Source organism: Mobula birostris, chromosome 11 (genome assembly GCF_030028105.1).
Source record: "Mobula birostris isolate sMobBir1 chromosome 11, sMobBir1.hap1, whole genome shotgun sequence".
NCBI classification, from domain to species: domain Eukaryota; kingdom Metazoa; phylum Chordata; class Chondrichthyes; order Myliobatiformes; family Myliobatidae; genus Mobula; species Mobula birostris.
In genome coordinates this window covers 733855-784864 of record NC_092380.1, presented here as the reverse complement: position 1 = coordinate 784864, position 51010 = coordinate 733855, and the positions used below count along the sequence as shown (strand labels likewise).

Here is a 51010-nt window from a genome sequence, read left to right as displayed (position 1 = left end):
TTTTTCAACAGTGGCTTTCTCTTGGCCTCTCTCCTATAAAGCTGTGACTGGTGAAGCACCCGGGCAACAGTTACTGTATGTGCAGTCTCTCTCATCTCAGCCACTGAAGCTTGTAACTCCTCCAGAGTTGTCATAGGTCTCGAGATGGCCTCCCTCACTAGTCCCCATCTTGCACAGTCACTCAGTTTTTGAGGGTGGCCTGCTCCAGGCAGATTTACAGCTGTGTCATATTCTTCCCATTTGTTGATGATTGACTTTACTGTAATCCAAGGGCTATTCAGTGACTTGGAAATTTTCTTGTATCCATCTCTTGACTTGTGCTTTTCAATAACCTTTTTGTGGAGTTTCTTTTGTTTTTTTCCTTCATGGTGTAGTTTTTGCCAGGATACTGACTCGCCAACAGTTGGACCTTCCAGATACAGGTGTATTTTTACTACAGTCAATTGAAACACCTTGACTGCACATGGTGATCTCCATTTAACTAATTGTTGTTCGTTCATCGTCGATGAGGACCTCGACACCGTTATGATGATGATGGTGTCGAGACTAGCGCATGATTTGGATTTAAATGAGGGAGAGTTGTGCAGCGTCAGCCTCACTCACTCTTCCCAATTCCCATCTGAGTCCAGTGGCAAGACGAGAGTCGAGATGGCTGGAGATGGGACTAGGCTCAGTGGATGACAAGGACATCTTCTGTGTCTTGTCCTGCTCTACACGTTCCACGACGCTTGCAGAGACCGCCTTCTTGACCGTTGGACCTTCCATTGGTCTCGTCCGCTCAATCCGCCAGAGTCTGTCTTCACATGCTGGGATAGACATCTCCCTATCTCACCAAGGGTTTGAGACCCGTCGGCTACCCTCACCTGGTTTAGCCGGCTTGTCGAAGCCGTTGCCCGGGGTGTGGCCGCTGTCGCATGCAAACAGCTACAGGGAGCCACAGGTGAGAGCTGAGTGCCAGGTGAGGACCAAAGGTGGACTAACCACCTTGAAACGAACGTGACATGTTCCCCCACCAGAGGTGCTACCCCTCCCTGACACCCCATACATCCCAATTTAACTAATTATGTGACTACTAAAACCAATTGGCTGCACCAGTGATGCTTTGGTGTGTCATATTAAAGGGGTGAATACTTATGCAATCAATTATTTTGTGTTTTATACTTCTAATTGGTTTTCACTTTGACATGAAACAGTTTTTTTGTTGATCAGTATCAAAAAAATGTTAATTAAATACACTTGTGATTTAATATTGTAAAACGATAAAATATAAAAACTTCCCGCGGGGGGGTGGAGTGAATACTTTTTATAGACACTGTAAGTCACTGGTCAGACCATGCTTGAAGAATTGTGCATTGGAGAGGGTCCAGAGGATGTTCACGAGAATGATCCTGGGATTGAAAGGGTTAACATACGAGTTGCATTTGATGGCTCTGGACCTGTAGTCACTGAGTTTAGAATAATGATGGGGAGAGTTCTGATTGAAACCTATCAAACATTGAAAGGCCTGGACTGAATAGATAGAGAGATGATCCCTATACTGGGGGAGTCTACGACCAGAGAATAGAGGGGTGCCTCTTCAGAACAGAGATGAGGAGGTATTTCTTCAGCCGGGGGTGGTGAATCTGTGGAATTCGTTGCCACAGACAGCAATGGAGGTTAAGTCATTGGGTGTATTGAAAGTGGAGGTTCATAGGCTCTTGGTTAGTCAGGGTGTCAAATGTCACGGGGAGAAGGCAGGAGGGTGGAGTTGAGAAGGAGAATAAATCAGCCACGGTGGAGTGGCAGAGCAGACTTGATGGGCCAAATGGCCTAATTCTTGTTTTATAAGATCATCAGTGCAAAGATAGCACAGAGCCTGTTTCTCGGTGGGGGGGGGTGCTAAAAAACATAGGGCAGCAGTTTAAGATCGGAAGAGAATGACTTAAAAGGGCCATCAGTGGCAACTTCTTCATGCAGAGGGTGGTGTGTATTTGGAATGAGTTACCAGAAACAGTGGTTGAGGTGGCCACGCTGGCGATGCTTAAACGTTTCCGGGTAAGTATATGAATAGGTGCGGTTTAGAGGGCTGTAGGCAGGTGGGAAAGGGCCTGTTTGGTGCTGTTTAACTCAATCCATGACTCTTGTTCTTCGTTGCAATCCTTCCCTCTCTTCAAGGCATGCGTCCTCTGAAACGACATCAGCAGGCGGACCCTTTGGAAGAGGCTGCCAAGGTCTTCAAACCGGATGATTCGGAAAATGCTGGTGGATCTGGAGGACTACCCTTGAGGTGTGTGGAGGGGACATAATGGCTGCCATGTGAAGTGTACGGATAAAGCATGACATTGTCTGCTTCTGTGGTACCAGAAATGGGTTCCACCGTTCATTCTGAAAGAAATGTGCTGGACTTACAGATACAGTCACGCATCAGGGAAACTGGCCCTTCCAACCGGTCCCTGCTGACCCACTTCCCTATCCGAACTAGTCCCATGTTTACCCACATCCCTCAACCTTTCCCTTTGAGAACTGCAGAGCACAGGTTGAAAGTGAGGGGACCTGGGGGCAACTGTTTCACCCAGGGAGTGTTCTATTTATGGAACGTGCTGCAGGAAGTGGCTGTGACAGGTGCATTAACTGTGGATGGGAAAGGGTTCAAGAGCCAGAGGTCCAACTCAAGCAGTTGGGATTGGTTCAAACAGGGATCTGGGGCCGCACAATTCCAACGTAGAGACAGAGGGATGCCAGATTTGAAGCATGGTGTCTGTGTGCAAGAGAATCAGCAGCAGTCAGAGTTCCTGTCTCCCCCACCTGGCCTAAGGCAAGAGATGATTTGTTCATTTGTGGGTTGGGATGGTCTAAGGAACGGAAGAACACATTTACAGTGTATGATGGACGATCAAAAGAAATCAGGACTGTGGCCAACTGTGGCAGGTATGTTGTAGACATCACTAAGTCATGGCTGAACATTATAGCTGGGAGCTTAATGTGCAAGAGATTGCATTGTATCGATAGGATAGGCAGAAAGGCAGAGGAGGTGGTGTTGCTCTGTTGGTGAAAATACAAATCATTAGAAGGAGGTGACATGGGGTCAGAAGGTGTTGAATCAGTGCAGATAGAGCTAGGGAACTGAAAGACCCTGATGGGAGTTGTATACAGACCCCTGAACAGTAGGATGTAGCGTACAAATTACAATGGGAGATAAAATATGCATGCCAAAAGGGCAATGTTACAATAGTCATGGGGGTTTCAATATGTAGGTAGATTTGGAAAATTAGGTTGGTGCTCGATTATAGGAGGGGAAATTTCTAGAGTGCCTACAAGATGGCTTTTTAAAGCAGTTCGTGGTTGAGCCCACTAGGGGATCAGTTATTCTGGATTGGGTGTTGTGCAATGAACTGGAATTAATTAGCAAGCTGAAGGTAAAAGAACCCTTAGGGGCAAATGATTATAATATGATAGAATTCACCCTGAAATTTGAGAAAGAGAAGCTAAAGTCAGATGTATCAGTATTACAGTGGAGTAAGGGGAATTACAGAGACATGAGAAAGGAGCTGGCCAGGATTGATTGGAAAACAACACTGGCAGGGATGATGGCAGAGTAGCAATGGCTGGAATTTCTGGAAGCAATTTGGAAGGCACAGGATATATACATCCCAAAGAGGTAGAAGTATTCTAAAGGAAAGATGACACAACCATGGCTAACAAGAGAAGTCAAAGCCAACATAAAAGCCAAAGAGAGGGCATATAATAGAGAAAAGATTAGTGGGAAGTTGGAGGATTAGGAAGCTTTTAAAAACCAACAGAAGGCAACCAAAAAAGTCATTAAAGAGGTAAAGATGGAATACAAAAGTAAGCTGCCAATAATGTTAAAGAGGACACCAAAAGATTCTTCAGATACATAGTGTTATTGGTTAGGATGAATAGTGGACCACTGGAAAATGACGGTGGAGAAGTAGTGATTGGATATCATGAAATGGTGGATGAACTGAATTGACGAAGGGTCTTGGCCTGAAACGTCGACTGCACCTCTTCCTAGAGATGCTGCGTTCACCAGCAACTTTTGTGTGTTGCTTGAACTTCCAGCATCTGCAGAATTCCTGTTGCTTGCGATGAACTGAATAAGTAGTTTGCATCAGTCTTCACTCTGGAAGACACTGGCAGTAAGGTAGAAGTTCAGGGGGCATGACGTTTGTGAAGTTATCATTACTAGAGAGAAGGTTCTTGGGAAACTGAAAGGTCTGAAGGTGGATAAGTCACCTGAACCAGATGGTCTACACCCAGAGTTCTGAAAGAGGTGACTGAAGAGATTGTGGAGGCATTAGTAATGATCTTTCAAGAAGCACTAGAATCTGGAATGGTTCCAGAAGACTGGAAAATTGCAAATGTCACTCCACTCTTCAAGAAGAGAAAAGGCAGAAGAAATTATAAGCCAATTAGTCTGAAATCAATGGTTAGGAATATGTTGGAGTCTATTATTAAGGATGAGGCCTTGGGGTACTCGGAGACACATGATAAAATAGCCCATAGTCAGCATGGTTTCCTCGAGGGAAAATCTTCCCTGAGAAAACTGGTGGAATTCGTTGAAGAAATTACAAGCAGGATAGATAGGAGAGTCAGTAGATGTGGTGTACTAGGATTTTCAGAAGGCCTTTGACAAGGTGCCACACATGAGGCTGCTTAACAACTATGAACCAATGGTATTACAGAAAAGATTCTAGCATGAGTAAAGCGGTGGCTGATTGGCAGGATGAAAAGAGTGGGAATAAAGGGAGCCTTTTCTGGCTGGCTGCCAGTGATTAGCTGTGTCCCACAGGGGTCTGTGTTGTGACCGATTCTTTTTACCATATGTATGTCAATGATTTGGATGGTGCCATTGATGGCTTTGTTGAAAAATTTGCAGATGATATTAAGATAGGTGGAGGGACAGGTAGTTTTGAGGAAGTAGAGAGGCCACAGAAGGACTTGGGCAGATTAGGAGAATGGAAGGGATATGGTCATGCACTTTGATGGAAGAAATGAAAGGGTTAACTATTTTCTAAATGGAGAGAAAACAAAAAAAAAATACTTTGGAGCAAAGGGCCTTGGGAATCATTGTGCAGGATCCCTGAAGGTTCATTTGCAGGCTGAGTTTGTGGTGAGGAAGGCAAATGCAATGGTAGCATTCGTTTCAGGAGGACTAGAAATTAAAAGCAAGGATGTAATGTTGAAACTTTATAAAGCACTGGTGAAGCCTCACTTAGAGTATTGTAAGCAGATTTGAACTCCTCTTAGAAAGGATGTGCTGAAACTGGAGAGGATTCAAAGGTTCATGAAAAAGATTGCAGGATTGAATGGTTTGTCAACTGAAAAGTGTTTAATGGCTCAGGGCCTGTATTCACTGGAATTCAGAGAATGACTGGTGACCTCATTGAAACCTATGGAACGGTGAAAGACCTTGATTAGATGGATGTGAAGAGGATGTTTCCTATAATGGGAGAGTCTAAGACCACAGGACACAGCCTCAGAATTGAGGCATGTCCTTTCAGAACAGAGATGAGGAGGAATTTCTTTAGCCAGAGAATGGTGAATCTGTGGAATTCTTTGCCACAGGCAGCTGTGGAGGCCAAGTCTTTATGTATAGTTAAGGCAGTGGTTGATAGATCCTTGATTGGACAGGGCAGGGGGAAGGCAAGAGATTGAAGCTGAGAGGAAAATTGGATCAGCCACGATTAAACGGCAAAGCAGAGTCGATGGGCCAAATGGCCTAATTCTGCTCCTATATCTTGTGGTCTAAGTTGGCTATTCTCATTGCTTACGTCTGTATTTTGTCCTTGTCTTGTCACGCCCGCCCTCCAAACTGAAGTTAAAAGGAAATATCTGAGAATTGTGCCATTTCAGAGACATATGCCCTTGTTGTAATAATTTGGATCATATGTGTGTGCAGATACAGGACTTGCACATAAGATAAAAATACATGGAGATGGGGAAATGTTATTCGCATGGATAGAGGGTTGGTTCGCCAACAGAAGATTGGGAGTTGGGTGTCTCTCTGATTGGCAGTTGAGTGGTGAGCAGAGTACAGTTGGGGTCACTGCAAATATTTATCATCTACATTAAACATTCGGTAGTATAGACTGGGTGCAGCATATCCAAGTTTACTGATGACACTAAACTGAGTAGAAAAGCAAACTGAGTTGTACAGAGGATATGGAAAGTCTGCAGAGAGATATTGATAAGTTAAGTGAATGGGCAAGGGTTTGGCAGATGGAGTACAATGTTGATTAAATAGGTCATCCACTTGGGAAGAAAAAAATAGAAGATCAGCTTATTCAAATGTTGAGAGACTGCAGCGTGCTGCTGTGCAGAGAGCCTTGGGAATGTTTGTGCATGAATTGAAAAGATTGGTCTGCTGATACAACCGTTTATCAAGAAGGCAAATGGAAGGTTGTCTTTCAGAGATCAAGGGATAAATTTCAGAGTAGGGAGGGTGAGGCTGCACCACAAGTACTGGTCTTAACTTGAGAAAAGGTACACTGGCTACGGCCGTTGCAGAGGAGTTTCACCGGATTGATTCCAGAGGTGAGGGATTCTACTCTGTGAGGAGAGATTGAGTCACCTGGGACTGTACTGTCCCAGTATAGTACAGAATTCAAAAGAATGAGAGGGGATCTTCTAGAAACATATAACATTCTGAAAGAGATGGATAAGATAGAGGCAGGAAAGTTGACTAGAAGAAGGGGACATAGCCTCAAGATTTGGGGGGTGGGGAGTAGATTTCTGACAAAGATGAGGAGGAACTGCATTTTTTCGAGAGTGTCGCATGTTTCAATGTAGGTGTGACCATTAAAGCAAATCTTCAGTGAATCTGTGGAATTCTCTGCCCAGGAAAGCAGTAGAAGCTACCTCATTAAATATATCAAAGATACAGTCAGATTTTTGCATAGCATGAGAATTAGGGAAAAAAGGACTCTGGTATGTTTTGTAACTCCTGAAATTAATTGAAAGAAAACCACTGAGCCAGGGGATGAGTGTGTACTTTGCTTTTCACCATCACCCAGGTCATGTTCCCTCTCAGTGCTGCCATCAGGGTGAACGCAGAGGAGCCTCGGGTCCCAGTTCACCAGGTTCGGGAGCAGTTATCACCCCTTCACCCATCAGGCTCTCAAACCAGAGGGCATAACTTCACCCACTGCATCACTGAACTGTTCCCACAACGTATGGACTCACTTTAAGGACTCTTCATTTCATGTTCTTGATAGTTATTACTGCTATATTATTATTGTTGTGGTTTGCTATTTCTTTCAGCTTGTTGTCTTTTGCACACTGGTTGTTAGTGAGGTGCGTGCGTATGATACCACGGCACAATGACTTCTGTCATTGATGTACTTCAGAGCTCAAAGTACTGAATTTATCAAAGTACGTATTCTTTGCACAACCTTGAGATTCGTCTCCTTAGAGGCAGCCACAAAACAAACTCAATAAAGCCCAACAGAACAAATGAACACAGTTGAACAGCCAGTGAACAGAGGGGAAAAACTAAACTGTGCAAACAATCAAAGTAAGCAAGTAGCATTCAGAACTGAGTCTGCAACCAATCCAGAGGCCCACAGCTTCAGCTCAGTGCGGTTCAGTCCCTCTCAACCCCCCGAACACTGCTGTGGCATCATTCAGTAACTTTCTTAATTTGCCTTCCATTTACTTTATTGCAAGGAATGTAGCATACAAATGATTTGAAATCCATCCACCAGGTTGTAGTTGTCTCAGTCAATAACAACCCCACAATACTGGCCCTCCCTGTTTTTACCGCATACAAGCCCAACGTGGCTTGTCGGTTGTTGTATTTCACCATTACAAATGTCTGTTACTAGTTTTCACATTGTAAATCTCAAGGCTTGTGTCACTGTCATCATCAGATTTCTCATCAGCACACAGATTAGTGCTCTTTTTCAAACTGCAACTTGACTTTTAGCTTTTTCTCTTCCCTGTGTTGTCCATTTATCCACCTGACACGTGCTTTGTATGTGTCCAATTACACTCGCAAAACTAGCACTCATTTCTCAGTGACTATTTCCTTTGTTTCATTATCTTTTGTGCAATCAAACACGTCTAGCTTTCTGATGTAACCAGCCATTTCTGCTTTTTATTTATTATTATCACCTGGTGATGAACCCGTGAATCTTGTGTGGTTTCTGCTTTATTTTTAATCAAATGTCTTGCTGTGCTTATGAAGGGAGTGGGGTGGGGGGGGGGAATGTGCTGCACTTTTTAAATTCGAACATCTCTTTCTCCCCTTTGTGAAGAAAAGACATGCTGCACTTCAATGGGTAGGTAGTTGTCCCAGGCTCAGTTTAAGACTTGCCCATCACCACTGTTACGATTTGTAACTCCAAACCATAAAACTAATTGAAAGAAAAACACAGGAGCCCAGGGGTAAACTTATTTACGTAGTTTCTTTACTATAGTGAGGTGCAGACCATAGAAACCATAGAAACTACAGCACAGAAACAGGCCTTTTGGCCCTTCTTGGCTGTGCCGAACCATTTTCTGCCTAGTCCCACTGACCTGCACATGGACCATATCCCTCCATACACCTCCCATCCATGTAACTGTCCAATTTATTCTTAAATGTTAAAAAAGAACCCGCACTTACCACCTCGTCTGGCAGCTCATTCCATACTCCCACCACTCTCTGTGTGAAGAAGCCCCCCCTAATGTTCCCTTTAAACTTTTCCCCCCTCACCCTTAACCCGTGTCCTCTGGTTTTTTTTCTAACCTTGCCTCAGTGGAAAAAGCCTGTTTGCATTCATTCTATCTATACCCATCATAATTTTATATGCCTCTATCAAATCTTCCCTCATTCTTCTACGCTCCAGGGAATAAAGTCCTAACCTATTCAACCTTTCTCTGTAACTGAGTTTCTCAAGTCCCGGCAACATCCTTGTAAACCTTCTCTGCACTCTTTCAACCTTTTTTATATCCTTCCTGTAATTTGGTGACCAAAACTGAACACAATACTCCAGATTCGGCCTCACCAATGCCTTATACAACCTCATCATAACATTCCAGCTCTTACACTCAATACTTCGATTAATAAAGACCAATGTACCAAAAGCTCTCTTTACGACCCTATCTACCTGTGACGCCACTTTTAGGGAATTTTGTATCTGTATTCCCAGATCTCTCTGTTCTACTGCACTCCTCAGTGCCTTACCATTAACCCTATATGTTCTACCTTGGTTTGTCCTTCCAACGTGCAATACCTCACACTTGTCTGCATTAAACTCCATCTGCCATTTTTCAGCCCATTTTTCCAGCTGGTCCAAGTCCCTCTTCAGGCTCTGAAAATCTTCCTCACTGTCTACTACACCTCCAATCTTTGTATCATCAGCAAATTTGCTGATCCAATTTATCACATTATCATCCAGATCATTGATATAGATGACAAATAACAATGGACCCAACACTGATCCCTGTGGCACACCACTAGTCACAGGCCTCCACTCAGAGAAGCAATTCTCTACTACCACTCTCTGGCTTCTTCCATTGAGCCAATGTCTAATCCAATTTACCACCTCTCCATGTATACCTAGTGACTGAATTTTCCTAACTAACCTCCCATGCGGGACGTATGACATGGTGACATAATAACGTATGCCATTCACATACTTTTACATATAACCCATAATGTATTATGAAAACAAAGAATGCTTAATCAAATGATATTTACAATATTACTGGAATATCACTGAAAAAGTAAATACACAACAGGCTCCACTCCAATTTGCCTACTGTCACAACAGGTCAACAGCGGATGCCATTTCATTGGCTCTTCACCTGGACAGTGAAGATGTTTACATCAGGATTTCTTCAAAAACTAGAACAGAATCATCCCCTCAAATCTAATCAATAATCTCCAAGATTATCTCCTTGTGCAACTGGATCATTGATTTCCTCACTTATAGACCCTGGTTAGTTTGAAATGGCAACAACATCCCCTCCACAATCACCATCAGCACCTTGAGTCTATGTGCTCTACTCACTTTACACTTCTGCCTGTGAGGCTAAGCACAGCTCCAGTGCCATTACTGTCATTGGCCGAATCAAAGGTGGTGACAAATCAGTATATAAGAGGGAGATTGAAAATCTGGTTGAGTCGAGCCACAGCAACAGCCTCTCACTCAATGCCAAATACCCCCTTCATCTAGGCCATGCTCTCTTCTCATTACTACTATCAGGCAGGACTTACAGAAACCTTGGGTCCCACCCTGCTCCACTAGTATCAGGAACAAATATGCTACAACCATCAAGCTGCTGAACTAGTATGGAGAACTTCCCTGACTTCAACTTTGAACTGTCTCCATAACCTAAGAATAGTGAAGGCATCCGTTAGTCTTGCGAGACCATGGATCTGCGCCTGGAAAGTCTTCACTCTCCAGGGCACAGGCCTGGGCAAGGTTGTATGGAAGACTGGCAGTTGCCCATGCTGCAAGTCTCCCCTCTCCACGACACCAATGTTATCCAAGGGAAGGGCATTAGGACCCATACAGCTTGGCACCGGTGTCGTCGCAGAGCAATGTGTGGTTAAGTGCCTTGCTCAAGGACACAACACATTGCCTCGGCTGGGGCTCAAACTCACAACCTTCAGGTCGCTAGTCCAATGCCTTAAACACTTGGCCACGTCCATAACGTCCAGACTCACTTTCAAGTAGTCTACAACTGATGTTCCTGATATTTATTGCTAATTTATAATTGTTTTTTTCTCTTTTTTGCATTTGCACAATTTGTCTTTTGCACATCGGCAATTTGCCAGTCTTTGCTATATACAGCTTTTCATAATTTCTAATATGTTTCTTTATTTTTCCTGTAATTGCCTGCAAGGAAATGAATCTCAGGGTAGTATATATAACATACAGTTTCCGTACTTTGATAACAAATTTACTTTGAGTTTGAAGGTAGGTGGAGCTGAGTCCTCGACCAGGATGATAACTAGACCTGCTCTTTCCCCACCCGCTGATGTCTGGCAGCCCACTGCTGAAACCAGGCGAACTGAATAGTGAGGCGTACGGGCCAGATGTGATGGAGCGTCTGTCAAAGCTGGAGAACTTGCTGCGGACACAGGGTCGGAGTGGCCTGCCCCTGCTGGGCACACCCAAGGCCGAGAGGCAGGAACTCCTCAGGAAGCTGGAGGAGAGCCGGCGTCAGATCCAGGTACACAGGGGAAGGGACAGGGTGATGTCAGCCCGGGGTCAGATCCAGGTACACAGGGGAAGAGACGGGGTGATGTCAGGCCGGGGTCTGGGTGCACAGGGGAAGGGACGGGGTGATGTCAGGCTGGGGTCTGGGTGCACAGGGGAAGAGACGGGGTGATGTCAGGCCGGGGTCTGGGTGCACAGGGGAAGGGACGGGGTGATGTCAGGCCGGGGTCTGGGTGCACAGGGGAGGGGACGGGGTGATGTCAGGCCGGGGTCTGGGTGCACAGGGGAGGGGACGGGGTGATGTCAGGCCGGGGTCAGATCCAGGTACACGGGAGGGGACGGGATGATGTCAGGCCGGGGTCTGGGTGCACAGGGGAGGGGACGGGGTGATGTCAGGCCGGGGTCTGGGTGCACAGGGGAGGGGATGGGGTGATGTCAGGCCGGGGTCTGGGTGCACAGGGGAAGGGATCAGGTGATGTCAGGCCGGGGTCTGGGTGCACAAGGGAGGGGACGGGGTGATGTCAGGCCGGGGTCTTGGTACACAGGGGAGGGGACGGGGTGATGTCAGGCCGGGGTCTGGGTGCACAGGGGAGGGGACGGGGTGATGTCAGGCCGGGGTCAGATCCAGGTATACGGGAGGGGACGGGGTGATGTCAGGCCGGGGTCTGGGTGCACAGGGGAGGGGACGGGGTGATGTCAGGCCGGGGTCTGGGTGCACAGGGGAAGGGACGGGGTGATGTCAGGCCGGGGTCTGGGTGCACAGGGGAAGGGACGGGGTGATGTCAGGCCGGGGTCTGGGTACACAGGGGAAGGGACGGGATGATGTCAGGCCGGGGTCTGGGTGCACAGGGGAGGGGACGGGGTGATGTCAGGCCGGGGTCTGGGTGCACAGGGGAGGGGACGGGGTGATGTCAGGCCGGGGTCTGGGTGCACAGGGGAGGGGACGGGGTGATGTCAGGCCGGGGTCAGATCCAGGTATACGGGAGGGGACGGGGTGATGTCAGGCCGGGGTCTGGGTGCACAGGGGAAGGGATCAGGTGATGTCAGGCCGGGGTCTGGGTGCACAAGGGAGGGGACGGGGTGATGTCAGGCCGGGGTCTTGGTACACAGGGGAGGGGACGGGGTGATGTCAGGCCGGGGTCTGGGTGCACAGGGGAGGGGACGGGGTGATGTCAGGCCGGGGTCAGATCCAGGTATACGGGAGGGGACGGGGTGATGTCAGGCCGGGGTCTGGGTGCACAGGGGAGGGGACGGGGTGATGTCAGGCCGGGGTCTGGGTGCACAGGGGAAGGGACGGGGTGATGTCAGGCCGGGGTCTGGGTGCACAGGGGAAGGGACGGGGTGATGTCAGGCCGGGGTCTGGGTACACAGGGGAAGGGACGGGGTGATGTCAGGCCGGGGTCTGGGTGCACAGGGGAGGGGACGGGGTGATGTCAGGCCAGGATTCCTGCTCCCCATCACAGCACAGTGATCACTGGAGTGGAGTGGGGTGGAGAGGGAGGGAACTGGGGAGATGGACACAATACTATTTCGATGCTGCAAATATACAGCAACACAGCCTCAACAGGTCAGGCAGTATCTACAGAGGGACAAAAACATTCTATGTTTTGGGCAAAGACCTTTCATTGGGGTGTGGTTGGAGGGAGAGGGGAGAATTTGGCAATTTTCCTGTTCCTTATCTTGCCTAGTGGCCCTTGGGTTAGAGAGAGGGGCATCCCTGTACGCTGAGGGAACTGGATGTCAGAGACCCCATCTGACTGCACAATACTCCCCCACCCCCCCCACCATGTGTGTGTGTACACCCAGCTCCTGGAGCGGAGGCAGCAAGAACTCGAGAAGGTCATCAGTGCACAAGAAACCACGGGGACTGGAGACGGCCTCCTCCCCTCTGGCAAGGACCCCATCCTGCATAAGAGCTCAGTGGCTAAGAAAAGGAACCAAGCCATCGTCACCCCTTTACAGCGTATGTTGCGTGGGTGAGGGGTCCAGGAGGGAGGGAGACCGATGCGTGGGTCTGTCCTTGTACCTCCTCCCTCTTCCATCAGCCTATATCTACACCCTCTAAACCCTGCTCCCTTCTCTACCCCCATTCTGTCGTCAGCCCCCCTTCCCTCCTTCGTCCAACTCCCTTAACTCTCCCCCCACCCCCTCATTGTTCCTCCAACCCCCACCCTTCCCCTGCCTTGTTCACCCTGACGGTTGTGTGTGCCTCTGCTCTCTTGCAGGCATAGACAATACTGAGTGTCTCCAAACCGGGGACGTGCTGGTGCTGAAGCACAAGGTGAGACGGGGAGGGGTGGAGGGTAGGGGTTGGAGGGATGGGTGTGGGAGAGGAGGGGTTAGTACCACCCACCAAGGAGAGAGAGGCTGTCTTGTGTTCAACCAGGTCAGGTCACTCTACGTACCCAGGGCCACACTGTTGATGGATGAGATGGAGATGGAAGTGTTAACTCCGGGCGTCTCCTTCAAAGCTGCCCTCTCAGGGACACCCTCAATGAGAGTGTGGCTGAGGGGATGAGAGAGAGACTGTTATCCAACTGCAGTCTCCACGCCACCTCTCTCTCCCACCTCCTCCTCTGCTGCCTGCGGAGGGGCAGGTAACTGATAGGTGAGGAGTACGAACCTGACCAGTTCTTCCCTGCCTCTCTGCGCCGGACCCCAGGGAGGGCAGGCTGATGTGGGGAGTGTGTGTGAGTGAGGGGTGACCCGTGTCTGCCCTCACCTCACCTCCACTTGGGACCCTGTGGATGAGGGAAGTGTGTTGGAGTGGTGAGTGGGTGCTGACTCCAACCCCTGTCTCTCCACCACCTCCAGGACAATGCGAAGGAGGAGCAGGGGGGTGGTGCAGAGCTGGTGCTGGATGTACAACTTGCTGAACAGCAGAAGGAGCAGATCCTGGCCGTGCTGAACAAGGGCTCCCTCCGCCAGCTCAAGACCTTGCAGAGGGTGGGAGACAAGACCGCTCAGCTCATCCTTGGCTGGAGAGAGCGCCATGGGCCATACTCGCAGGTACAGGCTGAGGGCTGGGGGGTGGGATTTCATACAGCTCACACGGTGTGAGAAGCAGGTGGGACAGTCCGCATCACAGGTACATGGGGTAGACTGCTGTAGGTGGTTACATAGAAACATCAAAACTTAGAAAGCCAGCAGCGCAATACAGGCCCTTCGGCCCCCAATGCTGTTCCGAACATGTCCTTACCCTAGAAATTACCTGGGGTTACCCACAGCCCTCTATTTTTCTAAGCTACATGTACCTATCCAGGAGTCTCTTAAAAGACCCTAAAGACCACCATCGTCGGCAGCCCATTCCACGCACTCACCACTCTCTGCGTTTTTAAAAAAAAACAACTTACCCCAACATCTCCTCTGTACCTACTTCTGCACCTTAAAACTGTGCCCTCTCGTGTTAGCCATTTCAGCCCCGTGAAAAAGCCTCTGACTACCCACACAATCAATGCCTCTCATCATCTTATACACCTCTGTCAGGTCACCTCTTATCCTCTGTCGCTCCAAGGAGAAAAGGCCGAGTTCACTCAACCTATTCTTGTAAGGCATGCTCCCCAATCCAGGCAGCATCCTTGTAAATCTCCTCTGCACCCTTTCTATAGTTTCCTTATCCTTCCTGTAGTGAGGGGACCAGAACTGAGCACAGTACTCCAAGTGGGGTCTGACCAGGGTCTTGTATAGCTGCAACATTACCTCTCAGCTCTTGAACTCAATCCCACGGTTGATGAAGGCCAATGCACTGCATCTTTGAGTGTCCTATGGACTTGGACCCCAAGATCCCTCTGATCCTCCACATTGCCAGGAGTCTTATCATTAATACTATATTCTGCCATCATACTTGACCTACCAAAATGAACCACCTCACACTTATCTGGGTTGAACTCCTTCTGTCACTTCTCAGCCCAGTTTTGCATCCTATCAATGTTCCACTGTAACCTCTAACAGCCCTCCATACTATCCACAACACCCCCAACCTTTGTGTCATCAGCAGATTTACTAACCCATCCCTCCACTTCCTCATCCAGGTCATTTATAAAAATCACGAAGAGTAGGGGTCCAAGAACAGATCCCTGAGGCACACCACTGGTCACCGACCTCCATTCAGAATATGACCCGTCTACAACCACTCTTTGCTTTCCGTGGGCAAGCCAGTTCTGGATCCACAAAGCAATGTCCCCTGCCTCCTTACTTTCTCAATAAGCCTTGCATGGGGTACCTTATCAAATGCCTTGCTGAAATCCATATACACTACATCTACTGCTACCAAGTTCCTGCCTGATAGCTTCATATTTCCCCTTTCTCCAATTAAATGCTTTCCTAACTTGTCTGTCCCTATCCCTCTCCAATGCTATGGTAAAGGAAATAGAATTGTGATTGCTATCTCCAAAATGCTCTCCCACTGAGAGACCTGACACCTGACCAGGTTCATTTCCCAATACCAGATCAAGTACAGCCTCTACTCTTGTAGGCTTATCTACATATTGTGTCAGGAAACCTTCCTGAACACACCTAACAAACTCCACCCCATCTAAACTCCTTGCTCTAGGGAGATGCCAATCAATATTGGGGAAATTAAAATCTCCCATCATGACAACCCTGTTATTATTGCACCATTCTAGAATCTGTCACCCTATCTGCTCCGTGAAGTCCCTGTAACTATATAAAAAAAAAGCACCCAGTAGAGTTATTGACCCCTTCCTGTTTCTAACTTCCACCCACAGAGACTCAGTAGACAGTCCATCTATGACTTCCTCCTTTCTGCAGCCGTGATGCTCTCTGATCAGCAGTGTCATGCTCCCACCTCTTTTGCCTTCCTCCCTGTCCTTTCTGAAACATCTAAATCCTGGCACTTGAAGTAACCATTTCTGCCCCCGAGCCATCCAAGTCTCTGTAAAGGCCACAACATCATAGCTCCAATTACTGATCCATGCTCTAAGTTCATCCACTTTGTTCATGATACTCCTTGCATTAAAATAGACACATCTCAAACCATCGGACTGAGCACGTCCATTCTCTATCACCTGTCTATCCTCTCTCTCGCACTCTCTCCAAGCTTTCTCTATTTGTGAGCCTTCCTCCGTCTCTTCAGTTCAGTTCAGTTCCCACCCCCCGGAAATTCTAGCTGAAACTCTCCCCAATAGACTTAGCAAACCTCCCTGCCAGGATATTGGCCCCCTCGGATTCAAGTGCAACCTGTCCTTTTTGTAGTTACGCCTGCCCCAAAAGAAATCCCAATGATCGAGAAATCTGAATCCCTGCCGCCTGCTCCAACCCCTCAGCCACACATTTATCCTGCACCTCACTCTATTCCTATACTCACTGTCGCGTGGCACAAGCAGTAATCCCGAGATTACTACCTTTGAGGTCCTACACCTCAGCTTCTTCCTAACTCCCTGCAGCCTGTTTTCAGGACCTCCTCCCTTTTCCTACCTATGTCCTTGGTACCAATAACCACAAATGGCTTCTCATCTTCCCACTTCAGGATATCGTGGACACGATCAAAAACATCCTGGACCCTGGCACCTGGGAGGCAAACTACCATCCGTGTTTCTTTCCTGCATCCACAGAATCGCCTGTCTGACTCCCTAACTATAGTGTCTCCTATCACTGCTGCCATCCTCTTCCTTTCCCCACCCTACTGAGCCACAGGGACAGACCTTGTGCCAGAGGCGCAGCCACTGTTGCTTCCCCCAGGTAGGCTGCCCCCCCCCCCCCAACAGTAATCAAACAGGAGTACTTATTGTTAAGGGGGACAGCTACAGGGGTACTCTCTCGTATCTGACTCTTGCCCTTCCCTCTCCTGACTGTTACCCACTTATCTGTCTCCCGAGGACCCAGAGTGACTACTTGCCTATAGCTCCTCTCCATCACCTCCTCACTTTCCCTGACCACATGAAGGTCATCGAGCTACAGCTCAACTCACCTGGTGCAGATGTGGCCGTCCGGGAGGCTGGGAGTCTCCCAGACACCCCTCATCCAACACCCAGTACAAGACACTGGCCTCACATACTTCCTGTACCTATTCTTCACACGTAACTTACCTTGCCTCGACATGTTTTCGCCGAAGCCCCGTTGAGCCAAAGCCCTCCTGCTCTGACTCCCCCTATATCACCCGCTCTGTGAAGCTGTCTTCTTTTTAAATTCTTCCTGCTGGTTTAACTCGCTGACGTCCACATGCCTGCGCAGTTGTGCCACAATGTTGCGGGGGGTGGAACTGATGGGTGGCAGGGAATGGACAGATTATGGGGTGAATGTGTGTGCAGAGAGACCATGAGACATGCGAGTGGAATTTGGCCTAGCAAGTTCGCTCTGCTATTCCATCCTGGCTGATTTATTATCCCTCTCAATGCCTTTTCCTGCCTTCTCCCTGTAACCTTTGACGTAAGAATCTACCAGCCTCCGCTTTAAATATACTCAATGACTTGGCTTCCACAGCCATCTTACTAAAGAAGTGCCTCCGCATCTCTTTTCTGAATGGAAGTCCCTCTATTCTGAGGCTGTGCCCGCTGTTCCAGGATGCCCTCACCATAGGAAACATCATCTCCACTTCCACTCTGACTAGGTGTTCCAGTGAGATTTCCCCCCCAACCCCCATCATTATTCTAACCTCCAGTGAGTACAGGCCCAGAGACCTCTAACGCTCCTCATACTCTCCAATGCCAGCATGTCCTCTCTTGCACAAGGGGCCCAAACTACTTACAATACTCCAAGTGAGAGCTCACCAGTGCTTTATAAAGTCTCAACATTACATCTTGCTTTTATATTCTAGTCCTCTTGAAATTAATGCTAGCATTGCATTTGCTTTCCTCACCACACTCAAATCGGCAAATGAAACTTCTGAGAATCTTGCACAAGGACTCCTGGGACCCTTTGCATCTCTGAATTTTCTCCTCGTCAAAGAGTCCATGCCTTTATTTCTTCTACCAAAGTGCATGACCGTATATTTCCTGACGCTGTTTTCCATCTGCCACTTCTTTGCCCATTCTCCCAAATTGTTTCAGTCCTTCTGCAACCTCCCTTCCTTCCTCAAAACTACCCATCTTCGTATCATCTGCAAAGCCTTTCATTCTGTCATCCAAATCATTAACACAAAAAGAATCGGTCCCAACACCAACCTCTGCAGAACTCCGCTCATCACAGGCAACCAACCAGAAAAGGCTCCCTTCATTCCCACTCTGCCTCCTGCCAATCTTCTATCCATGCCAGTATCTACTCTGCCTGACCATGGGTTCTTACCTTAAGCAGTCTTACCTTGTCAAAGGAGAATCCATTCTCCTTTGTCTATCCTGCTTGTTATTTCCTCGAAGAATTCCAACAGATTTGTCAGGCAAGACGTTTTCTTAAGAAAACCATACTGACTTTGACCCATTATTTCATGTGCCTTCAAGTACCCTGAAACCTCATCCTTAACAATGGACACTAACATCTTCCTAACCACTGAGGTCAGGCTAAATGGACTATAATTTTCTTTCTTCTGCCTTCCTCCCTCTTAAAGTGACATGAGATTTGTAATTTTTCAGTCCTCTGGAACCATGCCAAAGTCTAGTGATTGTGAAAGATCATTACTAATGCCTCCATAAACTCTTCAGCCCCCTTTCAGAACCTTTCGGATGTAGTCCATCCGGTTCAGTTAATTGATCTCGAGGGGGTGGGAATGGACGGTCGATTGTGGAGGGGTGGGGTTAGGCTGAGTGGGAAATGGATGGACAGATTGTGCAGGGGTGGGATTAGGGTGAGTGGGAAACGGATGGACAGATTGTGGAGGATTGGGTTTAGGGTGAGTGGGAAACGGACGGACAGATTGTAGAGGGGTGGGGTTAGGGTGAGTGGGAAATGGGCAGATTGTGGAGGGGTGGGGTTAGGGTGAGTGGGGAATGGATGGACATTGTGGGGTTAGGGTGAGTGGAAAACGGACGTACAGATTGTGGAGGATTGGGGTTAGGGTGAGTGGGGAATGGACGGACAGATTGTGGAGGGGTGGGGTTAGGGTGAGTGGGAAATGGACGGATTGTGGAGGATTGGGGTTAGGGTGAGTGGAAAACGGACGGACAGATTGTGGAGGATTGGGGTTAGGGTGAGTGGGGAATGGACGGACAGATTGTGGAGGGGTGGGGTTAGGGTGAGCGGGAAATGGACGGATTGTGGAGGATTGGGGTTAGGGTGAGTGAGAAATGGACGGACAGATTGTGGAGGGGTGGGGTTAGGGTGAGTGGGGAATGGATGGACAGATTGTGGAGGATTGGGGTTAGGGTGAGTGGGGAATGGACAGATTGTGGAGGATTGGGGTTAGGGTGAGTGGGGAATGGACGGACAGATTGTGGAGGGGTGGGGTTGGGGTGAGTGGGGAAATGGACGGATTGTGGAAGATTGGGTTTAGGGTGAGTGGGAAATGGATGGATTGTAGAGGGGTGGGGTTAGGGTGAGTGGGAAATGGACGGATGATTGTGGAGGATTGGGGTTAGGGTGAGTGGGAAATGGACGGACGGATTGTAGAGGATTGGAGTTAGGGTGAGTGGGAAATGGACAGACAGATTGTGGAGGGGTGGGGTTAGGGTGAGTGGGAAATGGACGGATTGTGGAGGGGTGGGGTTAGGGTGAGTGGGAAATGGACGTACAGATTGTGGAAGATTGGGGTTAGGGTGAGGTGGGGAACGGATGGACAGATTGTGGAGGGGTGGGGTTAGGGTGAGTGGGAAATGGACGGACGGATTGTAGAGGATTGGAGTTAGGGTGAGTGGGAAATGGACAGACAGATTGTGGAGGGGTGGGGTTAGGGTGAGTGGGAAATGGACGGATTGTGGAGGGGTGGGGTTAGGGTGAGTGGGAAATGGACGTACAGATTGTGGAAGATTGGGGTTAGGGTGAGGTGGGGAACGGATGGACAGATTGTGGAGGGGTGGGGTTAGGGTGAGTGGGAAATGGACGGATTGTGGAGGATTGGGGTTAGGGTGAGTGGGAAATGGACGGATTGTGGAGGATTGGGGTTAGGGTGAGTGAGAAATGGACGGACAGATTGTGGAGGGGTGGGGTTAGGGTGAGTGGGGAATGGATGGACAGATTGTGGAGGATTGGGGTTAGGGTGAGTGGGGAATGGATGGATTGTGGAAGATTGGGGTTAGGGTGAGGTGGGGAATGGATGGACGGATTGTGGAGGATTGGGGTTAGGGTGAGTGGGAAATGGACGGTTGATTGTGGAGGGGTGGGGTTAAGTTGAGTGGGAAATGGACAGACGATTGTGGAGGGGTGGGGTTAGGGTGAGTGGGAAATGGACGGATTGTGGAGGATTGGGGTTAGGGTGAGTGGGAAATGGACAGATTGTGGAGGGGTGGGGTTAGGGTGAGTGGGAAATGTACAGATTGTGGAGGGGTGGGGTTAGGGTGAGTGGGTAATGGACGGACAGATTGTGGAGGGGTGGGGTTAGGGTGAGTGGGAAATGGACGGATTGTGGAGGATTGGGGTTAGGGTGAGTGGGAAATGGACAGATTGTGGAGGGGTGGGGTTAGGGTGAGTGGGAAATGGACGGACGATTGTGGAGGGGTGGGGTTAGGGTGAGTGGGAAATGGATGGATTGTGGAGGATTGGGGTTAGGGTGAGTGGGAAATGGACGGATTGTGGAGGATTGGGGTTAGGGTGAGTGGGAAATGGACAGATTGTGGAGGGGTGGGGTTAGGGTGAGTGGGTAATGGATGGACAGATTGTGGAGGATTGGGGTTAGGGTGAGTGGGAAATGGAGAGATTGTGGAGGGGTGGGGTTAGGGTGAGTGGGAAATGGACGGATTGTGGAAGATTGGGGTTAGGGTGAGTGGGAAATGGATGGATTGTGGAGGGGTGGGGTTAGGGTGAGTGGGTAATGGACGGACAGATTGTGGAGGATTGGGGTTAGGGTGAGTGGGAAATGGATGGATTGTGGAGGATTGGGGTTAGGGTGAGTGGGAAATGGACAGATTGTGGAGGGGTGGGGTTAGGGTGAGTGGGTAATGGATGGACAGATTGTGGAGGATTGGGGTTAGGGTGAGTGGGAAATGGACGGATTGTGGAGGGGTGGGGTTAGGGTGAGTGGGAAATGGACGTACAGATTGTGGAAGATTGGGGTTAGGGTGAGTGGGAAATGGATGGATTGTGGAGGGGTGGGGTTAGGGTGAGTGGGAAATGGACGGACGATTGTGGAGGGGTGGGGTTAGGGTGAGTGGGAAATGGACAGATTGTGGAGGGGTGGGGTTAGGGTGAGTGGGAAATGGACGGATTGTGGAGGATTGGGGTTAGGGTGAGTGGGAAATGGACAGATTGTGGAGGGGTGGGGTTAGGGTGAGTGGGTAATGGATGGACAGATTGTGGAGGATTGGGGTTAGGGTGAGTGGGAAATGGAGAGATTGTGGAGGGGTGGGGTTAGGGTGAGTGGGAAATGGACGGATTGTGGAAGATTGGGGTTAGGGTGAGTGGGAAATGGATGGATTGTGGAGGGGTGGGGTTAGGGTGAGTGGGTAATGGACGGACAGATTGTGGAGGATTGGGGTTAGGGTGAGTGGGAAATGGATGGACGATTGTGGAGGGGTGGGGTTAGGGTGAGTGGGAAATGGACGGACGATTGTGGAGGGGTGGGGTTAGGTTGAGTGGGAAATGTACAGATTGTGGAGGGGTGGGGTTAGGGTGAGTGGGTAATGGACGGACAGATTGTGGAGGGGTGGGGTTAGGGTGAGTGGGAAATGGACGGATTGTGGAAGATTGGGGTTAGGGTGAGGTAGGGAATGGATGGATGGACGATTGTGGAGGGGTGGAGTTAGGGTGAGTGGGAAATGGACATATCGCGGAGGTAGGATGAGTTGGGGAATGGACAGATTGTAGGGGTAGGGTGAGGTGGGGAATGAATGGACACACTGTGGTTTTCCCACACAGATTGGGGCAGGACAAGGAGATCAGGGTTCAGTGCGTTTCTGGACCCCTCTTCCACCCCCCCCCCCGCACCACCAGTTCTCACCACAGTCCCCCTCCCTCTCTCTGCAGATTGAGGATCTCGCCAAGATCGGCATGTCAGCCAAGTTCCTCTCCACCTTCATGAAGGTGAGAAGTCATGGGGCATAAACAAATGACAGAGGGGCTGGTGGCAGGTCAGCTGCATGAGGCTGTTTCACCTCGCGTAGCAGGAGATCTGCGGGAGAGAACCTCTCTCCCAGACGTTTGGGAGGGGAGCTTTTTCCCAGCGGGTTGTGGGACGGTGTACCTCACTGCAGGGGGATTGTGGAGTGGAGGGAGCCTCCCATCAGGAGGTTTGTGGAAGGGAGCCCATGTTGGTGAGTCTGCCCTTGAAGTGCTGGTCACCATGCTGGTGGAAAGAGTGTGGTGAAGATTTACAAGGTTGCTGAGACTCGAGTTTTGGAGGGAGGTTGGGCGGGTTGTGATTTTATTCCCTGGGGCATAGGAGACTGCGGGGTGACATTAGAGGTGTATAAAACTGAGGGGCACAGATAGGGTGAATGTGCACAGTCTTTTCCCCGGGGTTGGGGAAATCAAGACCCAGAGGGCACGTTTAAAGTGAGGGAAGGGAGATTTAATGGGGACCTCTTTCATAAATGGAACAGGCTGCCAGAGGAAGTAGCTGAGGCAACGACATTAACATGTAAAAGAGACTTGGACAGCTGCGTGGGTAGGAACGGTTTCGAGGGATGTGGGTCAATTGTGAGCAGACGGGACAGGTTCAGATGGGGATCGGAGTCAGCGTGGACTGGCTGGGCTAAAGGGCTCTTTCTGTGCTGTGTAACTGACTCACGATGGGCTATAACACTCTGCCTCTTTCCCCTTCCCCACCCCTGCGTGTAACACACTCTCTCTGTCTCACAGGCCAACGCTCTCAGCTGCCTTGCCAAGTGACAGTGTCGGTTTCAGAAGCCCCCTCCCCCTTCAGGGTGTGGGGTGAGAGAAGGAGCAGCTTTCCTGGTGTACATCAGTAATGATGGCTTGTATCATAATGTTTTATGTTGGAGGCTCTACCCAGCCTCTGTGTTTTACGCGCAATTTAATAAAGGTTTTTTTATACAACTCTAAAACAGCTGTGAGTCCTACACGAGTCTCTGACTCTTCTTCCTCCCTTCCTCAGCTGCTCTCACCCACCCCCTCTCCTGTCTCCCCCGATCAAAGACAGGACGCAGGACTCTGATACAAAAACAAACAAGTTTAATGGTTTTGACAGATTTTCACAGACCCTTCACTTGTTCCCACACCGACCACCTGCCCTCCCCACTGTCCCATCTCTCTATGGGAACGCTCTGCGTGTACGGTAGAGAGGGCAGTGTGCTCAAAGAACCTCCCACTCCCCAACCCAGTCCCTGCCGTAATCAGACATGGCCCGACACTCAGTCTGCCACAGGGGCCGCATCCAGAGATTCTTCATACAGGACGACAGCCGAGGGATCTGTAATGAGAGAGAGAAGAGGGAAGCGTGAGACCACAGCGAGGAAAAGCAGGGTGTTCGGCTTCACAGAGCACAAGAAGGCTGAAGATGTTCCCAATCAGAATAATTATCACTGACAGATACCCTAAAGTTTGTAGTTTCTCGGCTGCAATCCATTGCAAGATATATATTAAAAAAAAAGTTAAAGTTAGAATCAAACAGAATAATGCAAAAAGAATTGTGAGCTACATTCATGAGGGAAGTACAGGTAGATATCTTTTTGGCTAAAAGATGCGGTGGAAAGAGTGGGCTTCAAGTTCCAAAGCATCAACATCTCAGGACAAACACAAGATTCTGCACATGCTGGAAGAAGGGTCTTGGCCTAAAACGTCGACTGTTTTTCCCCTCCATAGATGCTGCCTGACCTGCCAAGTTCCTCTGGCATTTTGTGTGTGTTACTCAAGGTCTCCGAGGACCTGTCCTGGCCCTAACTAATCAGTGCCAGTGCCTCTACTTTATTTGGGAGTTAAGAACGTAGAATTCTACGTGATACTATTCTAAAATGTGCTGACCTTTTAATCTACAAGACCCTTCCACACACAATGCCTCCTTTTCTTGCATCAATGTGCTGTCTACGAGTCTCTTACATGTCCCTAGTGTATCTGCTTCTCACCACCACTCTCTGTAATAAAATGTCCCTAATGTATCTGCCTCTATCAGCACCCCTGGAAGGGTGTTCCAGACACCCACCACACTGTACAAAACCTCCCTCTTGACATCCCCTGTATATTTTCCTCCAATCACCTCAAAATTATTCCCTCTCCTGTCAGCCATTTCTGCCCTGCCCACTCTACCAATGCCTCATATTGTACCTCTCATCGCCCTTCAGACCATCTACCTGCAATCCGAGTATAGCCCTCGATATTCCTCCCATCCATGTACCTATCCAAACTTTTAAATGTTACAACTCATTTCACTCTCGCCTCACCCTCTGTGTGAAGGTTCCCCTCAAGTTTCCCTTAAATATTTCACCTTTCACGTGATCTCAAGTTCTAGTCCCACCCAACCGCAAAGGTAAAAGCCTGCTTGCATTTGCCCTATACCTCTCAATTTAGTATACCTTATGCCTGGACTGGGTGTTGTGTAATGAACCAGAATTGGTTAGAGAGCTTAAGGTAAAGGAACCCTCAGTAGGCAGTGATCGTAATATGATAGAATTCACCCTGCAGCTGGAGGAGAAGCGAAAGTCAGGTGTATCAGTATTAAAGTGGAGTAAAGGAAATTACAGAGTCACGAGAGAAGAGCTGACAGAAGTTGATTGGAATGGGCCACCAGCAGGAATGATGATGGAGCAGCACTTATGGGAATTTCTGGGAGAATTTGGAAGGCACAGGATAGATGCAAATAAAACAATAATATTCTAAAGGGAGGATGACGTGACCAACTGACAAGGGAAGTAAAAGACAGCACAAAAACAATATAGCAAAAATCAGTGGTTAGCTTTTTTAAAAAAACAACAGAAGGCATTATGGCCTGGTACAGGAACACCAATACCTTTTGAGTGGGAAATGCTACAAATGGTAGTGGAGTCAGCCCAGTACATCACAGGCAAAATCCTCCCAACCATTGATCGTATCTACATGAAATGTTGCTGTGGAAAAGCAGCATCCATCATCAGAGATCCCCACCACCCAGACCAGGCTCTCCTCTCGCAGCTGTCATCAGGTAGGAGGTACAGGAGCCTCCGGACTCGCACCACCAGGTTCAAGAACAGTTACTACCCCTCAGCCATCAGGCTCTTGAACAAAAGGGGATAACTACACTCATTCTATTTCTGGTGTTCCAACAACCCATGGTCTCACCGTAAGGACTCTTTACCTTGTTATTTACTGCTATTTATATTTGCATTTGCAGTTTGTTGTCCATTGATCCTGTTTAGTTATTCTGTAGGTTTGTGAAGTATGCCTGCTGAAAAGGAATCTCAGGGTTGTATGTGGTGACATGTATGTACTTTGATAATAAAATTTACTTTGAAGAAGAGGTGAGAGTAGATATCGGACCGCTGGAAAATTATGGAGAGGTAGTAAAGAGAGACAAAGAAATAGCAAATAAACATAAGTAATTTGCATCAGTCTTCCCTGTGGAACATACTAGCAGTATTTCAAAAATTCAAAGGTGTGAGTGTCATTGCTATTACTAAGGAGAAGGTGCTTGGGAAACAGAAAGCTCACATGGACCAGATGAACTACACCCCAGGGTTCTGAAGGAGGTAGCTGAAGAGATCAGTAATGATCCTTCAAGAATCACTAGATTCCAGAATAGTTCCGGAGGAGTAGGAAATTGCAAATATCGCTCCAGGGATAGGGGCAGAAGAAAGGAAACTATAGGCCAGTTAGTCTGACCTCAGTGGTTGGGAAGATGTTGGAGTCCATTATTAAAGATGAGGTTTCAGACTATTTGGAGGCACACAGGCCAATGTCAACGTTGTTTCCTTTCGGGGGAATTTTGCCTGATTCTGAAGAAGGTGCCAATAGTAGCAACGTTTTGCGTACAGCTCCGAAGGGGATCATCAAATATTCTGTTATGGCTATTAACTCTTGTTATAAAACTACTAAACATCATTTTAACATGTTTAAAAACTCCATCGATACTCCCGGGCTGCAGATTTGAGTTGTGGGTACAGTTCCCCTTTAAGAAATTGGAAGTGTGAAAGCACAGGTACGATTGAAGCACAGAGACTGTCAACTCCCAATCCTGTCTAACCTGCTGGTAAATGTACAGTCTCTGGAAGACAAAACTGAAAACCTCAGAGAAAGATTGTACCAGAGAGACATCAGGAACTGTTATGTACTTTGCTTCACAGAAACATGGCTAACTGCTGCTATTTTGTACACAAGAGCTGCAGCTCGATGGCTTACCTTTCACTGCAAAGACAGGACAGCTCAATCTTTTATAGACAGAAGAGGTAGTGTCTGCTTCATGCTTAACTCATCAAGGTGCATGGATGTGACGGTTCTGTCTCAGTTCTGCTCACCCAAACTAAAACATCTAGCAGTTGAGTGTCATACTGCTATGCAGTGGAAAACTCCCTCAGGCCAGTACTGGAGCAGCTGAGCAATGTAATCAGCAGGCACAAAACAGCGCAACAGGAAGCCAACACTTTGGAAATTTCGATCATCTGTCTCTACTACTCCCAGTATATAGGCAGAGACTAAAGACCGCAGTACCTGTGGTGAGGACCAAGAGGGTATGGTCAAGGGAAACATGAACACTTACAAGACTGCTTCGAGTCAGTGGACTGAACTATATTCAGGGATTTGTCTTCGAGTAAATGAAAATGCCACAATTGTCACCATGGGTGTGTTCCATCAAGGACATACTGGACACAACCAAATCAAAAGCTGTAGATGAACCAGGAGGTTGACAGTCTGCTGAGCGGTAGATCTGTGGCTTTCAAGACCAGTGATCCAGACCTACACAAGAAGTCCAGGTGCACCTATGGAAGACTATTTTAAGGGTGAAAAAGCAATTCTAAATGAGGTTAGAGATGTAACTGGATGCATGTCAGCTCTGCCAGTTTGCAGGCCATTACTTCCTACAAAGCAAAGCCTGACTTCATGAATGCTGTGATGTTTCACTCCCAGATGAGCTCAATGGCTTTTATGTACCTTTTGAAAAGGAGAATTAAACTGCTGCTGTGCGAATCCCTGCAGCATCCGGTGACCCTGAGATCTCTGTCTCGGAGACTGATGCCAGAACAAATTTCAAGAGGGTGAAACCTTGTGAGCCATCACGCTGATGGTAAACCTGGTAGGGCACGGAAAACCTGTGCCAACCAACTGGCAGGAGTGTTGAAGGGCATCGTCAATCCCTCACTGCTGCAGTCCAAGGTTCCACCTGCTTCAAAAAGGTGACATTCATACCAGTGCCCAAGAAGAGCAGGTGACATTCATACCAGTGACTATCACCCACATTTACTGTGATGAAGTGCTTTCAGAGTTTAGTTATGACCACGATCAACTCCTGCCTCAGCAAGTACCTGGAGCTACTGCAATTTGCCTCTGGCCACAATAGGTCTACGGTGGATGCAATCTCACTGCCTGTTCACTTGGCCTTGGATCACCTATGTCAGGCTGCTGTTTATTGACTACAGCTCAGCATTCAACACTATCATACCCTCAGTTGAAATCACAAGGATTCAAAACCTGGGCCTCTGTACCTCCCTCTGCACTAGATACTTCTTCACCAGGTGACCAGTCAGTGTGGATCAGAACTAACATCTTCTCATTAACAATCGTCACTGGTGCATCTCAAGGAAGTGTGCTTAGCCCACTGCTTTACTCTCTCTACATCCACGACTGTGTGGCTAGGCACAGCTCAAAAGCCATCTATAATGTTGCTGATGACACAACTATTGCTGGCAGAATTTCAGATGGTGACGAGGAGCGAGATAGATCAGCTGGTTGAGTGCTGTCACAACAACCACCTTGCACTCAGCGTCAGTGAGACCAAGGAATTAACTGCATTTCAAGAAGGGGAAGTGAAAGTCGAGGCAATGCACATCAGTCTTCGTCAGGGGTTCAGGAGTGAGGGCCTAACGTATTGATGCAATTACGAAGAAGACATGACAGCAGCTATATTTCATCAGGAGTTAGAGGGGAGTTGGTACGTCACCAAAGACTCTTGCAAATTTCTACCATGACATGCTGTGGGAGGATTCCAACTGGCTGCATCAGCACCTGGTATGAAAGGGCCACTGCACAGAAACAAGCTGCAGGAAGGTGCACTCAGCAGCTCCATCACGGACACTGACCTCCCCAGCATCAAAGACGCCTTCAAAAAGAGATGCTCAAAAAGGCAGGACCCCATCATTGAGGACCCTCATCACCCAGGACAGGCCGTTGCAATGTACAGGTGCCACCAAACAATTGTATACTGACCCCCAAAAAGTAGGAAGGATGTGGTCTACAACAGGACATAGAAAATGCATACCAAGAGGGTAATGTTACAATACTCACGGGAGCTTTCCACATGCAGGTAGACTAGGAAATCAGTGCTGAATTCCAAGAGGAGGAATTTCTAGGGTGCCTACGAGATGCTTTTTTAGAGCAGCTTGTGGTTGGGCCTATTAGGGGATCAGATGTTCTGAGCTGGGGGTTGTTCAATGAGCTGGAATGAAATAGAGAACTTAGAAAAGAACTCTTGGGGGCAAGTGATCATAATATGATTGAGTTCACCCTGAAATTTGAGGAGGAGGAGCTAAAGTCAGATATGAGTAGCACAGTGGAGTAAAGGGAAATACAGAGCCATGAGAGAGGAGCTGGCCAAAGTTGATCAGAAAAGAACACTGGCAGGGATGATGGCAGAGCAGCAAAGGCTGGTGTTTCTGGAAGCAACTTGGAAGATGTAGGATATGTAAATCACAAAATGAAAGAAGCATTCTAAAGGCAAGATGACACAACCATAGCTAACAAGGGAAGTCAAAACCAACATAAGAGGGCAATAAATAGAACAAATATTAGAGCAAAGTTGGAGGATTGGGAAGCTTTTAAAAACCAACAGAAGGCAATTTAAAAAAAATCATCAAGGTAAAGATGGAATATGAAAGTAAGCTAGCCATTAGTATTAAAGGATACCAAAAGTTCTTTCAGATGGTGTAAAAAGGGAATTGAGAGTGGATATTGGAGTGCTGGAAAATGATGCTGCAGATGGTAATGGGGAAACGAACAGAATAAATATTTTGCATCAGTCCTCACTGTGGAAGACAATAGCAATATGGTGGAAGTTCCAGATGCCAGGGATCATAAACAGAGTGAAGTTACCATTACTAGGGAGAAGGTTCTGGAGAAACTGAAAGAACCTTAGAAATTACCTAGGGTTACCCATAGCCCTCTATTTTTCTAAGCTCCATGTACCTGTCCAGGAGTCTCTTAAAAGACCCTATCGTATCCACCTCCACCACCATCGCCGGCAGCCCATTCCACGCACTCACCACTCTCTGTAAAAAAAACTTACCCCCGACATCTCCTCTGTACCTGCTTCCAAGCACCTTAAAACTGCCCTCTCGTGCCAGCCATTTCAGCCCTGGGGAAAAGCCTCTGACTATCCAAATGATCAATGCCTCTCATTATCTTATACACCTCTATCAAGTCACCTCTCATCCTCCGTCGCTCCAAGGAAAAAAGGCAGTGTTCACTCAACCTATTCTCATAAGGCATGCTCCCCAATCCAGGCAACATCCTTGTAAATCTCCTCTGCATCCTTTCTATGGTTTCCACATCCTTCCTGTAGTGAGGGGACCAGAACTGAGCACAGCACTCCAAGTGGGGTCTGACCAGGGTCCTATATAGCTGCAAAATTACCTCTCGGCTCTTAAACACAACTCCACAATTAATGAAGGCCAATGCACCATATGCCTTCTTAACGACAGAGTCAACCTGCGCAGCAGCTTTGAGTGTCCTATGGACTTGGACCCCAAGATCCCTCTGATCCTCCACATTGCCAAGAGTCTTACCATTAATATTCTGCCATCATATTTGATCTACCAAATTGAACCATCTCACACTTATCTGGGTTGAACTCCATCTGCCACTTCTCAGCCCAGTTTTGCATCCTATCAATGTCTCACTGTAACCTCTGACAGCCCTCCACACTATCCACAACACCCCCAACCTTTGTGTCATCAGCAAATTTACTAACCCATCCCTCCAATTCCACATCCAGGTCATTTATAAAAATCACGAAGAGTAGGGGTCCCAGAACAGATCCCTGAGGCACACCACTGGTCACCGACCTCCATACAGAATATGACCCATCTACAACCACTCTTTGCCTTCTGTGGGCAAGCCAGTTCTGGATCCACAAAGCAATGTCCCCTTGGATCCCATGCCTCCTTACATTCTCAATAAGCCTTGCATAGGGTACCTTATCAAATGCCTTGCTGAAATCCATATACACTACATCTACTGCTCTTCCTTCATCAATGTGTTTAGTCACATCCTCAATAAATTCAATCAGGCTCGTAAGGCACGACCTGCCCTTGACACCATCAAACCATGCTGACTATTCCTAATCATATTATGCCTCTCCAAATGTTCATAAATCCTGCCCCTCAGGATCTTCTCCATCAAGTTACCAACCACTGAAGTAAGACTCACTGGTCTATAATTTCCTGGGCTATCCCTACTCCCTTTCTTGAATAAAGGAACAACATCTGCAACCCTCCAATCCTCCGGAACCTCTCCCATCCCCATTGATGATGCAAAGATCATCGCCAGAGGCTCAGCAATCTCCTCCCTCGCTTCCCACAGTAGCCTGGGTACATCTTGGCCGGTCCCGCTGACTTATCCAATTTGATGCTTTCCAAAAGCTCCAGCACATCCTCTTTCTTAATATCTACATGCTCAAGTTTTTCAGTCTGCTGCAAGTCATCACTACAGTCACCAAGATCCTTTTCCGTAGTGAATACTGAAGCAAAGTATTCATTAAGTTCCTCTGCTCTGTCCTGTTTCCATACACACTTTTCCACTGTCACACTTGATTGATCCTATTACGTCACGTCTTATCCTCTTGCTCTAAGAGGATTTGTGTTGGGACTGATCTTTTTACATTATATGTCAATGATTTGGATGATGGAATTGATGGCTTTGTTGCAAAGTTTGCAGACAATATGAAGATAGGTGGAAGGGCAGGTAGTTTGAGGAAGTTGAGAGGCTACAGAAGGACTTAGATTAGGAGAATGGGCAAAGAAATGGCAGATGGAATATAGGGTTGGGGAGTGTATGGTCATGCACTTTGCTAGAGAAATGAAAGGATTGACTATTTTCTGAATTAAGAGAAAATACAAAAAAAACACTGAGGCACAAAGGGATTTGGGAGTCCTTGTGCAGGATCCCTAAGGATCATTTTCAGATTGAGTCTGTGCTGAGGAAGGTAAATGTGACGTTAGCATTCATTTCAAGAGGACTAGAATATAAAAGCAAGGATGTAATGTTGATACTTTATACACTGGTGAGGCCTCGCTGGGAGTACTGAGAGCAGTTCTGAGCCCCTATCTTGGAAAGAATGTGCTGAAACTGGAGAGGGATTCAAGGAGGTTCATGAACATGATTCCAGGGTTGAACGTCTTGTCATATGAAGAGCGTTCGATGGCTCTGGGCCTGGATTCACTAGAATTCAGAAGAATGAGGGGTGACCTCATTGAAACCTATCGAATGGTGAAAGGCCTTGACAGAGTGGATGTGGAGAGGATGTTTCCCATGGGGGGAGAGTCTAAGACCAGAGGACACAGCCTCAGAATGGAGAGGCATCTCTTTAGAGCAGAGGTGAGGAGAAATTTCTTTAGCCTGAGCATGGTGAATCTCAGTGTGGAATTCGTTGCCACAGGCAGCTGTGCAGGCCAAGTCTATATATATTTAAGGCAGAGGTTGATAGATTCTTGATTGGACAGGACATGAAGGGATGCAGAGAGAAGGCAGGAGATTGGGGCTGAGAGGAAAATTGGATCAGCCATGATGAAATGATGGAGGAGACTCAATGGGCCAAATGGCCTAATTCTGCTTCTATACTTTATGGTCTAAAACAAATTTCGTGACATATGCTAGTGATATTAAACCTGATTCTGATTCAAATCTGAATCAAATTCTTTGAGAAATAACAGGCCTATAGACAAAGGAGTGAGTGGATGTTGTTCACTTGGATTTTCAGAAGGCCTTTAACAAACTGTTACACGAGGCTGCTCAACAAGATAACAGCCCATGGTATTACCAAGAAGATATTAACATGGGTGGAAGATTGGCTGACTAGCAGGAGGCAACGAGTGGAGATAAAGGGGCCGTTTCGGGCTGGCTGCTGGTAACGCAAGGATTGGCGTTGGGACCTTTATTTTTACCAGTGATTTGGATGACAGAATTAGTGGTTCTGTGGCCAGGTTTGCAGACGATATGAAGATAGATGGAGGGGCAGGTAGTGTTGAGGAAGCTGGGAGTCTTAGGCAGATTAGGAGAATGGGGAAAAAAGTGGCAGATGGAATACAGTCTGGAAGAGTAAGGTCATGCACTTTGGTAGGAGGAATAAAGGTGTGGTTATTTTCTAAACGCGGCTACATTTCAGAAATTAGAGGTGCAGAGGGAGATAAATGCAATGTTAGCATTCATTTAGAGAGTACAAGAAGTTATGATGTAATGCTGAGGCTTCAGAAAGCATTGATCAGGATGCATTTGGAGTATTGTTATTGTGAGCAGTTTTGGGCCGACACCCCAGAAGGGTTGTGCTGGCTTTGAAGAGGGTCATGAGAATAACTCCCAGAAATGAAAGGGTTAATGCATGGCGAGCGTTTGACGCCTGTGGGCCTGCACTCTGGAGTTCGGGAGAATGGGGCAAGGGGAATCCCATCGAAAGGCTGAGAAAAAATGGATGCGCTGAGGCTGTTTACAATAGCCTAGGGCCAGAGGGCACAGATTCAGAACAGAGGCAACGAGGAATTGCTATAGGCAGAGTGGTGAATCTGTGCAATTCATTGCCACAGACAGCTGTGGAGGCCACCATTGGGTATATTTAAAGTGGAGGTTGATAGGTTCTTCATTAGTCAGGGATGCAAACGTTATGAGAAGGGAGGGGAATGGGGTCGAGAAGCACGAGGAACGGGCCACGATGGAATGGTGGAGCAGACTTGACATGCTGAATTACCCAAATCTGCTCCTATGCATCACTTTCTTAAGGTCTAAACAGAGAGCTCAAAGGAAAAAGCCTGCTTACATTTACCATACTTGATACCCCTCATAATTTAGAGTATCTCTATATAATCTCCCCTTCATCTGCCATACTCTAGTGAAAAAAACACTCCTAACCAGTTTAACAATTAACCTTGTAACTTAAGCCCTGCAACATCTTTGTAAATTTTCACTGTGCTCCCCCAATCTTACTGAGATCCTTCCTGTAGATAGGGGATCTGAACTGCACTCAATGCTCCAAATTAACCGCACCAATCACTTGAAAACTTCAATCTAACATCGCAACTCTACAGGGTTCCCTGAAAGTGGTGTCACAGATGGACGGGACAGGATGGGGCAGTGCAGGTGTTTGATATGGTACAGGAGCTGTGTCACTGGTGATAGAACAGAGATGAGGAGGAATTTCTTCAGTCTCAGGGTAGCGAATTTGTGGAATTTGTTGCCACCGACAGCTGGGTAGGCCAAGTCATTAGGTATATTTAAGGCAGAGGTTAATATGTTCTTGATTAGCCAGGTCATTAAATGTTACGGGGGAGGGCAGGATATTGGGGTTGTGAGAGATAATCAGCCATGATGGAATGGAGGAGCATACTCGATGGGCTGAATGGCCTAATTCTGCTCCTGTGTCTTTCAGTCTTACGATTGTGACACTCACCCTGTTTGTGCCTCTCCCAGATCCGATCCCACTCTGGAAAAGAGAAACAAATGGGGGGTGAGGGGAGGGAGAGGGCAATGAATATCAGACTCGGCATGAACACAGCAACAGTTCCACCGCTTCCTTCAGCAGACAGGTACGTCCACTCACACTCCATCCCACGTGAAAACAGGAGGGAGCTTCACCCTGTGTCTGACCCAGGAGTGTGTGATGGGACGGTGTGGAGAGAGATTCACTCTGTGTCTGACCCAGGAGTGTGTGATGGGACGGTGTGGAGAGAGATTCACTCTGTGTCTGACCCCGGGAGTGTGTGATGGGACGGTGTGGAGGAAGATTCACTCTGTGTCCGACCCCGGGAGTGTGTGATGGGACGGTGTGGAGGGAGATTGACTCTGTGTCTGACCCCGGGAGTGTGTGATGGGACGGTGTGGAGAGAGATTCACTCTGTTCCTGACCCCGGGAGTGTGTGATGGGATGGTGTGGAGGGAGATTCACTCTGTTCCTGACCCCGGGAGTGTGTGATGGGACGGTGTGGAGGGAGTTTCACTCTGTGTCTGACCCCGGGAGTGTGTGATGGGACGGTGTGGAGGGAGTTTCACTCTGTTCCTGACCCCGGGAGTGTGTGATGGGTCAGTGTGGAGGGAGATTCACTCTGTGCCTGACCCCGGGAGTGTGTGATGGGATGGTGTGGAGGGAGCTTCACTCTGTGTCTGACCCCGGGAGTATGCGATGGGACGGTGTGGAGGGAGCTTCACTCTGTGTCTGACCCCGGGAGTGTGTGATGGGACGGTGTGGAGGGAGATTCACTCTGTGTCTGACCCCGGGAGTGTGTGATGGGATGGTGTGGAGGGAGCTTCACTCTGTGTCTGACCCCGGGAGTATGCGATGGGACGGTGTGGAGGGAGCTTCACTCTGTGTCTGACCCCGGGAGTATGCGATGGGACGGTGTGGAGGGAGATTCACTCTGTGTCTGACCCCGGGAGTGTGTGATGGGACGGTGTGGAGGGAGATTCACTCTGTGTCTGACCCCGGGAGTGTGTGATGGGTCAGTGTGGAGGGAGATTCACTCTGTGCCTGACCCCGGGAGTGTGTGATGGGACGGTGTGGAGGGAGATTCACTCTGTGTCTGACTCCAGGAGTGCGTGATGGGACGGTGTGGAGGGAGATTCACTCTGTGTCCGACCCCGGGAGTGTGTGATGGGACGGTGTGGAGGGAGTTTCACTCTGTGTCTGACCCCGGGAGTGTGTGATGGGACGGTGTGGAGGGAGATTCACTCTGTGTCTGACCCCGGGAGTGTGTGATGGGACGGTGTGGAGGGAGATTCACTCTGTGTCTGACCCCGGGAGTGTGTGATGGGACGGTGTGGAGGGAGATTCACTCTGTTCGACCCACCTGTGGAGAAGTAGTGTGCCAGGGCCCCGTCGTCTGCTCCCCGCCAGCTGTGTCCGTGCACAAGGTGTGGGCTACGTGCCCCTTTGCCTCCCTGCTCATGGATGAAGGAAAGCCCCCAACGATTGTGGAAGATGGCACCCAGGCCAGGGGGAGTGACATCTCCCTCCCGTCCCCTCCATCGCCGCGCCAGCCCCCCCAGGGGTCTCTCACAGCGTCTGGAAGATGGGCGGCCCTTCCCCTCTGGCCCCTGTGCCTTCCAGCCTGGGCTCCGGCCTCTGAAGTACCCTCCGCCCCCTCCTCCTCCACCTCCGGCCGGAAGCTCAATTCCCCTGCAGAACCTGGCAGTCAACGAGGGGTCAGTGGATCGATGGTGGGCACCAGAGGCCGTGTCGGGATCCTGCTCCGCACTGTAGCCGTTACACTCGAGGGCACCTACAAGGAGGGAGAGAAGGGACAGGGTTAGAGAGGGGCACCTCCTCCTCTACCTCCATCCCTCTGTCAATTCCTCTTCCCTCACTAGGGGGTGCCTCTCCCTGCTCCAAACTTCCTCAATGGAGGAACAACTCTGCCCCCTCATTCGGCCTCCTCACTCAGGGAATCCCCGCTCTCCCTCACTGTCACCTCATCTGCACTCTCGTTCCCTCATCCCTTCCTCCCCCACCCTCACTGGAGGAATCCCCTCCCCTCCTTCCCTCAACCTCGGTCCTTCCCCTCAATGGAGGATCCCTCATCCCTTCCTCCCCCACCCTCACTAGAGGAATCCCCTCCTCTCCCCTCCCCTCCTTCCCTACGTCACCTCCTCTTCCCTCTAACTCCCACCTTGGGGAGCACCCTCTTTCCCATCCCTCCCTCCCTCCCTCACTGGGGGCGGGGGGAATGCCCTCCTCTCCCACCTTCCCTCAATTGACGAACATCCCTCTCCGGAGGAACCCAACTCCCTCCCTCCTCCCTGCCCTTGCTTTGCTGAGGCACCCTCTCCTCACGGACCCGGTTCCCGCCTCATCGCCGCCGCCGCCGCGAGTCCCGAGGCTCCTATCAGGGCCTCAGGCCTCGGCCTCCCTCCCGGCCGGAAGCGGAAACCGAAGACGTGGGGGGGGGGTGGCAAGAGACCTCATTCGCCCGCTTCCGTACATTTCTTCCTGCGCTTTTAAGGTTCCCTCCGACAACACGCAATTGGGAACATGAGTTCCGCACAGCGGATTGTGGGGAATCATAATACCACACAAGAACTTCTACAAATAACACACATCAAAGTTGCTGGTGAACGCAGCAGGCCAGGCAGCATCTCTAGGAAGAGGTACAGTCGATGTTTCAGGCCGAGACCCTTCAGGACTAACTGAAAGAAGAGCTAGTGAGAGATTTGAGAGGGGGAGGGGAGATCTGAAATAATAGAAGACAGGAGGGGCTTCTGTAAATGTCTGAATTAACCAGCACATGCAAAATGTGGAGGACTTTGCAGGCCAGGCAGCATCTATGGAGAGGAGCAAATAGTGGCCATTTCATCAGGACTGTCCACTAATGCAAATGCGTCTGTTGTGTTGGCGAAGATGCAGAGGAGGTTGCCCTCTGCAGAGGTGGAGAGGTATCTCCTGGTCTGGAGCTCTGCGCAATGTAACAGCGAGAAGCTGGAGAGGATGGGACGGTTCTCTCTGCAGAGACGGAGCCAAATAGGGTTCAGCGAAACGATCATCTTCCCAGTTCTTGCCGATCCAGATACATCGCTGTTTGGTCAGGTAACTCAACACGAGAAATTCTGCAGATGCTGGAAATCCGAACCATCAGACACAAGATGCTGGAGGAACTCAGCAGGTCAGGCAGCATCTATGGGAGCGAATAAGCAGTTACGTTTGGAGCTGGCTCTTCAGGAATGTCATCTGTTTACTCTTTTTTGTAGATGCTGCCTGACCTGCTGAGCTCCTCTAAAGCCCCACCCTCCCTGTACCTATTCAAGAACGTCTTCAATGATACAGTTGTAACAGCCTCAACCACTTCCTCTGGCAGTTTGTTGCATAGATTTCCGCTTAAATCCCTTTGAAATCTCTCCTCCCCCACTTTAAACACATCGTGGACCCTCCTACCCTGGGGAAAAGACTGTTAAACACACACTCAGACTGACAGTTTGACATGTGTCTATTTTAATGCAAGGAGTATTATGAACAAAGCGGATGAGCTTAGAGCCTGGATCTGTACTTGAAGCTATGATGTTGTGACCATTACAGAAACTCAGGGGTACTTAGAGTGCCAGGCATTAGATGTTTCAGAAAGGACAGGGAGGGAGGCTTGGCACTGCTGATCAGAGATAGTGTCATGGCTGCAAAAAAGCAGTAAGTCATGGAGGGACTTGGCTGGGTGGTCGGCGACTTGGGCCGGCTCCCCCACTGGACTTGGTCTGGTGAGGACGGTGTGAGGACACGCAGCAGGACTGAAAAAAACAAGACCTGACAAAGGGCGGATGAGCTCCTTGTGAGCCAACGGCCATCTTCCGTGGAAGAGATTAAAGCCTCACTACGTATCTACGAATCGTATGCTATGCACTTAGAAGAGACATGATGAGCTTGGGCGCTGCACCGTGTGCCTGGACCTGCCCAAGGCCTCCGCCTAAGGAAGGGCCGAGCTCGAAGAAGCGGCCGCGGCTGGAGGCCGGCATGGCCTCAGGCTCGAGTTCGGCGGGGGTGGCGGAGGGCGGTGCCAGGGCGGCCAGCGAGAACAAACTGGAGGAGAGGCTGTACTCGGTGCTGTCGCAAGATCGAAGAAGATGGAGGTGCATAGCCGCCAATCCCGGATTCGGGACGGCACCCACTGACTGACTGACTGACTGACTTGGAGGGGTTGTCTATGGAGTCTCTGTGGGTGGAAGTTAGGAATAGGAAGGAGTCAATAACTCTACTGGGTGTTATTATAGACCACCCAATAGTAACAGGAACATCGAGGAGCAGATAGGGAGACACATTCTGGAAAGGTGTAATAATAACAGGGTTGTTGTGGTGGGAGATTTTAATTTCCCACATATTGATTGGCATCTCCCTAGAGTGAGGGGTTTAGATGGGGTGGAGTTTGTTAGGTGTGTTCAGGAAGGTTTCCTGACACAGTATGTAGATAAGCCAACTAGAGGAGTGGCTGTACTTGATCTGGTATTGGGAAATGAACCAAGTCAGGTGTCAGATCTCTCAGTGGGAGAGCATTTTGGAGATAGTGATCACAATTCTATCTCCTTTACCTCAGCATTGGAGAGGGATAAGAACAGACAAGTTAAGGAAGAGTTTAATTACAGTAAGGGGAAATATGAGGCTATCAGGCAGGAACTTGGAAACATAAATTGGGAACAGATGTTCTCAGGGAAATATACGGAAGAAATGTGGCAAATGTTCAGGAGATATTTTTAGGTATGTTCCAATGAGATAGGGAAAGATGGTAGGGTACAGGAACTGTGGTGTACAAAGGCTGTTATCAAGTTGGATAAGTCAGCGGGACTGGATGAGATGCACTCCAGGCTACTGTGGGAGGCGAGGGAGGGGATTGCTGAGCCTCTGGCGATGATCTTTGCATCATCAATGGGGACGGGAGAGGTTCCGGAGGATGGGAGGGTTGCAGATGTTGTTCCTTTATTCAAGAAAGGGAGTAGGGATAGCCCAGGAAATTATAGACCAGTGAGTCTTACCTCAGTGGTTGGTACGTTGATGGAGAAGATCCTGAGAGGCAGGATTTATGAACATTTGGAGAGGTATAATATGATTAGGAATAGTCAGCATGGTTTGCTGGTGTCAAAGGCAGGTCGTGCCTTACGAGCCTGATTGAATTTTTTGAGGATGTGACTAAACACATTGATAAAGGTAGAGCAGTAGATGTAGTGTATATGGATTTCAGCAAGGCATTTGATAAGGTACCCCATGCAAGGCTTATTGAGAAAGTAAGGAGGCATAAGATCCAAGAGGACCTTGTTTTGTGGATCCAGAACTGGCTTGCCCACAGAAGGCAAAGAGTGGTTGTAGACGGGTCATATTCTGCATGGAGGTCGGTGACCAGTGGTGTGCCTCAGGGATCTGTTCTGGGACCCCTATGCATTGTGATTTTTATAAATGACCTGGATGAGGAAGTGGAGGGATGGGTTAGTAAATTTGCTGATGACACAAAGGTTGGGTTGTGGATAGTGTGGAGGGCTGTCAGAGGTTACAGCGGGACATTGATAGGATGCAAAACTGGGCTGAGAAGTGGCAGATGGAGTTCAACCCAGATAAGTGTGAGGTGGTTCAATTTGGTAGATCAAATATAGTATTAATGGTAAGACTCCTGGCAGTGTGGAGTATCAGAGGGATCTTGGGGTCCGAGTCCATAGGACACTCAAAGCTGCTGCGCAGGTTGACTGTGTGGTTAAGAAGGCATACAGTGCATTGGCCTTCATCAATCGTGGGATTGAGTTTAGAAGTCGAGAGGTAATGTTGCGGGTATATAGGACCCTGGTCAGACCCCACTTGGAGTACTGTGCTCATTTCTGGTCGCCTCACTATAGGAAGGATGTGGAAACCATAGAAAGGGTGCAGAGGAGATTTACAAGGATGCTGCCTGGATTGGGGAGCATGCCTTATGAGAATAGGTTGAGTGAACTCGGCCTTTTCTCCTTGAAGCGATGGAGGATGAGAGGTGACCTGATAGAGGTGTATAGGATGATGAGAGACATTGATTGTGTGGATAGTCAGAGGCTTTTTCCCAGGGCTGAAATGGCTAACACGAGAGGGCACAGTTTTAAGGTGCTGGGGAGTAGGTACAGAGGAGATGTCAGGGGTAAGTTTTTTTACACAGAGAGTGGTGAGTGTGTGGAATGGGCTGCCGGCAACGGTGGTGGAGGTGGATACGATAGGGTGTTTTAAGAGACTCCTGGACAGGTAGATGGAGCTTAGAAAAATAGAGGGCCATGGGTAAGCCTGGGTAATTTCTGAACTAAGTATATCTTCGGCATAGCATTGTGGGCCAAAGGACCTGTATTGTGCTGTAGGTTTTCTCTTAAACACCCCATCCTCATTTAGGACCCCCTACCCAGGGGAAAGACTATTATTGTCCATCTGACCAAAAGTGTTCATCCTTTTAAACACCTCCCCCACCCCCCACTGTGTTATGGTGCCAGGTACATGTGATGATAATAGACCAATTCACTGGCAGGGGAAAGGACAGCACAGAGAGTTTGGGCCGAAGGGCTGTTTCTGTAGTGTTTGACTTCCTGCCCCTGGGAAGTGACACCTTTATATAATAAACAATGGAACAGAAGAGACTGAGAATTGTGGCACCTTAGCAATGCACAGAATAAATTCAGTGGCACTAAGGAGATCCCTGTCTCTAATCGTGGCATTTGAAGTCATGTTGTGGGGTAAGTGCTACGACTGCTCCTACACCTCTTCCTTCACCACATCGCCATTCATGGCCCCAAACACTCCTTCACCTCACCATGAAGTTTACTATCATGGACCTAGATTTCGATGCCAGTTGCAACAAGGTCACAGCACTCACAGGAAAAATATCAATGTCTGACTCCACGGTATCATAGCAGTCAGCAAGACCACATTACAGCGTAGGATCTCACTGGTGGAGTTTAAATCTGGTGCTGTCTATAAGCAATCTGTATGTCCTCCCCGTGAAATTGTGTGTTTCCTCCTGTCCCCAGCTTCCTCCTACAGTCTAAGACTTACCGGTTATTTATTGCTCATTATAAATTGTCCCGTGATTAGGGTGGGGTTAAATCAGTGGGTTGCTGGGTGGCATATCTCAGGGGGCCTATCCCGCGCTGTATCCCCAAACAAAATGAACTAAAATGAAATATCGTCAGAGATGCTGGGGATGTGGAGCAGAGTCTGAGGAGTCAGGGGAACAGCGAGAGACATCCAATCAGAGTACGATGTTGATTTTGTCCAATAAGAGGGCAAGATGTTGATTTTGTCCAGTCAGAGTGTGATGTTGATTTTGTCCAATAAGAGGGCAAGATGTTGATTTTGTTCAGTCAGAGGGTGATGTTGATTTTGTCCAATGAGAGGGCAAGATGTAGATTTTGTCCAGTCAGAGGGTGATGTTGATTTTGTCCAATGAGAGGGCAAGGTGTTGATTTTGTCCAGTCAGAGGGTGATGTTGATTTTGTCCAATGAGAGGGCAAGATGTTGATTTTGTCCAGTCAGAGGGTGATGTTGATTTTGTCCAATGAGAGGGCAAGATGTAGATTTTGTCCAGTCAGAGGGTGATGTTGATTTTGTGTATGGTATGGTAAGGGGTGCAGATAGGGTGAACACACACAATCAGGACACTCAGTGTACAGGCTGGGATGGCTGCTGCACAAGATTATACTCCCACTTGTACAAGACATCAGTGAGGCTGCATTGGGAATATTTTTCGTGTTTATTGGCACTGATATACACCGTGAAATGTGTTGTTCTGTGGTGGCAGTATGGGACAGGATATTCTTTATTTTTATTTGGAGATATGGCTTGGTAACACGCTGCTCTGGCCCAACAAAACCAGAATTAGACTCGGGTTTAATGTCACCAGCAAGTGTTGTTCTGTGCAGCAGTACAACACACTGATAAAAAATTACAAATGACAATAAAGTGTATGTGCACACATAATTATATACATATACAATTAAATTAAATACATAGTGCAAGCATAGAGCAAAAGATACTGAGATAATGTTCATGGATTCAATGTCCACTCAGAAATCTGACGGTGGAGGGGATGAAGCTGTTCCTGAATCATTGAGTGTGGGTCTTCAGGCTCCTGTACCTCCTCCTGATGGTAGCAATGAGAAGAGAGTATGTCCTGGTGATGGGGTGCTTAATGATGGACACCACGTACTCGAGGCATCGCCAAATTACACCAACGTGTTCAGTGAGCCTGCTAACCCGTATGTCTTTGGAACATGGGGAAACTGGAGCACCAGAGGAAACCCTCGCAGTCACACGGAGAATGTGCAAACTCCATGTAGACAGCAGTGGCAATGAACCTGAATCACTGCCACTGTAAAGTATTACACTACCATGCTAACCCTTAAAAATTAAACACAGAAATTACTATCAGTTAAAATAAGAATATACAGTGGCATGCAAAAGTTTGGGCATCCCAGTTAAAATCTCTGTTACTGTGAATAGCTAAGCGAGTAAAAGATGACCTGATTTACAAAAGGCATAAAGTTAAAGATGACACATATCTTTAATATTTTAAGCAAGATTACTTTTTTATTTCCATCTTTTACAGTTTCAAAATAACAAAAAAGGGAAAAGGGCCCGAAGCAAAAGTTTGGGCACCCTGCATGGTCAGTACTTAGTAACACCCCCTTTGGCAAGTATCACAGCTTGTAAATGCTTTCTGTAGCCAGCTAAGAGTCTTTCAATTCTTGTTTGGGGGATTTTCACCCATTCTTCCTTGCAAAAGGCTTCTAGTTCTGTGAGATTCTTTGGCCGTCTTGCATGCACTGCTCTCTTGAGGTCTATCCACAGATTTTCTATGATGTTTAGGTCAGGGGATTGTGAGGGCCATGACAAAACCTTCAGCTTGCGCCTCTTGAGGTAGTCCATTGTGGATTTTAAGGTGTGTTTAGGATCATTATCCTGTTGTAGAAGCCATCCTCTTTTCATCTTCAGCTTTTTTACAGACAGTGTGATGTTTGCTTCTAGAATTTGCTGGTATTTAATTGAATTCATTCTTCCCTCTACCAGTGAAACGTTCCCCGTGCCACTGGCTGCAACACAAGCCCAAAGCATGATCGATCCACCCTGTGCTTAACAGTTGGAGAGGGGTTCTTTTCATGAAATTCTGCACCCTTTTTTTTCCAGACATACCTTTGCTCATTGCGGACGAAAAGTTCTATTCAAAAGGTTCAAAGGAACATCTAAACAAGTCTGATGCGTTTTGGAAACAAGTCCTGTGCACTGATAAAGCTAAAATAGAACTTTTTGGCCGTACATTAGCTGACTGAGAGGAAATGAAGTGGTGGGGAGTGTGGAGGGGTAGGTTAGTGGGCAGAGATTTTATTCAGACTTGCAGCTTGGGGAAAGTAACTGTTTTTGGGTCTGGGGGTCCTGCTGTGGGTGCTAAGTAGCCTCCTCCCTGACAGGAGTGGGACATGCAGTCCATATGTAGGGTGAGTAGTTCCTTCATGATGTTACTGGCCCTTTTCCAGCACCTTTCTGTAGATATGTACGTGATATCAGGTAGGCTGATGCTGGTGATGCGTTGAGTACGTCTAGCTTCCTGTGCTAGAGCCTTCTCGTCCACTGCAGTAAAGTTTCCGAGCCAAGCAGAGATGCAGCGTGTTTGGGTTCTCGCCAGGGGACATGAGCGGCGAGAAGGCAGGACAGCAACGATGGGTGGTTATGGGGTTGTTCCGAAAGTGCAGGAAAGGTACATCCCAAAGGTATTCTAAAGATGCTGAGGATGTTCTACGAGTTTGTGGTGGCCAGTGCAATCATGTTTGCTGTTGTGTGCTGGGGCAGCAGGCTGAGGGTAGCAGACACCAACAGAATCAACAAACTCATTCGTAAGGCCAGTGATGTTGTGGGGATGGAACTGGACTCTCTCACGGTGGTGTCTGAAAAGAGGATGCTGTCCAAGCTGCATGTCATCTTGGTCAATGTCTCCCATCCACTACATAATGTACTGGTTGGGCACAGGAGTACATTCAGCCAGAGACTCATTCCACTGAGATGCAACACAGAGCATCATAGGAAGTCATTCCTGCCTGTGGCCATCAAACTTTACAACTCCTCCTTTGGAGGGTCAGACACCCTGAGCCGATAGGCTGGTCCTGGACTTATTTCCTGGCATAATTTACATATTACTATTTAACTATTTATGGTTCTATTACTATCTAATTATTTATGGTGCAACTGTAACGAAAACCAATTTCCCCCGAGATCAATAAAGTATGACTATGACTAAAGGGAGGGTGAGGCAACAGTGGCTGACAAGGGAAGACAAGGACAGCATAAAAGCAAAAGAGAGGGTATATGAAAGAGCAAAAATTAGATAGAAAGATATTTTATTGATCCCAAAGAAAATTACAGTGTCAGAATAACATTACAAATATACAAATTTTAATATACAAACATCACAGAAATACAAATATTAGATGAGAACTAAGAAAGAATAAATGATAAATTACCACGAACAGTCTAACAAGAGGGGGTCATCACCTCCCCGGCAGTACATTTATTCATTATAGAGCCTAATGGTTGAAGGTAAAAATGACCTCACATCGCACACTTTGGAGCAGGGCAGTTGTCTTGGTCTATTACTAACAGTTCTCCTCTGTTCAGCCAAGGTGACATGCAGAGGGTGAGAAACGTTGTCCAGAATTGCCAGGATTTTCTGTAGCTTCCTTTGTTCGACCACAGCCTCCAGTGTGTCCAGTTTGACTCCTAGAACAGAGCCAGCCTTTCCAATCAGTTTATTGAGCCCGTTGGCATCTCCCGTGTTGATGCCATTGCCCCAGCACACCGCCGCATAGAAGATTGTCCAGGGGACAATGCACTGGTACATATGAAGGAGAGGCCTGCATACTCTAAATGACCACAGTCTCCTCAGGAAGTAGAGGTGACTCTGGCCCTTCTCGTACACAGCCTCTGTGTTGCTGCTCCACTCACATCTCATGCAGGTGCACCTTAGTTAGAGGATTGGGAAGCTTTTAAAAACCAATAGAAGGCAACTAATATCAGACTGTTAGAGAATGACACTGGAGATGTACAAAAGTGTTAGGCACACATATATAGCTAGGGTGCCTGAGACTTTTGCACAGGACTGTAATGGGGGACATGAAATAGTGGATGAACTGAATAAATATTTTGTTTGTCAGTCTTCACTGCTGAAGTCACTAGCAAAATGCCAGGAATTCAAGTGTCAGGGGACAGAAGTGGGTGCAGCTGGCACCACTAAGGAGAAGGTACTGGGGAAGCTGAAAGGTTTGAAAGCAGATACGTCACCTGGACCAGGTTGTCTACACCCCAGGGTTCTGAAGATCTTCATGAAGCTCTGGATTCTGGAACGACTCCTGAGGACTAGAAAATTGCAAATGTCACTCCACTCCTCGAGAAGGAAGGGAGGCTGAAGAAAGGAAATTATAGGCCAGTTAGCCTGACCTCAGTGGTTGGGAAAATATGAGTCAATTGTTAAGGATGAGGTTTTGGGGTACTTGGAGGCACTTGGTAAAATAGGCCAAAGTCAGCATGGTTTCCTTAAGGGAAAATCTTGCCTGACAAATCTGTTGGAACTCTTTGAGGAAATAACAAGCAGGATAGACAAAGAAGAGTCAGTGGGTGCTGTTTATTTGGATTTTCAGAAGGCTTTTGTCTAGGTGCCACACATGAGGCTGCTAAACAAGATAAGAGTCCATGATATTACAGGAAAGACTCTAGCAGGATAAAGCAGTGGCTGATTGCCAGGGGGCAAAGAGTGGGAATAAAGGCAGCCTTTTCTGGCTGGCTGCAGTGACTAGTGGTGTTCCCCAGGGGTCTGTGTGAGGACTGATTCTTCTCACACTTTATGTCGATGATGTGGATGATGGAATTGATGCTTTGTTGCAAGGTGTGCGGATGACATGAAGATAGGTGGAGGGGCAGTAGAGAAGCTGCAGAACGACTTACACAGATTGGGAGAATGGGCATAGAATTGGCAGATGGAATACTGTGTAGGGAAGTGTGTGGTCGTGTACGTTGGTAAAAGCAATAAAAGTGGGCAGAAAATCGAGAAATCTGAGGCACAAGGGGATTTGGTGTCCTTGTGCAGGATTCCCTGAAGGTTAACTTGCAGGTTGAGTCAGTGGTGAGGAAGGCAAATGCAATGTTGGCGTTCATTTCAGGAGCACTGGAATGTACGAGTAAGGACAGTGCTGGGGCATGATGGACTGAGCCGCATCCACTGCTTTTTGTAGGACTTTCCGTTCAAGGGCATTGGTCAAACTGCACCCGGAGTATTAAGCAATTTTGGGCTTCTTAAAAAGAAAATATGTGCTAGCATTGGAGAGGATTAAAGTTCAGAGTTAATTTATTATCAAAGTACACATAGTCAGCATGTAGAACCCTGAGATTCATTTACTTGTGGGCGTACTCGATAAATCCAATAACTGTGGTAGAATCAATTGCACCAACTTGGTCATTCAACCACTGTGCAAAAGACCACCAACCACAAATATAAAAAGAAAGAAATAATAATAATAGTAAACAATAAATATTGAGAACATGAGATGAAGAGTCCATGGGTCCAGGGAACAGGGCAGTGATGGGACGAGTGAACTTATCCCCTCTGGTTCAGGAGTCTGATGGTTGAGGGGTAGTAACTGTTCCCGAACCCGGTGGTGTGGGTCCCGAGGCTCCTGGACCTCCTTCCCGATGGCAGCGGTGAGAATTGAGCCTGGCCTGGGTGGTGGGGGTCCCTGATGACGGATGCTTTCCTGTGACAGCGCTACATGTAGTTCCACTCTATGGGGCGGAAGGCTTTCCCTGTAATGGACTGGGCCGTATCCACGACTATTTGTAGCATGTTCTGTTCAAGGGGATTGGTGATTCCATACCACTCAATAACTCTCCACCACACACTTATAGAAGTTTGTCAGAGTTTTAGATGTCATGCTGAATCCTTGCAAATATTCCCAAGGAAATAGAGGTGCTACCGTACTCTCTTTGTACTTGCTGTTATGTCCTGGGCCCAGGGCAGATCCTCTGAAATGATAGCACTGAGGAACTTAATGTTGCTGACCCTCCCCACCTCTGGTTTTCTCCTCCTGAATTCAGTAATCAGCCCTTGCTCTTGCTACATCGAGTGAGAGGTTGTTGTTGTGGCACTGAGCCATTTTCACTCTCCTTCCTATATGCTGTCATCAGCTACGACACTTCAATATGACATGGGAGCTGTGCTTAGCCTCACAATCATAAGTGTAAAGCATGTAAGTACACAGTGCACGTGAGCTGATGGAGATCGTGCGGGAGATGTTGTTGCCAATCTGAACTGGCTGGGGTCTGCAACTGAGGAAACGGAGGATTCAGTTGCACAGGGAGATATTGACTAGTTTTGAGGAGATGATGGTGTTCAGGAGCATCCTGATGTAGACATCTTTGTTGTCTAGATATCAGGGTTGAGTGAAGACCCATTGAAATGGCATCTGCTGTGGACTTGTTGCTTCGGTAGGCAAACAGAAGTAGATCCAAGTTGCTTCGCAGGCAGGAGTTGATATGTTTCATCACCGACCTCTCAAAGCACTCCATCACAGGGAATCTAAGTGCTACTGGACAATAGACATTGACACAGGTCACCACATTCTTCTTGGGCACTGATGTAACTGAAGCCTGCTTGAAGCAGGTAACAACAGACAACAGGTGCAGGAGAAGGCCATTCAGCCCTTCGAGCCAGCACCGCCATTCACTGTGATCATGGCTGATCATCCACAATCAGTACCCCGTTCCTGCCTTCTCCCCATACCCCTTCACTCCGCTATCTTTAAAAGCTCTATCTAACTCTTTCTTGAAAGAATCCAGAGACTTGGCCTCCACTGCCTTCTGAGGCAGAGCATTCCACAGAACCACAACCCTCTGTGTGAAAAAGTTTTTCCTCAACTCCGTTCTAAATTGTCTACCCCTTATTCTCAAACTGTGGCCTCTGGTTCTGGACTCCCCCATCAGTGGGAACAAGCTTCCTGCCTCTAGCGTGTCCAATCCCTTAATAATCTTATATGTTTCAATAAGATCCCCTCTCAGCCTTCTAAATTCCAGTGTATACAAGCCCAGTCGCTCCAATCTTTCGACATATGACAGTCCCGCCATCCCGGGAATTAACCTCGTGAACCTACGCTGCACTCCCTCAATAGCAAGAATGTCCTTCCTCAAATTTGGAGACTAAAACTGTACACAATACTCCAGGTGGGGTCTCACCAGGGCCTTGTACAGCTGCAGAAGGACCTCTTTGCTCTTATACTCAATTCCCTTTGTTATGAAGGCCAGCATGCCATTAGCTTTCTTCGCTGCCTGCTGTACTTGCATGCTTGCTTTCAGTGACTGATGTACAAGGACACCAAGATCTCGTTGTGCTTCCCCTTTTCCTAACTTGACACCATTCAGATAGTAATCTGCCTTCCTGTGCTTGCCACCAAAGTGGATAACCTCACATTTATCCACATTAAACTGCATCTGCCATGCATCTGCCCACTCACCCAACCAGGTGGGTACCTGAGACTGCTGACACCAGACATCCAGTTGAACAGTACAGGTGTTTAGTACTTGTCCAGGTTCCCTGACTGGGCCGGATTCAGCCCTCCTGAAGGCTGCTGGCACATTAGCCTCAGTCAGGGCAATGACGGCTCGTTCAGAGCTGTGGGAGTTCCTGATGCTTCCTCATGTGAAGGCACTGAGCTCATCTGGAAGTAAGGGCCTGTTGTCGCTTGATTTTACTTTATAAGAAGCGCTGCTACAACTGAGCATCCTTTGTAGATTGAAGTTTAGTCCAGAATTGCCGCTTGGCTTGCAAGATGGCTTTCCAGAGACTGTCAGATATACATACATACCTGTGGGGCTGTATTTTTTACTTATATTCTATATGTGCTTGAATATGCTAGCACCGGGCCTCAAAGCCGCAGATTTGCTGTTGGGGAAAGGACTAGGCCTTAAGCCGTGGTGTGACCTAGCAGGTGTGAGGGCTGGTTGTCAGATGACATTGGTGAACTGGACCATATACATCTTGTCTCATTGTATTTTACTGATATTCTGACTGGTTTGCTGACTTGTATGTGCGAGGCCTCAGCCTGCAGGGCCGTGGGGGCATCGGGAGTCTCATGTGATCTTGCGTGTGACTGTTGGTAATGTGTCTTTGCACGCTGACTCTGGAGTCGTGCCGTCTTGTTAAGCTGTATTCACGTCTGGTTGAACAACACTGAACTGAGTTGAATCCGACTGAACTAAATTGTACCGAGTCTTTCTTGATCACCACACTTGTCTACAACTGCTTTTATAAAGTCCAGAGGAAGTTCATGAGAATGATCCCAGAAATGAGAGGGTTAACATATAGGAGCATGCGATGGTTCTGGGCCTGTACTCGCTGCAGTTTGGAAGAATGAGGAGGGATCTCATTGAAACCTATTGGATATTGGAAGATCTGGATAGAGTGGATGTGGAGAGGATGTTTCCTATATTGGAGGACCAGAAGACATAGCCTCAGAAATAAGGGACGTCCATTCAGAACAGAGATGAGGAGAAATCTCTTTAGCCAAAGGGCGGACCTGTGGAATTTATTACTACAGACAGCTGTGGAGGCCAAGTCATTGACCCATCGAGCCATTTCATCATGGCTGATCTGTTTCCCTCTCAGCCCCAGTCTCCTGTGTCCCTTCATGCCCTGGCCAATCAAGGATCTATCAGCCTCCACAGCAGCTGTGGCCCAATTCTGCCCCTGTGTTTACTGAGCCACTGTACGATGACGTGTATGGGTGGCCAAAGTACAGCATTACGGGAGCGGAAAGGGTGAATCTGCATAGTCTTTTCCCCTGGGTTGGGCTGTTTATTTAGAGACAGTCCTTTCCAGCACTTTGAGCTGTGTCACCAGCAACCCTGATTCAACCCTCACCTAATCATAGGACAATTACAACCACTAATTAACCGACTAACCAGGACGTCTTTGGACTGTGCGAGGGAACTGAAGCGCCTGGGGGTAAAGTCACGTGGCCACGGGGAGAACGTGGAAACACCCTACAGGCAGTGGTGGGGATTGAACCTGAGTCATTGGCGCTAGAGGATGCCAGAACTGTCAACCAGAGGGCACAGGTTTAAGGTGAGCCGGGAGAGGTTTAATAAAACAGGGGCCTGAAGGACAACTATTTCAGCCAGAGGGTGGTCTGCATGTGGAAAAAACTGCCAGAGGAGGTGGATGGTACAAGCTGAATCATCTGCAGCTCAACATCAGTCAGACAAAGGAGATGGAGATGGACTTTAGGAAGACTGAGCCTGCACTGCTCCCTGTTACTATTGAGGACGTGGATGTGGTGAGGACCCACGAGCACCTGGAGGTGCACCTGGATGACAGATTTGAGTGGAGCACCAACACAGAGGCTGTGTACGAGAAGGGTCAGAGTCGCCTCTACTTCCTGAGGAGACTGAGGTCATTTGGAGAATGCAGGCCTCTCCTTCACATGTTCCACCGGTCTGTTGTTGCCAGAACCATCTTCTATGTGGTGGTGTGCTGGGGCAATGGCACCAACACGGGTGATGCCAATAGACTCAATAATCTGATTAGAAAGGCTGTCTCTGTCACAGGAGTCAAACTGGACACACTGGTGGCTGTGGTGGAACAAAGGACCCTACGGAAAATCCTGGCAATTCTGGACAACGTTTCTCACCCTCTGCATGCCACCTTGGCTGAACAGAGGAACACTTTTAGTAACAGTCACAACATGCTGGAGGAACTCAGCAGGTCAGGCAGCATCCGTGGAAAAGATCGGTCGACGTTTTGGGCCGGAACTCTTCGTCAGGACTTCGTCAGTATCCTGACAAAGGGTTCTGGCCCGAAACGTCGACTGATCGTTTCCACGGATGCTGCCTGACCTGCTGAGTTTCTCCAGCGTGTTGTGACTGTTGCTTTGACCCCAGCATCTGCAGATTACTTTGTGTTTACTTTTAGTAACAGACTCAGACAACTGGGCTGCTCCAAAGAGCACTATATGAGGTCATTCTTACCCTCGGC

At 48.2% G+C, this 51010-nt stretch overlaps 2 protein-coding genes across 2 annotated transcripts; one reads left to right on the top strand and one right to left on the bottom strand.

Annotated features, from left to right (window-relative positions):
• The first annotated feature begins 2156 nt into the window (after positions 1-2156).
• LOC140205371 (kinesin-like protein KIF22) lies at positions 2157-23185 on the top strand. Its single transcript, XM_072272966.1, has 7 exons — positions 2157-2266; positions 10980-11163; positions 12957-13113; positions 13376-13431; positions 13965-14159; positions 22158-22214; positions 22992-23185. The coding sequence occupies exons 1-7, from the start codon at positions 2157-2159 to the stop codon at positions 23019-23021; spliced, it is 789 nt and encodes a 262-aa protein (XP_072129067.1). The 3' UTR covers positions 23022-23185.
• A 117-nt stretch (positions 23186-23302) lies between these two features.
• LOC140204706 (uncharacterized) lies at positions 23303-36416 on the bottom strand. Its single transcript, XM_072271401.1, has 4 exons — positions 36308-36416; positions 35321-35752; positions 33928-33960; positions 23303-23562 (listed from the first exon to the last, which is right to left on the bottom strand). The coding sequence occupies exons 1-4, from the start codon at positions 36321-36323 to the stop codon at positions 23504-23506; spliced, it is 540 nt and encodes a 179-aa protein (XP_072127502.1). The 5' UTR covers positions 36324-36416; the 3' UTR covers positions 23303-23503.
• Between the last annotated feature and the right edge of the window lie 14594 nt (positions 36417-51010).

Excerpts from the sequence above, each read along its gene's own strand:
- LOC140204706 (XM_072271401.1), bottom strand. Across the intron at positions 33,961-35,320 it reads GGCACACTACTTCTCCACAG|AGTGGGATCGGATCTGGGAG; the intron begins GTGGGTCGAACA and ends TCTCTTTTCCAG. Across the intron at positions 23,563-33,927 it reads CTGGGAGAGGCACAAACAGG|ATCCCTCGGCTGTCGTCCTG; the intron begins GTGAGTGTCACA and ends CTCTCATTACAG.
- LOC140205371 (XM_072272966.1), top strand. The coding sequence starts at position 2,157 with ATGCGTCCTCTGAAACGACATCAGCAGGCGGACCCTTTGGAAGAGGCT. Across the intron at positions 11,164-12,956 it reads AGAGCCGGCGTCAGATCCAG|CTCCTGGAGCGGAGGCAGCA; the intron begins GTACACAGGGGA and ends GTGTACACCCAG. Across the intron at positions 22,215-22,991 it reads TCCTCTCCACCTTCATGAAG|GCCAACGCTCTCAGCTGCCT; the intron begins GTGAGAAGTCAT and ends TCTGTCTCACAG.